At 42.1% G+C, this 72,089-nt stretch overlaps 2 protein-coding genes across 2 annotated transcripts; both read right to left on the reverse strand.

The window, feature by feature from the left end:
- Window positions 1-3,075: 3,075 nt before the first annotated feature.
- Window positions 3,076-21,748, reverse strand: SDR16C5 (short chain dehydrogenase/reductase family 16C member 5). The gene is made up of 7 exons (XM_033155270.1): window positions 21,647-21,748; window positions 16,993-17,404; window positions 14,864-14,995; window positions 9,118-9,217; window positions 7,780-7,924; window positions 6,444-6,569; window positions 3,076-3,568 (listed from the first exon to the last, which is right to left on the reverse strand). The coding sequence occupies exons 2-7, from the start codon at window positions 17,311-17,313 to the stop codon at window positions 3,457-3,459; spliced, it is 936 nt and encodes a 311-aa protein (XP_033011161.1). The 5' UTR covers window positions 17,314-17,404; window positions 21,647-21,748; the 3' UTR covers window positions 3,076-3,456.
- Window positions 21,749-46,474: 24,726 nt separating this feature from the next.
- On the reverse strand, window positions 46,475-54,215 carry PENK (proenkephalin). The gene is made up of 3 exons (XM_033155271.1): window positions 54,114-54,215; window positions 52,909-53,049; window positions 46,475-47,429 (listed from the first exon to the last, which is right to left on the reverse strand). Exons 2-3 carry the CDS (start codon window positions 53,044-53,046, stop codon window positions 46,767-46,769), a joined length of 801 nt encoding a protein of 266 aa, XP_033011162.1. The 5' UTR covers window positions 53,047-53,049; window positions 54,114-54,215; the 3' UTR covers window positions 46,475-46,766.
- Window positions 54,216-72,089: the final 17,874 nt, after the last annotated feature.

The following is a 72,089-nucleotide window of genomic DNA, read 5'->3' on the forward strand; positions in this document are numbered from 1 at the left end:
CACTCCTTGGTAGCAAATTCCACTGCCGAACAGCTCTCACTGTCAGGAAGTTCTTCCTAATGTTTAGGTGGAATCTTCTTTCTTGTAGTTTGAATCCATTGCTCCGTGTCCGCTTCTCTGGAGCAGCAGAAAACAACCTTTCACCCTCCTCTATATGACATCCTTTTATATATTTGAACATGGCTATCATATCACCCCTTAACCTCCTCTTCTCCAGGCTAAACATACCCAGCTCCCTAAGCCGTTCCTCATAGGGCATTGTTTCCAGGCCTTTGACCATTTTGGTTGCCCTCTTCTGGACACGTTCCAGCTTGTCAGTATCCTTCTTGAACTGTGGTGCCCAGAACTGGACACAGTATTCCAGGTGAGGTCTGACCAGAGCAGAATATAGTGGTACTATTACTTCCCTTGCTCTAGACGCTATACTCCTATTGATGCAGCCCAGAATTGCATTGGGTTTTTTAGCTGCTGCATCACACTGTTGACTCATGTCAAGTTTGTGGTCTACCAAGACTCCCAGATCCTTTTCACATGTACTGCTCTCAGTTATAGAGCAGGTATTCCCAGTTTGGGAATACCTGCTCTATAAGAAAGCTGACTTTAAAAATACACAACTACTTTTAAAAGTTACAGGTAGGTAGCTGTGTTGGTCCGCCAGTCGAAACAAAAAATAAAATAAAAAAAATTCCTTCCAGTAGCACCTTAAAGACCAACTAAGTTTGTTCTTGGTATGAGCTTTTGTGTGCATGCACACCAAGAACAAACTTAGTTGGTCTCTAAGGTGCTACTGGAACGATTTTTTTTACTTTTAAAAGTGACTCTCATCCACAGCATAGCAAAGTTTATATTGATGGGTTCCCCAGCACAAAAACCAACCCCCCGTACATAGGTAGAGCACAATGGGATTTCTGTACTGATTGTGTCATCTGCCACAGCCATAGGTGGGACTTGAATGTAAAAAAAGAAAAAGAAAAAAGCAGGAATAGATGTACTCCCTTTAATAAACCATTTAGCCTAACTTTTATTTAGCCTCTCAGTTTGCAAACACTACCAACAGTTGTTACTATTAAGAACTCGTATAAAGGTGAACTAGGCAGCGTCAGCGTTGTATATTGTTTTTCCACAGAGATGGATGCGCACACATCATTCACTCAGAGATGGTTTTCGAGTTCGTAGTGCAGTTCATTGCCTTTAAACGGTGTGAGACCTGCCAGGGCCTCCACCCCACACAATCCTGACCTTTTGATCGAGGCAGTCATGCTTACAAATACCAGTTGCTGGAAACCACAGGAGGGGAGATTGCTCTTGGGCCTAGAAGCTGAAGAAGAGTTTGGATTTGATATCCTGCTTTATCACTACCCGAGGGAGTCTCAAAGCGGCTAACATTCTCCTTTCCCTTCCTCCCCCACAACAAACACTCTGTGAGGTGAGTGGGGCTGAGAGACTTCAGCGAAGTGTGACTAGCCCAAGGTCACCCAGCAGCTGCATGTGGAGGAGCGGAGACGCAAACCCGGTTCCCCAGATTACAAGTCTACCGCTCTTAACCACTACACCTCACTGGCTCCTGCTTGTGTTCACTGCAGGCATCTGGCCAGACAATGTGAGAACAGGATGCTGGACTAGATGGGTCATTGGCTGGATCCAGCTGGCTCTTCTTATACCTTATCCAGTGCTCTCCCGCCCAAGTGCAGGGTTGGGTGTGCAGCAGCATCTTGTTACAGGATGCACAGCTGGCCCTGCCTCTGACATTTAGATGCTCAGTGAAAAATGGTACCATTGTGTCACACATTCAGGATGGATCTCTCGATTCCCTGCCCAGTTTTGCTATAGTTGCTACTGAGGCAGTTTTACAATAAGGGCAACCAGAGCACAGCTTTGAAAGAATTGTGTGTCCCATCTTCTGTCCTCTACATTGCGTCACTTTCCATTTGGATTGTGAGGAGTGTACAGTAACTGCATTCTGTTTCACTTTGCTTTTCCCACAGATGATTATACTGAATAAGGATCTTTGGAATACATTTTTAACTTAGATTTCTGCTGTTGCTACTTGGAAGTAATCAATTCAGTATTAAAAGACTTTTAGCTGACCAAGTTTTACAAAAATCAAGGATATAGTAGGTATCCTAGTCTAATCATATCCTCAACTTTGCTGTCCATCTTCACCAGTCAGAATGCTGATCTTATTTGTAAATGCCATATAATTTATTTGCTTGTTGCCACACTATTAACCATTGCCTAGGATGGAGGATAAACTCTTTCCCCCTTGACACCTTGTTTAAAGGAGGTCTTATTTATCACAATATCCTAAAAAACTCACTTGTTCTATGTAGCTACATGGTGGTCAATGTCAAAAGAAAAAATTTCTGCAAAGTATAATTTTATCTGGATTATATTACATTCCAGGACTTACTGTTGATCCTTCTGTTGTGCTTCCATAGAATCGTGATCTTATTATTCATAGCATTGTTTTTAACTCTCTGCAATAACAATTTTGCATCATTTTCTTTCTTAAGCTGTGGAACAGATGATGTTAAACAGGCAAGTCATTGTTATTTTTGTATCCCTGAAACATCTGCATTGTTAAATGTAAGACAATAAATTAATTAAGAAGAAAAATTAATTGTAGCTCTTACTTGTACATAAACAATGTAAAGTAAAAATATACCACCAACTCTTATTATTAGATAGTACAGACAGCGACCATTTTGCACAAGAGCTTTGTTCCTGGTTCCCGCACGTGTTGGCAGAGTGTGCATAAGCTTGCCCCACCTCCCGTTCTGTCCTCTCTGAGGTCCAAAAGGACCCACACATTGGTGGTCACATGTCAATTAGACCTGTGTAAAATGGTCTCTGCCTGTATGTAATGGGCAGAGGAGAGATGGTTCATAGAAGGCTCAAGAAAAAGTTGTTCTTCATCATGAAGCTCACTAGGTGGCTCTTGCCAACTGAACCTTACAAAGCTGGAAGACAAAATTAGATACACAAATGGGTACATCAATATCACACTATTCTGTTACCAAAATTACTGTTCTTCCCATTTCACCCATATTAAAAAATACACAGGATAAACATGACTTCAGGAGTTAGATAAATCATTTATTGAGAAAAAACAGTTTTTAAAATTATTGCTGTTTAATTTGTACATGAAAGAGTAAAGCTCCAAAAGCCTTAATATATACAAATTTGTTCCAAGATTTAAGTGATTTTTATTGCAATAAATTATTAATTCACAAGCTACATACAACAAGGACATAGCAGCGGTTCTAAAAACAGTTGTAATTAAAAATCACTCCTATTCCACCATCAGTGAAATTAATTTCAAAAATAATTTTATTTCTTACTAACAAGTCATGCTATCTTTGATGTTTCAGGCACACACATTAAGTATTGGCATTACAGGAGTTCCACATGTCTGACTTTCAGGAGGTAAGTCAAAGTTGGAATTTTTGTTGCTGTTTACCGAGATTTATTGTCTTCAATCTTATTTGCACGACCTGTGAACGTCTCCATAAAATGGAAATACCCTATATATTCTCCGAGAACTAGGCCAACTTTTGTAGGTATTAAACTGGGGGAAAAGAAAGAAAGAACACAGGCATGATGAGTGTCAAACTTTGAGATTCTCTTCTGCTTTGGCACCATTTATTTCCTTTCCCACCTTTCCACTAGCACACAATGCTCAAGGTGTCCAACGGTAAGTTCATTAAAGCAAACTAAAAACACACAGACATGCCACAGAACTGGAAAATCAAAAGGCAGGTGATTAAAAAGGCAAGCATCAATACATAACCTAGACAGGTTAATAACACCACCACCAAACCATCTGAACCAGATGAGCCGAAATAAGTTGGGGGACCAGAGGGCCTTCCTGTGGAAGAGCTCCACAACCAAGACATGCCCTCAGCCTTTCATGTGTGCACCAGCCTGTGCAGGGCCTGAAGAACTTTCCCAACAGGATGGCATGGCAGTCTGTTAAGTATCCTAGACCCCTGCCATGTAGGGCTTAATAACTAGCACATCTGAATGCCCCCTGGAAACTTAACAGTAATCAGTGCAGGTGTTCAGGAAGGGCAACAATATGCACTGTGAAAACCCTGGCTGCTGCATTCTCAACACTTTCTGGAGATGCTTCAAAGGCATCACTGTCATGTTAATCCAATCCTGATGTAACCAAGACACATGTTACTGGGGCTAAGTAAGATCATCCCAGACTAAGCTGCAGAGAAATCAGCAACCAGAGTGAGCCAAAGGCTTTCTTGACTACGGCTGTCCTGGGCGTCCAGAAGCAGGAAAAAGAAAGAAAGCTCTACCTGTCACACATTTCTCTTCTGCAACCACACCCTCCACAAACCATAAGAACAACCTAACTTCTCCCTCTGCTGTTCATTTTATACAGCCCTTATTTATCATGTCCCCCTTTTTTTGCACCTTAGGACCAAAACACACGTGGCATAGAAGATTAGAGCTCCTGAAGTAGCATATTTTACTCAAATGCCATGCATTTAGCCCATCACCTCCACACAACTCCCTTGATCTAGCTCCTGCCCATACATCTAAAGGTCCTGTTACACTTTGTGGGAAAAGTAATAACACAGACATCTTTCTCTCCTCCAGGGATATAAAGCAGCTATTATGAGAAGCCTAACTGTCCAAAATTAAGGACAGGAGCATATTTATTCTGTCTGCAGAGTGAGGTAATTATAATAGGGCAAAGTAATTATATCAGGATATTTATTCAACAGATAAACAAATACATAAGCAGAGGAAATTATTAATGAAAGCCTGTTTTTTATGTCATAGCTCTGTTTCTAGGAGACTGTTTTATCATTTTTATGTTGGTATTTTTGTATACCACTCAGGTATTTTAAAATACTGAGTAGTTTAGAAACGCTTCTAAACAAATATATAAAAAGAAATAAAGGCAGCTTCTCCTGCTCATTTCTAAAGATTATGTGATTCTGAAGAGACAGGAATCCTACAGGAAAGCAGGCCTTCAGACATATGTAAAAATAATGCAACAACAACAACAACAACAACAACAACAACAACTTTCTATTCCTTACATTTATCTCATGATGTCAGTACCTGCATATTTTCTTCCCCTCCCACAAAAGGCACTTTAATCTTTTTCAGATAATAAATTCAGTGCAACATTTCACAATCCAGAGGTATTCACTTGCAGCAGGAAGCTGCATGTCTATCTAGCATGCTTCTCCCCATCCTGGTTTTCTAGAACTTAAGGTCCTCCCCAGCTCAAGTTGCTTGCATTCTCACCGGGGGGGGGGGAGGATTCAGACACCTATGCACCACCCCACCCCCTTCAAGGACACAGAGCATTGTTAGGAAAGACAGAGGATTTAGACCATGGGTAGGCAAACTACCGGATCTGGCCCAATTGCCTTCTAAATCCGGCCCACAGACAGTCCGGGAATCAGCGTGTTTTTACATGAGTAGAATGTGTGCTTTTAGTTAAAATGCATCTCTGGGTTATTTGTGGGGCATAGGAATTCGTTCAACCCCCCCCCCCAATATAGTCTGGCCTTCCACAAGGTCTGAGGGACAGTGGATCGGCTCCCTGCTGAAAAAGTATGCTGACCCCTGATTTAGACTGATAGCAAAGCACGGGGAATGCGGTTGCGTTAACTGCCCCTGCAACTTTGCCCAAACAAACTGACGTCTTCCACAACTACCGAGTAAAGTGTTTGGAGTCCTAAACATTTTTATATAGCTTGGTCCTGAAGTCACTCCTTCTGCCTTTTTTGGGGCCTGTGGACAAGACCAGGGAAGGTAGTTCATCACACCAAGATTTTAAGAGTATAAATTGCCAGATGAGTTTTTGCCTTAACACCTGCCTTTCTTTCAGATTTCTACTGACACTTGCTCAAAACTCCTGTTTTGAAATAAAAATCTTGTGAAAGTAAGTCATTTACACCCATATCTGTCCCAAGTCACCTTGCTATCCCAAGCAGCTGCATCATATTGTTACAAAACTCGGGGAGGGCGGGTTTTCCCCCTAAACACTGAAATTAATAGGCGTTAGGATTTTGTGTTATTTGTAATACAAGGGGAGAATATAAACTGCTAAGGAATTCCTGGGTAGCCTGGCCAAACTAGGACCGTTAAGAAAGCCATTGTGGGTCCTTAACAAGACAACAGAACTTCTTGCCCCAGGTGTGACCAGAGATTTTGAATAATAGAGAAATGAATATACCAAAAACTCTCTGAAAGACTCAGGAGATCCTGGCACTCATTTTGATTGCCTGCCTGCTGCTTTTCCTCTAAACACAATGCTTAGGTTTCCCTATATCACTGGGAAGACCCTTTTTAATCTGTTAATATTTTAAATATTTTTATGCCCTAACAGTTCTCTTGCCTGCTACTGGGCTTCAGAGCAAGCAAGAAATGTATGAAAAATGGATGCAAAAGGAAAATGATATTCTTACCCTTTCAGTGCAATCAAAAGGGCTATGGTACGCGGGATGTAGACATACACCTGATTTCGCAGAATACCAGAGACAATTCTTTCAGCTGCAAAGTCTGCATCTAGAACAGGCAGGAGCCGTGGCCACCTGAAGAGATAAAGCAGGTAAGAGAACTTCTCAATGGTCAGGAGTTCCCCACAGTTATCACCTGTGCCAATGAGTTTCAGATATGAAGACTGCTGCCTAGTACAGCACCATTCTGAACAGGAGAAAAATCATTTATTCTTTCTTTAATAAGATTCCCCCTCATTACTTTTAAAGGGCATTTTTCCCCACTGCAAGTATTTGAGAAGACCTGTCATCTGAAGACCTCTATCATTTGGAGTGAGGGTTGAGACTGTATACAAGTGGAGAAAAACCATATCCTCATAGAAGAGAGTGGGAGACTCTTGATGTATATAGCCCCTTATTAATCACTCCCCAGTAGCCAAGTTGATCTGTCCTCCTATCTGATGGTGTTGTTATGAAACATCGGGTCAGCCCACAAAAAACCCACAACTTGACCAGGAGGCCAGTCCACCTGGGATCTGGGTTTGTACATGATGTTGGGGTACAGAGACAGGACAAGGATCTTGTGGGTGCTCCATCCACCCCACTAGCCCACCAGCTTCAGGACTGAGCTGGTGGAGACAGTATGGTGTTAAAGAATCCCAGGACACGAGTCCTGGGTCTCGGCAATATCTGTTCTGACTGTTCTGGTTTGCAAACTATTTTTGCAAGCCAAATGTCGGGGGGGGGGGCTTACTGTGGCTTCCGATTGGCTGCAGGAGCTTCCTGCAACCAACCAGAAGCCACATTTTGGTTTCTGAATGTTTTGGAAGTCGAACGGACTTCCAGAACGGATTCCATTTGACTTCCAAGGTACAACTGCAGTATACTTTTATATTGCATATTGTTTATATTATTTTATTGTTTTGCTGTGTGCTGCCCTGGAAGGTAGGGTTGGATAGAAACTTAATAAATAAGTAAAATGCCATCCTTAACAGTTACCCGTCATATGCAGAGTGAAACAATAGGCACAAATACAACAAGTGCCACTTCTCTCAGCACATATATGCAATTATGGGGAACCTGCTGCTTAATTTATGTATATCATGCAGATTTGAGCATACAGGAACCTAGGAAGCAGCCTTATAATAGGGCAGATTATTTTTTGGGCCCCTTGTTGTCTACTCTAAATGATAGTGGCTCTCCAGGGCCTTAGGTTATGTTTCAATCCATCTTCACCATTTCAGCATTTCTCTTATACAATTATTTTAACATTATATGGACACAAATATATAAACAGTTAACTCACTTGGTTTGACAGCCATCAAACATTCCCGTGTTTATGAAAAATGGACAGACAATTGTGGATTTAACACCAGTCTTTCCCAATGCCAAAATCTCTAAACCTAGAGACTCAGCGAAGCCAACTGCTGCAAATTTACTTGCACAGTAATCTGTGAAACAAGAAGAAAGATCTAGAAACATTGCAGGAGGACAATATCTGGGTAAAGCAGAGTATTAAAGACGGAACCTTTTGTAACATGGCCTACATGCAAAATAGTTGGCAATCCTGGTTTAATAGTTTCAACAATCTCATGCAATTATAGGTGGTATTTTTAAAAAACTGATTAGAGTAATGTCGAATGAACTCAGAACAACTCTATGAGGATGGTTACATCAACAGAGATTGACTAGGCCAGTGACACATGATCAGCTTCATGGCTAAGTAAGGATATGAATCCTGGGCTCCCTGGTCTAAGTCTGATTTTCTCCACTACAATTACTTTCTACAAAACTAGGACTAACACACAGATTACTGGGAGTGAATGTGAAAATTATCAACACACTGAAAGCCACCTGTGCCATTGATTGGCTCTTCGCTTGCATGTACACCATTTTCTCTATGCAAGATCCTTTCCCGCACAAGCATCTATGGCCCAATGCACAAGTGACGACACAGGTGCTGGGAATGCTTATTTGTTTTGTTCTAACATTTCTCCACAATCATCATTCAAAAGCTTCTAGCTTTCTTCAGACTGCAAGCACATTCCTCAGTTATTTACTGCAGCCTTGTCAGTGCATGCATTTACACCGGGGTTAGGGGAATCTGTGGCCCGTCAGATGTTGCTGGACTGCAGCTCCCCATCATTCTTGACCATTGGCTATACTGGGTGGGGCAGATGGGAGTTAACATCAGGGGAGCAACACATCCCCCATCCTCTGTGTTACACTCTTCGTTGTCCTTTTTTGGTTCCCACCTCCCAGTTAACTTCTATTCCTGCCAAAGCTACCCATCATAGCTTAACACTAACATTACGGCAATTAATCTGAAGACTCAGTGTTCAGAGGTCTATCTGCATCTATAACCTGGCATGCTAGCCTTAGTAGCAATATTTAATGAAACTGCTTCTGCTACCAACTTCTCTGCACCTACAATCTAATCTATCATTATTGGTGCCATCTACAACAGCAGCTCATTCTTGGCTCTCCCCAATTGCTTCCATATAGCTGTGTGAGACTTCTATTTCTACAGTACATCAGAGAAGCCCCTGTTTATCCACCTGTTGGACCACATGTCTAAAACAGATGAAAGGATCTGTGGTTTGAGTCTTTAGTTGGTTCATTAGTGCATCTGATGTGTACTAACCTGCCAGTCCTGTGACGCCAACTAAGCCAGCTGCACTTGCAATAGTCACCACATGTCCATGATTAGAAGCTACCATGGCTGGAAGAAATGCTTTGACAGTCTAGAGAACAAACAAAGATAACCAATCATACAGTAACAAATAAATATGCAAGGATGCATGTGCTAGCGTAGTGAGCAAGCTCCCTCTAACTATTTCACCCCAGCCAGGAGCTTCCTGGGCGACCTTAGGAACAGGACTTCTGCTGTTGCCACTTTAGCATCAGTTAGTATAACTTGTTATTTACTTGAGGCATCTACAATCAGCTTTTCACTCAAGAGTCCCAGGGTGATAAAATTAACAACAAATCACAAACAAAACAGGTAGCAAAAGCAACAAATCATCCATGCAGTGAGTTTTTACCAGCCATCTTATTGAAAATTATCAAGATCCATGTTGCACGCCAGAGGGGAGGTTATTCCTGTAGGCCGTACAGGGTCGATGTTTATAAAAATAGCATTTATGTGGGAAAAGGCAAGATGCTCTACCCTCTTCTTCTTCATCATCATCATCATTAGTAGTAGTGGTTTACATTTCACAGTACAGTACAGTAGTACCTCGGGTTAAGAACTTAATTCGTTCTGGAGGTCCGTTCTTAACCTGAGGTACCACTTTAGCTAATGTGGCCGCCGCGCAATTTCTGTTCTCATCCTGGAGCAAAGTTCTTAACCCGAGGTACTATTTCTGGGTTAGTGGAGTCTGTAACCTGAAGCATCTGTAACCTGTAGCATCTGTAACCTGAGGTACCACTGTAATACATTACAAAAACCAAGCACAAGTAAGTACAGTGGTACCTTGGGTTAAGAACTTAATTCGTTCCAGAGGTCCGTTCTTAACCTGAAATGGTTCTTAACCTGAGGCACGCTTTTGCTAATGGGGCCTCCTGCTGCCGCTGTGCTGCTGGTGCGCATTTTCCGTTCTTATCCTGGGGCAAAGTTCTTAAACTGGAGCAACCACCTCCTGGTTAGTGGATTTTGCAACCCAAAGCATCTGTAACCCGAGGGAGAGTATAGGAAACCCACCATTCCCCACTATCCATTTATTTATTCCCCCACACCCACCCAGTGGATTTTCCTTGCTTTCAGAAGGCAACACAAGGGCTCTGGCAGTGTCACACCTCATCCCCAAAGCCTGGTAAGTGAGGCACCAGTGTACAGAGAATGAGGCATGAGGGCTCCAGGATGCTGCCAAAGTCCTCACACCTCCTACCATCTTGTGGGGTGGTGGTGGTGGTGGTTCCAGAGATTGCTGATTATGTGGGAACTTAACCCTTACTTAACCTTGGCAGGCCCACTATCTTATTTCAACACTGTAGCTCATGCCATACATTTTGTAATCCAATCTTTAAAATGTGGAGTTTTAGTAGTTTATTAGTTTTTGGCAGTGACAGTCTTTGCTGCTGTTCAGTTTCATTACCTCTATTAGATTAAATATTTCTCTTTTTCCAATCTAAAAAGCTAAATACTGCAAGTTTATTTGTTATTTCATGCTCAGAAATACCACCTAGTTTAGTCTATGGATTTCACACCTGCAAGAAAATTTTCTTCTTCAGAAGTTTCACATCTAAACTACAGACTTACCATTTAATCAAAACAAAAAAACTTGCTAGTAGCACTAGATGCCTGATTTTTATTTTTATTTACAAACAGACTGTTCTGCTAACAAACTTACCACAGTTTAGCCCCATTTCCAATTATAGCAAGTGGATACATAAATACAGATTTTTATAGAGAACTGTCCTTTTTATTTCTACTATTACTTGCATACACAAAACACTTTTCAGACAAGTCTCGGACAACATCATGTTGAAGTGCACCACTCCTCTACATGCATCTTACATCCATTTTCCATTGCTCACCAATCCTACTGGGCCTTTTAAGCACTTGTTTGCACCACTGAAATCAGAACTTCTTCCGGATTCTAGTAAAAAATCAATAGCATCATACCACCAGAACAAATTCCAACTTCTGATTTCTTCTGTAGTTAAGACAGAAGCAAAGTGTGAAAATGGGCAGACATTTTAAGCATGGTGTACATGGTTTGAAAACTGGTGTTAAAAGCTACAGTAAAACACAACACCAAAACAACATTCTCTAAATTGTTGTGCTAGAGGGAGCCAGTGCAAGGATTTCTGTTAGCAACAGAGGCCTTCTCCTCCCCCTGTGTGTACCCCACATCCCTTCCCATATCTGCTCCGGAGGGTTGGGAGGACCCTCAGAACAGCATGCAGAGAGAGAGAGAGCATTGTCTTGTTGAGCAAGCAGAAATGGAACAATCTCTTTAGTGCTATGCTGAATATAGCCCTCTGTCCTGAAAAACAAATGCCCCACGGTGCAGGGAATGTAAGTTCCACCATACTTTTGAATGTGTGTCTGTCTTCACCTTGACATTAAAAAGTCACCCTGTCTGATCAGGCTGGAGGTCTACAGATGCTCCCAGGTCTCAATGATATGCACTACTGTATCCTCTAGGCCTGGCTGCTAATTGGGGCTGACCTCAAGAGAATCAGAAGCTTCAGCTAATGCAGAATGGTACACTTTGTCTAAGGTTAGACAACCAGTTTTGTGGCAACTATGCTGATTAGAGAGCAAGAGTAGTGTCATAGCTGTGGGCTAAGATCTGGGAGACCAGGGTTCAAATCCCCACACAGCCATGAAGCTCACAGGGAGACCTCAGGCCAGGCATTGTCTCTATGCCTAGCCTACCTCACAGGGCTTTGCAAGGATAAACTGCTGATGAGGGTGAGAACCACCATCCCAAGATGTGGAGAGAAAGAAGGGGTTTAGTCCAATAAGATGTCTATTTCCTGTCCAAGAAGGTTTATTGCAAAAATGAAAAATTACTGACAAGGCTTTCAAGAACCAGGATTCCTTTGGCATCCTAAAACTAAACATTCCCTGCCCCTGTGTATTTTCATAGGCTTGAGTTTACTTCAGATGCAGGTTATCTTTTAGACCAGATCGCTGATTTTCAAAAAGCCATGCTCTGGGGTTCATTTATTACGTAGGTTTCACTAGGAACACAGTTCTTCAGCATTCAAGACCCTTCATTTAAGATTCCAAGAACAGCCCCATTGGTTATACCTTTATTCAGTATTTTAAAATAAATGTTTAAAAGGATGGGGTGAGGGTGGGGAATGCTGTATTCAAATTGTAACACTTCTGAACGTCCAACTAATTATACAAACTAGGACTGCAATACTGTGCACACAGCTGCATGGGACAAAGTTCCATTGAACTTAGCATGGGGTGGTTCTGCATATAAAATCAGGCTGGAGCACACTCTGAGCATGTGTGTTCTCCTGTAAAAGTTATATGTCTGATGGCAAGCTAGATGTTCTGAGAGATGACCTGAGAGTCAGTTTCAAAATGCTTGTTCATTCTACAAGAGGTTTTACACAGTTCTAGAAATCCTATCAAGGAGAAAGGGAGATGTAATACAACCTGGCTCTGATTCAAGCCTTACATTTACTCACTCTGTTTTAGCTCGCATCTCATAGGCAACGGTTTGAAATCCAAGGATTAAAAATGCCTCGTTAAGTTTGACCTGTGACTCACAGATCATAAAAAACCAAATCAAAGGTTGCCTGCACAAGCCTGAACACCCGGCTCTCCTTTTGGTTTTAGTTATATAAAGGGGACACACACACACAAAAAGCATGCTTAACGCTGTCACTTTTGAGGGAAAAGGCACACTAGGAAAGAGTAAACAGCAAACCACTGTTTCCTTTTCCTAGAAGAGTTGGAGAAGGAGGGATGTCCCCTGAAGAACCCTACCTCCACATCAGCCCCTTCTCCACTGAGCTCTGCCACTTCCAGGGAGGGAGCCATGCAAGGAAGAAGGGGGCCATGGCGCGGCCCAGAGAAAAGTAACAAGCAGCTGCCTTCACCTGGTCTCTAATCCTTCCTCTTTCAGTGTCAAGGCATAGGGAGCCAGTGCTGGAAAGCTCAGGCACACCCTCCTCTCACTTGCTCATGTGGGAAGAAGGGGGAGGATATTCCTTGCTTCCCTCTCAGCTGCAAAGGACAGGCAAGTGAATGATCGCCACTGCCTCTTGTCACTCTCTTGCCCTCTTTCTCTGAAAGGCTCCACCCATCTCCTTTCCCCTTCTCGGGGCAGTATAGTGATAAGCCCACTAGGACCACCCAGAGGGCGAGAGCAAGCAAAAGGCAGCCTTGGCTGCTCTTCTAAGGAACTTCTACTTGTCTACCTGAGGCTGCCACTTGGCTACTTTCCCTTCAAAGTTTTTTCAAATTGCACAGGGCAGCACTAAGTATGCTTTTAAAAAACATGCACTTTGATCCTGAGTCCCTGCTTGGTAAAGATTTGCACACTCCCAAGTGTGCTTGGCTTCCTGCATCTCCAGACCTTTAAACTCTGTACCAATAATTAAAAGCCTATGCAAGCAAGCCTTATCAGTTCATCCACTTGTCTGAGGAAGAAGTGAATGCTTGCCAGAGCAAAGAGGGGCTGTTGCTATGGCATCCTTCTCAAGTGCTTCTGTGGATAAGTGCAGTTTATACTGACATCCAATCATGCTTTATTTCCCCTCCACCTAGTTCTTCATTGTCGTGAACAACTGTTTCATGTGTAAGCCTGACCACCTTACTGCTCATCCCCTACTCCAGATTATTAACCAATAAGATGCATAGTATGGGTTACAAGTAGGTAGCCATGTTGGTCTGCCATAGTCAAAACAAAATAAAAAATAAAAAACCCTTCCAGTAGCACCTTAGAGACCAACTAACTTTGTTCTTGGTATGAGCTTTCGTGTTTATCTGAAGAAGTGTGCATGCACACGAAAGCTCATACCAAGAACAAACTTAGTTGGTCTCTAAGGTGCTACTGGAAGGATTTTTTTATTTTGTTTTGACTACATAGTATGGGTCTGCTCTATATCTTGAAGTGCCCTCACTGCTTAGCTCCTTCCACTGAGAAAAAGAAACTGTCCATTTATTCGTATTCTCAGCTACCTGTTCTTTAAACTCAGTTTTCAATCCAAAATGATTATATTGATGGTGCTCAGTGACCAGGAGAGCATGACGAGTGCTAGACAAAAGAACAATAGAATATTTAACCGACATAACTGGGTTTTCTATTAAAACTGAGACTAAGTTTACTCCGGAGCCTTGGTCAAGGAACTTAGTCATTTGTGTTTTCTTGAAGTCTAAATCACCCATACTTTAAAAAAAAGGTGAGGCAGCACTTCCCTTTGCCAAGGCCATGTTTACCCTCATGTAAGATGTGTTTAAACATTACTAACTTAAATCATATTTACTACCAGTTACTTGGGACAGAAGTTAGGCTGTCAGGTGTGCACTTTCCCAGATCCCCTGGATCCCATTGATGCGGCTACTCTCCATTTCTTTGTAAGGAGAGGATTTAATAATGGTGCTTTTCCTCCCTCTGAACTCACAGATTTCATTTACAGAGAAAATGTCTTCTAGCCCAGGTGATTTGTTAAACTAGATGGACTACTGTTCATGTCAAGCTTGCAGGCATCTGGTTGGCCACTGAGAAGAGGATGCTGGACTAGAGGGGCCCTTGGTCTGATCCAGCAGGCCTGTATTACGTAGGAGAGCACTCAGCTTACATTCTGATAAACCTGGATGGAGCATCTGTTAACACAACTGCAAGCCTGCATTTTACTAATCAAAGCCCAATCCAAGTTCAAATATACTTTCATAGTTAAATCACAAATGCTATTACCCAGAAGTGTGCCATTGTGTTCACTTCCATAGACTTCTGTATCATTGCGTCTGGAGAATCCAAGAATTTCTTTCCCGTCACAATGCCAGCATTGTTAATCAGGATGCTAACATCACCAACTTCTTTTTTCACCTAGGACAACAACATCAAGAACAAACTTAGTTGGTCTCTAAGGTGCTACTAGAAGGATTTTTTTATTTGATTTTATTTTTTAATTTTGTTTTAACATCTTATCAGAGTATGTTTCAAACTATGACAAATTTTAATAGTTAAAAAGAGAGAACCAATGTCTGTAAATGACTCTGCATATAAAGGTCTTTGCATGATTCTTCATATTGTCAAGATGTTGTTCTCTTGGTTTAACAGTTTTTGTAATAAAGCCTCAGTGTTCTTGGGCTGGTTTTTCTAAACCACTTTTACATGCCAGTTCTTTTAACATATTAAAATAACAAACCCAGAAACAAATGCTTCTTACAATTAAAAACTCCTACCCCTTCAGAATTAGAAGCACATAGCTCCTTTTTGTTATGGTATAAAACTGTCTTACCATTTTTCAAGTAAATATTTTGCAAAATGAAGCTAGATTTTGGGTCACTGCAAGAACTGGTATTGGGAGGTGGTTTGAACTAGAGGTGGATGTTGAAGCCCCACCCTCTTCCTCTTTTCCCTAGCAGGGCATCCTCTGACTTCACAGATCCCAAGAAAGAGAAAGCAGGGGGTTGAGAGAGGAAAGAAGGGTCCACTGAAAACACAGTTGCAGCTACCATTTCTCCACTTTAAATTGTACCCTCAAACCACTTTGATAGACTTCCAGAGTGACAGTGTATTCTACATCTATAAGGATTCTTTCACAGTTAACATAAGCAAAGCAAAGAAAACCATTTTCATGACTGCAGCTTCAAGAGACATCACTTAGGGAGGGCATGGGTCTTGCATGCAGAAGGTCCCACACATTTATTTATTGCACAATGTCTAGACTGCCTTCCTGGGCACAATCCCTTTGTCTAGGCCATGTACAAGATTCAACTCTAAACAGTCAACACAATTTTTATCTTCCCTTTAAATATTGGTAAATGGAACAGGGCCCCATATAGTTTGTGCCTATGTATATAGAACTGCACTGTAAAATTGTCAGTCCTTGATGCCTCCACTGAGAGGTTCAGGTAGCTCATGAAGCAACATACTTCTACTGGAGATTAAAAAGCTGCTCTCAGATACCAGACTTTCTAGCCCTGTGCATACATATGCAAACCAGAAAAATTGATATGGGCAACTTCTCAGTTGTACTTTTGATTTTTCATCAAGGTGTGTGAAATAAAAAACAATCACATTAGCACGCTTGAAAAAACAACAAGCCAATCTCTTCCACACATTCCTTGAAGAGCTCTCTCTCTCTCTCTTCACCTGTAAATGCCTGTTTATGTGTTTCTGTGTAATCCCCAGATGGGGCAAGGACCTCCCAATGGAATGGTGCTAATCAGTGTGGTTAATAGTTCTAAACATGAAGCAGTCATGGAATTGGAAAAACAGTAATTTACCCTATGGATGTAGAATACCCACAACAAACGTAACAGAAGCCTTGAGTTGCCCATGGAGAGAGAAGGTATCTAATAAATAATATATATACATATATACGGTATATAAATAAATAAATAAATAAACCACACAGGTGATTATTACACCCAAGAGATCAAAGCATTGGTCACATTATGATGTCTTTAAAAAACAACAACAGCCAAATATAATTCTGAATGAAGCTATGATTGTTCTGGTTTGCCTTCCATAACCTTAAGTAATTTTGAGGGAGGCAACTACATGTGTCATCCTGCCCTTCTTAAAGTACCTATAAAAAAGAACACGTTGAAATGAAGTGTCCTCATTACTGTTTACTTTCAGGGTCACTATTAAGCTGCTCCAATTCTTTCGAAGGGCTGAAGAAATGAATAGTTGGAACAGCTACAAAGAATAAACCAAAGGGTTGGTAGTATCAGGTTGACATGGTGGTTTCATACAAATGCAGTTAAGTTGTATCTTGCAACACATGAACATGCTGCAAGAGCATATGTGAAAATGAGGACTAGATAAAATGTTATGCAAATTAAAACTCCACTTGTAAAAAACATAGTTACCTGATCTGCTACTTGATAAACCTCCTGCCTTTTGCTACAGTCACAAGTGTAGTTGTGCACTCTCACAGCTCCATTTTTCCTTGCCAATCTGGCTGTCTCTTTGTTGCCTTCTACATTGATATCCCAGAGTACCAACGTAGCTCCAAGACGAGCAAATTTCAGAGCCATCAGCCTTCCGATTCCGCTTCCAGCTCCTGTGATAAGCACGATTTCACCAGTCACATTCTTCTTCCGCACAGGGATGAATAATAAGACAAAATACTCCAGTGTAAAATATACTACCAGTCCAATGACTCTGAGTGTTTCCAGGAAGAAGTTCATCTTGGACAATATTTCAATGATTAAAAAGATGAGTTAGATTCAACTGCTGTGAATAAATTTCAAGTTTTTGAGTGTGTGCTGTCTAGGAAATCTGGAAAAGAAGTAAATTAAAACATTCATGACCATCAGGAATACAACATGATAGCATCATCTATCAAAATACACTAGGCAGAATAAACATTGCACAATTCATATGATTTTGGCATCTATATTGTAATGTGTACAGAACTTTGCATTCCTATTGTAGGGACGGGGAACTTGTGAACCCCTAGATGTTGTTGGACTACAACATTCATCATCCCTGATCATTGGGCATGCTGGCTGGAGCTAACGGGAGTTGGGAACCCCTTGACACTTCAGATGTTGCTGGACTCCAACTGCTCCCCTGTTGGATAAGCTGGTATATGCCTTCGAATGCTCACATATGTTCTTGGTTCTAAGCAAATGAAGCAGGCAGAATTTTACATCCCCACAGTCAATGATTTTTGAGTAAAGGTAGCAATCACTTTAGATAAAATGAAAACATTGGCCCGGTTCTTGAGGTTGGATGAGCTATGAGGGCAAGATAGGCAGTGGTTCTGGGAGGCAAGGAATCTGAAATACAAAGTGGACCAAAAAAGAAGGCAGCCAGCTGTTCCCCTGGAAGACAAATGTAGGAAAAGAGTGCATAAAGAGAACAGTGACCTAAGGAAAAGAGAGGAAACCAAGGAAATCAGCACACTGTGCAATGGGGTGGGGTGGACTCGCACAGAACCACAGGAGCAGAAGTTTTTGTTGGCAGGAACAGCAGAAGGCAGGACAGAAGTGAGAGTTTGATGGACAGCAAATATTGCTTGAAGAGGTAGCAATGTCAGCAACCAATACTTTTCCCAGCACAGAAAAGTAGAGAAAAGCTGAAGCTGCTGTTTTCCTGACTGTCAAGCAGTTTTTAAAAGCTTGGGGAAAGAGGTGGTAGCCCTAGGGTCCAGGAACACAGAGGATTGTGATCTGAGGGAAAGACAGCCATCATTTAAAGGAAGAGTTGATGGAGTGAGGCTTAGGGTGGCATACAAGCCATGTTGAACTACAGTGGTACCTCTGGTTAAGAACTAAATTCGTTTGGGAGATCTGTTCTTAACATGAAACAGTTCTTAACCTGAGGTACCACTTTAGCTAATGGGGCCGCCTGCTGCCGCTGCACGATTTCTGTTCTCATCCTGAAGCAAAGTTCTTAACCCAAGGTACTATTTCTGGGTTAGAAGAGTCTGTAACCTGAAGCGTCTGAAACCCGAGGACCACTGTACAAATGTTCTTAACAAGATCTACATTGCAAACTGCACAAACACAAGATCTAATAAGCTTCTAAGTGGCAGAGAGCCTGTGCTTTCAGTTTTTAACAGTGTTAATTTCTAGCCCTTATGACTGTAGGGCGGGGACCACATAAGGATTTGAGCAACACAAATCAAAGAACCCAAAAAGGATTCAAGCATGGGCGTAGCCAGGGGGGGGGCAGCTGCCCCCTTAGATCAAGTAAAACAATAGAAATACTTAACTAACTTGCCAGTCACTTCGGTTCTGCCCCCCCCCCCCCCCTGAACAAAAGCCCTGCCCTTCCCAACAAAAATCCTGGCTATGCCCATGGATCCAAGTGAAACTTCCCACCTCAAAGCATCTCCAAAAGGTCAACAGAATTATGTTCATTAATATATCTTTTGATAACTGACTATGAACAGATTAGCAGCTCAGCAGCTCTAGTTTTTGATCCAGTCTTTTTTCATTACAGTGGATCCTAGGGTTACGCACATCTCTGGATATGAAAGCGGCAAACCTGGAAGTATTTTTCCGGGTTTCGCCGCTCGCGCATGTGCAGAAGTGCTCTGCGTGCTGCATACATGCGCCAAACAGGCGCCTCTGGTTACGGATTTTTCAGGGTGCGCACAGCCCTCCCGGAATGAATTAAATCCATATCCAGAGGGTCCACTGTATATTCTTTCATTCTTTCACTTAATTATATTTGGATTATTTTGTGAGATATGCCCAATAAAAGGCTCATGCATCTTGGCCTCAATTCAATGTGTGCTCATGTAACCCTGAATACATCTACTAACCACAAATTAAAATGACCTGGATTTCAGCAGTAAGTGCTTCCAAGCTGCCTAAATGTTTAATGATATACTGCCTGCTGCCTCAATTATTATCAGAACATTCTCACTTTTCCTCAGACTGAAAAATGGCTTTTCAAGTTGTGCTACTTTTAGAGACACAGTAGACAGACATAGGTGTGTTTTAAAGAAATCCATTTGAATCTTTGTATAAATCATGGGTGTTATTTGGTTTACTACTCATGCTTTCTGGAGGAACTGAGTTGGTTCAATCCAGTAAAAATTATGCACTTTTGATGAACTCAAGAAACTTGAGCAAGTGCAATCGTACACACAGTTTTTCGGGTGTGAGGTCTTAGTAGACTGTTTTGGTCATTGTTGCTGTCTACAATATGCCAAAAGCTGAGGAACTGACACTACCTGATATAGCTTCCAGCTACCCACTGCCTGCTTCCTTTTCAGGACATACACGCGTACCACCATCTGCATAAGTAATTCTCTCCCCCCCCCACCGCATTAAAATAAGAAATTGCTACACAACTGAAGTCAAAGGAACCAACAAAGTATTTCACTTTAACCGTATCCCAGCCAAGAATCCTTGGTTCATCAAATAAAGCCTACTTTTGCACAAAGAACCCTTTGCCTCTTTGGGCAGAGCCAGGAATAGATAAGATCTACCAAGATAAGTGGGTGGCGCTGTGGTCTAAACCACAGAGCCTAGGGCGTGCCAATCAGAAGGTCAGTTGTTCGAATCCCCACGATGGGGTGAGCTCCTGTTGTTTGGTCCCTGCTCCTGCCCACCTAGCAGTTCGAAAGCACGTCAAGTGCAAGTAGATAAATGGGTACCGCTCTGGCAGGAAGGTAAACAGTGTTTCCGTGCACTGCTCTGGTTTTGGTGCTCCGTTGCGCCAGAAGCGGCTTAGTCATGCTGGCCACATGATCCAGAAGCTGTCTGCGGACAAACGCCGGCTCCCTCAGCCTATAGAGCGAGATGAGCACCTCAACCCCAGAGTCGTTCGCAACTGGACCTAATGGTCAGTTGTACTTTTACCTCATAAAAAGCGATTTCCCAAGGGTTGAACAACCCCTTGCCAGAATCATCTTAGCATTATGCATGTGAAACATGGAACACTTATAAACGCCATCTCCAACTCCTCGAAAGATTCCATCAATGGTGTCTCCGAAAAGTTGTACATATCATGTGGGAAGACAGGTGAACTAATACCAGTGTACTGGAAGAGGCAAAGACCACCAGTGTTGAAGCAAAGATTTTTCAATATCAACTTCGTTCGACTGGTCATGTTATGCGGATGCCTGATTATCGTCTTCCAAAGCAACTACTCTATTCCGAACTTAAAAATGGAAAGCGTAATGCTGGTGGTCAACAAAAGAGGTTTAAAGACTGTCTTAAGGGAAGTTTTAAAAAATGTAGTATAAACACCAACAATTGGGAAACACTTGCCTGCGAGCACTCAAACTGGAGAACAGCCTTTACCAAAGGTGTAATGGGCTTCGAAGACACTCGAACTCAGGACTCAAGGGAGAAACATGGTAAGAGGAAGGATTGCTTGGCAAATCCACACCGTGATCAACTCCTGCCCGGAAACCAATGTCCCCACTGTGGAAGGACGTGTGGATCCAGAATTGGCCTCCAAAGTCACTTAAGGACTTACTGTTAAAACTGTGTTTATGGAAGACAATCTTACTCGGCTATGAGTGATCCCAAAAGAAGAAGGAAGAAGAAGATGATAGCGACGTCACGAAACGTCCACCTTGGCATTTGCTCTTAAATTCAGCCCCACGGAGGTGCTCGCGACTAGCTGCTATGCAAGTCGGTTTGCATACTACGGAGAGGAGTTCCCCCGCTGCCACCCTTTCCGGAACCGCAGCGACGCCAAGACCCGTTTTGCCACCATTTCGGCCAAGCGCAGCTGCGCTTCGGGGACGAGGAAGCGGTGACGTCAAGAGAGCTGGCGCTTCCAAGAGCTGCCCGACGGCCGTCCAAGTCCTCGGCCTACAGCGCGCACTGAAGCCCAGCAGGGGGACCCTCGTCCGAGCGTCGCATTTCCCCAGCCACCCCTCCGCGGCCCCGGGCTGAAGTCAGCCAGAAGGACCCCGAGGCGGCGCTCCTCCCTGCCGTTTGCGGCCAAATGCGTCTCGGGGCCAAGTTCTGCCTATTCTCTCTCTCTCCCAACCTGCCAGCCAGCAAGTCGCCCGAGCCGCGCGCGCCTGCCTGAAGCCTGTAGCCTTACCGCAGGGGACGCTCCTCCGGCTGCGCAGACAACCTCGCCACACAACGAGCTGCAGTCCCGAGCTATACAGTAAAAGCACTTGGCCAGCGCACGTGCCCCGGGAAATGCCCCACCCACTCCCCTGCTGCTGCTCCCGTCTCCTCCCCTCCGGCCAAGGGCCGCGGTTGTTAAGGAGGCAGCGATTTCCTGGGCTGTGTGGGCGGATGCAGCCTCCGCCTCCGCCTTCCTTAGTCGGCTACTGGCTAATCTCAGCTGCCTCCGAGAGTGCCAGGAGAGCCGGCGCGGCTACTGTGCCTCCTCCCTACACATTGGCGACAACTTCTCCCGTATTTTGTCACTTAGTCTGTGAAGAAGAAACCCCAGACAGACTCAACACATGCTAACATAGGAACAGAGGGTCGGCTGGGTTGCAACAATGCGCTCTATGTGGGGCTTCCCTTGCCCTTGGTCTGGATGCTGCAGCTAGTCTGGAACGCTGTAATGCTGCAGCACAATAGAATACAATAGAATAGAATATTTATTGTCACTGCCCCCTTGCGGGAAACAACGAAATTCCTCAATTGCTGACAGGAGTGAGGCTTTGCCAGCATGCAATGAGCCAAGGCTCATAGAGCTAAATTGCTGGGGTGGTATGGTATTCGAAGTTTTGCAGTTACATTCTGAGCTAAGTAAGTGAATTCAGGGTGCATGGGCTGTTAGGGGAGGGGTAGTACCTCTGGTGGGGGACACATCATGCTCCTTCTGGGGGTAGTTTGTCCACCTTTGGTCCCCACCCTGCACCATAGCTGTCAACTTTTTCCTTTTTTTAAGGGAAATTCCCTTATTCCGAATAGGATTCCTCGCAGGAAAAGGGAAAAGTTGACAGCTATTGCCCTGCACTCAGCTCTCACCTGTAGCTTCTAGAAGCTGTCAGCATGCAACAGCGACCACATCCCAGGAACAGCTTTGGCTTGGTTTTATTTATTTATTTGCTAATTCACATTCTGCTTTCATTTTAAAGTCTCAAGAATAACTGAAACAGTCTAGATAGTTAGCGAGACAAGATGAGCCACCTGCAATTATATAGTCTGCTTGTGGTAAAAGTACTCAAGTGTTACTGTAGCAAAGATACAAGTCAAACAAAAGACATTTATCCATAGGAAATTGAAAATAAGGTACAACTTGCTCCCTGCTGCCTTTGAGGGTAGCCAATGGCTCTGGCAGATTGAGCGTCCGTCCGAGGCCAAAGGCTGTTTCTGTATGTGCTGTAGAGGGAATTGAAGGGCAGTCTAGAAACAAAAAGAGCCTGCTGGGTTGCTCATCTAGTTCAGCATCCTGTTCTCACAGTGGACACCCAGATGCCTGTGGGAAAGGGCCGGCCCACCCATGAGGCAAGGATTCACAGGGGCAGCAGATCTGGCCTCGAAAGAATGCATTGGCTGATGCTGCTGTGCCACGATGGCAGTGACAGCTGCAGTGCTGGAAAAAACTGGGCATAATTTGAAAAGAAAATAGCCAGGAGCCAATACAACTGGTTTCATGTGCCCAAGATGATATGTATTCCCTGTTGGGGTGTGTGTTTTATCTTTTTCCTAAAAATCTTGCTCTCTCTCTGTGTGTGTGCAACAGAAGCATCAGCAAAGTAGTTAAGATCAACAACATGAAACAATTGTTTTTAAGCAGAGTTGTTTTACTTGGCACGCACAAAACACACACTCTGTATTTACATATGATATACAAGTTACACAAAGGCTTTTCTCTCTTTGGTCCCACAGGGGCTTTCTGTATTTCAAAGTCCTTGTTGAACAAAGTCCACATGCAAGTTCTAAGTCCGTTTGCACAGAGCCCTGCAACAGCTTGGAGCTCTCTTGTCCTGAAGTCTGTCAGTTCTCCAAGCAGGGTGGATAAAAATCAAAAGATTTTTTTAAAAAAATATTTTAAAAACCAGATTTTGCGTGGACAGGCGGAGTCCCCAAACCCCAGGTGACCCCTGAGTGGAATAATGACACAAGACAACGTGCTATGGGATTAAAATTGGCCACAACTTTATTAAGATTCAGATGTAGGGAGACCTTGGCTCAGGCATTGGGCGTTTATCCTTCCCAGCCCCCAGCCGGGGATCTGGGAAACTTCAGGGTTACCCAGAATGTGTGGGGGTTGGGCTGGCTCTGGAGAACATATGTTCAAGCAGAGAGCCCGCCCCACATTCACCTTCGCTGGAGGGGGAGGGCAATTACAACCTTTCGGCGTATGGACAATGCCTCCCCCTAGACCCCTTTAACGGGGAACCCTGGTATTGCTGCTGCACTGGGGGCATGGGACCCCATGCCCCCCCCATTTAGGAAGATGACTAAAGGATTCCGCCCAAGGCCTGAAACTGCCAAAGTTGTGACGTAACAGGAAAGGCGAAACCTGCCAATGCAGGGAAATGCCTTTCCGGCCCTTCAACAGCGGCCTTGACATAGCAGCACCTGCATACCTGTGGAGAAGAGGTTAACCTGCAAAATTAAGAGATTGAGGGAGTGGAGGGTGGGAGAAGCTCTGGAGCCTGACTGCCATTTCCCAGGTAAACTACGCCTTCTATTGTGTGGGGTGGGTGGTCTGTCCCCTTACCTGGCCAATCCCCCAGGCAGAATTGGACGCTGGCTGAGGTAGGCAGAGACCACAGGTACCCAGCCTGGGGAAGGCGACGCCAGCCCGAACTGGCAGGGGCCACTCTGGCATCCAAGGGGGCTGAGCACGACCATGCAAAAGCCGCTCCCCATTTAATGTGGGAAACAGTCATTGTTTAATTTAAATTGGATTTTTAAAATAAAATGCTTTTGGAGGAAAAAAATCTTTCTAAAGATAGTTTTCTATTTAAGTTACACGATAGTCCAAAGGCTATTCATCAGGAAGTAAGGATTTGTTTTAAGTTTTTCATGTGTGCTAAAACTCAGTCTAAGTTTTTATATATATAAAAAACCACATAAGTTAACAAACATGGGTACATATGCTATAATGTTATTGTTTTAGTTAAATAAATTGTTTAAATTGTTATTAAGGAAATGATTATTTTTCTCCTTCCAATAAAGTACAGCAGAAAAGTTGTCCAAATATAAACAGTTAACTTATTAAACCTCACAATAATTTCATAATTATCTGTCTATGTATTTCTAATAGTATAATCAAATCAGTAATTTTTTATATAACTGTAAAAACTACTCTGGAAATTTATTATTGCAAAAATGAAACCTTCATCTGGTTGTAAATATTAAGATTATACCAGCAAGAATAGTCTTTCTGTAAAAAAATGATTTAAATCAAGTCTTACTGACTAGCGATTTAAATTGTGATTTAAATCAATTTGATTTAAATCAAATCCACCCTGTCTCCAAGTCTTCTTCTCAAACAAGCTCTTTGCATCAGATAACTCCACAGTTCTCCTATGATCCAACACCATAATCTCAGCCAAATTATACACAGCTATACATGGCTAAACTACTTAGTAACACTGATAAGGAAGTCAGGAGTTTCCTGCGGAAGCATTCTCGGGAATGAGTCTGAAGGAGCCAACTCTTTCCTCACTAATGAAAGTAACCCATTCACATTCCTAAATACTAACAATAACATTCCTAAACATTATCATGCCATGTGGTGAATCACTTCCGAAATTAAGGAGAGTCTCAAAAACAGGTTCAAAGAAAAAAGAAACCCCAGTAGATTTGCCCCTGACCATCCCTTTGGATCTTGAGTTGTGGAAACAATCCTGAGATCGCCTACCATAAGTGGAAGAGAGAGATGTCAGTGGCAGTGGTAGATAAATGGATATGCTTATGTGACATGGACATTTTTTTTTTTAAGGAAAAAAAGCAGTTTGACCGTTTGAAAAAATGTAATATCTCTATGACAAACTGATTTGAGGTTTTATTACAATCAAAGATCTTGTGAAATAATGTTGAAAGATTATTGAGCTGCGTTAAAAAATCTCTACACAAATAGCAAAAGGAAACAAGACCCCTGATGTTAGTTTGGAACTCACTTTCCCCTTCTATCTATATTGATTGATTTGATTTAATTTATATACTGCCCGATACCTGGAGGTCTCAGGGCAGTTCACAGAACAATTTTTAAAAAGCATTTCAAATTACATAAGAAAAGTTGCCATTGGATATTCATTTGAAAATGGCTTCCTATCCAGGCAATCCCCCATTTATGCGGGGATTGCATTCCGAGGTACCACATGCAACAATGACATTGCATATATTTGAAACACCATTGGAAAATCCTGCAAACACCCTGTTCCGTCCCTGCCACACCCTGCCCCTTTTATGACGGTTCTGTGACATTTTGGGGCCACTGCCGGGTTCGGTTCGATGCACATGCATGTGGTTGTGCACATATCGAACGCGTGCAAATGGGGTGTGTGTGGCCTGTACTTAGGTGAGGGTCAACCTAGATGTCGCAAATAAAGCTTCATTAGCAACTATGTCAGCATCTTAGAAAGTAATGCCAAAAGGCACAGGGCAATTTTTGTCAAGACTGTAGTGCATGGGAAGGTTGACATTTTGCTCCCCTGGCCACCACCATGTCAACAAAAACCATCCTTTTTAGTCACAGGCAGAGAAGCTCCCATAGCAGAAAAGCCACGGGAGCCTTTTGCTAAGGCTAATAGCAGTGTGGAGATGATTTTTGTTTGGATCACAGCAGTGGACTGGGGGAAAGATTATCCAGCCCATTCAGTCATTCTCAGAAAAGCCCTTGCAAGCGGGGAATTTGGGATGTATCTGCATTAGTTTATGTGGAAGGGCATTAGGGTTGCCAGGTCTGCTTCCAAAAAATAGCGGACAAGCAGGGTGTGTGTGTGTTAAAATAAATTATATATTTTCTTACAAACATTTTAACACGTATTTAAATACCATTTCATCATAAAGCTTTTGAATTTAAAAAGTCCACTATTTTGTGGAAAAAAATAGTGAACATAATGTGAAAAAAGTGGACTGTCCACTCAAATAGTGGACACCTGGCAACCCTAAGCATGTATATTACATGGATCTGTCTTGCGGCACAGGGCTATATAGATATTGAAGTATGTATTCTGCATTTCTTTTTCTATCCAATATTAAGAATGATTCTCTTCTAAAGCTTAGGATTTAAATAGAAGTCATTTCCGATTCAGAATCTCTCAGTACAGCCTTTGCCAACCTGGTCCCCTCCAGCATTGCTGGGGCTGATGGGAACTGTAGTCCAAAACAGCTGCATGGCACCAGGTTGGTGAAGGCTGCCTTAGTAACAGGATGCTTAAACACACACACACACACACACACACACACACACACACATTTTGGCAAATTATTTATGCTTCACCTCAACAAATTATTATACTGCCATAATCCATTGGAGGGTGCTAGAGGCCAGTTTATATAGAAAATGCTTTTGTTTAGCTATTTCTGAAGTTATAATAATAGGTTATAAACCATGGAATTGTTAATCCTTCACATCTTCTTATCTTCAGGACAATTAAATGTTTCTGAATATGATTTTAACTGATAACAATGATTCATACTGGAAAGCCTCACTAGAGGATCAAATCTTTTATTGTAAGTATATGATGTCCTAGCTTTCAATAGGCTGAGATAAGCCACAATCTTTTTTCATCTTCACAGCAACTTGGTGTAATAAAATTACGGAAAAAGAAAAGCATTGCCAACCCCCTCCCTTCGAAAAAAAATAATAATCTATAAGCGAGCTTTCTAGAACTGACAATACAGATGGGTTTTGATACATGCTGCCCGGAACTTTTTGTTTTAATACAGAGATAGTACTTCAACAAGTTTTGTTCCCTTCCTTGGTTACCGGTATTTCCTCTGTCTCTGTGTATCACAGTATGCAGGGAATTCTGGAAAAATTCTTTCTCACAGAAGGTTTCTCGCAGAAACTATGAATACTACCATATATGTATAACTCCCCCCAACAACCTCCAATGTGTAAAACAACAATGAATAACAATTTAGAAAAAAAGTTGCGTACTTACCATTTCCTTTGTTAAGCCAATGGCCTTGGTTGGCCAGTTAAGCACTGCTGGAAGCTGGAGACACAGAGACATGTCTTGCTCTGTGCTAGATCTTTGCTGTGGCATCCCTGGAAACGTAATGGGGAAGCAAGATCTGCTGGGGTGTTAGTGCTGTGAGCCATTCCATCCTATGCTCAGGTTGTAAGTATGTGGGGGGGGGGACCCCTATATCCTGAAGACGCCACATTCTCTCACCACTTGGAGATTGGGTTGCAGGTAATAATATTTTAACTCACCTGCAGTAAAGATTTTATTTTTCCTGGACCCTGCTACAATCAAATAATAAACTCTTTAGGCAACTTATAAACAGTTAAACAACTAGTTATACAGCAAAAACAACAAGAAACACGCTAGAAAGAAAGAAAAGCTACCAGAAACAATCCTTAAGACAAGTCTAAACCATCAGCAGTAGCAAAACTGGTTTGAAATACCGGTAGCTGCCTCAACAATAGCAACAGCAAAACCCACAAGCTTTCTGAATAGAATGAAAACTCACCCTGGTGGTATTACTCAGGAATTGAATAACACAGAGGAAGTGTTTTACTCTATGATAATTACAGATGAATGTATTTAAAACATAAAACATACCTTGAAAACATAAAGGCAACCAAGTATAACAAAGCATAAAAAACAATACAAAATAATAATTAAAATGCGTGGCTAATCAAGAAAATCTAAACAGTAACTTCTTATGCACCTTCGCCAGGAATATTTATGGCTGGGAGGGACTTATAAGTGCCAAATTTTTCCGTGTATAAGACGCCCCCATGTATAAGACGACCCCTATTTTTTGGGACAAAAATTTAAGGAAATGCACTATGCATTATCCATGTATAAGATGACCCCTTATTTTAAACTTCAAAAAATTAGGAAAAAAATATAGTATTATACATGGAAAAATGTGGTATTCCCTGGGTCCAGAAAGCACCACCTCTTTCAAGGTAACCAGCACCTTTCCTTTCAATAAGGAAGCATTTACCACTTCCTGACACTACCTGGTCAACTCCCTTCAGCTAGCTCTTACCTGACCTGACATTCCTGGCTTATTTCAGCATTCATATTAGTGATTCTGTTGACTCACTACCCTCTAATTTCTACCTTTCAACTGTTACACACAGTATTGCCTTTGGCACTACCTTGAAATGTTATCCCTTCATAGGTGTGGTTGGCACTCTATACATTTAGGCGCTATGCCAATGGAAAGCCAGCAAGCAGGACCTGAGCACACCAACTATTTACTCCTGAGGTTTCCAGTAATTGGTATTATTCAGAAGCATGCTGCCTCTTATCAGGGAGGCAGAGCATAGACATCACCACAACCTTGAATTGGCTGGAAAAGGCGGTAGCAGAGGCATAATAGGGCAGAGGGGGCTTACACATGCTGATGCGTGCGGGGGTCAGGAATGCAACCCCCCATGCAAAACATCTTAAGATTTAGTGTCAGGAGTATAACGTATTCCTGGACACCGCAGAGTTAGACGCAGACTTTTCTGGAAGCTTCTGGCTGTTGTGTAATTGACTGGACAGCACAACGCAGGAACTCAGCAACTCACTGGATAACTATATACAGTATTTATTGATTGAAGCAAATAGCATCCATAAGTTACTATTTACAGACTTTACAAAATAAAAGAAACAAAACATAAAATCTTTTCCTCTCTGTGTCTCTCTCTCTCTATACTGACCACGTTCTCTACACCAACCATACACTAACCACACTAACCACAAAGCTCTCACACAGAGCTCAGTTCTTTAGGAACTCATTGACCAATCACAGGTCGTTGCTAAGGGTCTGAGAGAGAGCAGATCTGGGCTTTCTGCCAACTAGTTAATTGCTTGGAGATAGACAGCTGCATTTCTGGACGTAGGCAACTCTGAAATCTCTAACAAAACAGTCATTGCCTGTAAGTTAGGTAGTTTTGTGTTTTTATATTGTAAACTGTCTTGTGATCCTTGGATGAAGGGTGGTATAGAAACTATTATTATTATTATTATTATTATTATTATTATTATTATTATTATTATTATGCCAGTATCCATTGATAGCCTTGTCCACCATGAATTTGTCCAATACTCTTTTAAAGTCATCCAAGTTAGTGGCCTACACTGCCACTTGTGGGAGTGATTTAATGCACATTGTGAATTAGTAATTTCTTTTGTCACTTTGAAACTTGCAACATTCAGTGTCATTGGATGTCCACAAGTTCTTATTTCTCTGCCCACATCCTTTAGACCATGCACAACTGTCTACACTTGTATGCTTTGGGTTACAATACAAAGTGCTATTGATAACTTTGAAATTTCTGAGATCTCCCCTTCCTGTACTACTACTAACCTGCCCAAACCCTAAGATCAGAATGAGAAACTTTTGTCTGCATCCCATCTAGAGTGGAGGCACGGCTGATGACAACTAATAGTGTGGAACACCTTGCTATGTGAGATGTGGGCAGCTTACTCTATGGCTGTATTTCACTGTGTAATGAATACATGTTTATTTCAACAGTTTTGCCTGCTAAGTACCTGACATTAATACCTGCTGAGTCAGGGCTTCCCCCCCCTCCCAGCAGGAGTTCTCTCAGGTGGGTGCCATTGCCATTCCAAGACAAGAAGGAAGAAGTTCATGCACCTCTTTTTCTAGAAAAATAGCACTGTGCTAAGTACACCTGCAGGGCCATAGGTCCCCCACCCCTGTATTACAAGGTCTGTAAATGGAGTTGGAAGGTAGGTTGTTTCCCTCCTAGGCATCCATAAAGAGGGAAATGAGGAAAGCACTAAAGGCCTATCAACACTTACCTTTTGCTTCACTCTTTTCAGGCACAGATCCCCGCTTTAAAGTGCTGTGTCCGAGTACCCACTCTTTTTTGTCTGGAGCTTTCCCTGCGAAAACCTGCTCTTTAAAGCTGAAGCACAACAAATGGCAATTGGGGTTTTCTGTGGATTGCCATTTGCTCCAATTCAGCTTTAAAGTGCAAATTTTTGTGGGGAAAGCTCTGGAGCAAAAAGAAAGAAAGAAGGCGCTTGGACATGGAGTGCAGACCATGTTGCGTATTTAGCAGATTAATTGTGCTGCAGAGACCACACACTCAGGAAACAATGAAGAAACGTAAAAATATCTTTTGCTTGGCTTTAATTAGAAAAACAAAAACTCCCCTTGCATTAAATCTATAAGTATTATTCACCAGGGTACTGAGAGAGGTACACGGTATTCTTTATATACTATACCCAACTGCTGACACAGCTTAATTAACACAACTTAACAGCACCTGCTATACTGCTTCACAGCTGTAAAACTAAGTCATGATATTTACTCTGGCCTTTAAAAAGATACACATCTTGTGAAACAATAATGAACCTTAATATTTAAATAAACCATTCAACAGACCATGCCTAGAAAATGTAGAGGAAAAGGTAACTATGGATAAGCCCTCAGCTTGCCGAAGAAAATGGAAGTCCTGGGTGCATATGTCTTCAAATGTAGTACAAACTAAAGGGATGAGGTTTCTACAGTGGCAGGTCAGGTAACACTCATCACTATGGTTACATGCTGTTGGCTATGATTGGTAATTTTAATATAATAGATTTGTGTGAAGAAGCGAGCATTTGGAACTGGTGCATTCAGGCAAATGAGATCAAATTATTCCAATCTGATGAAAAGATCCTGAAACGTGCTGTGAAATATCTGGGTTTATACATAGAGGCTGAGGCTACATGTACACTACTTTTAAAGCACCTTCAAAGTGCATTCTTTCCCTCAAAGAATTCTGGGTACTGTAGTTTGTTAAGGGTTGTTGGAAACGGTATATCTGTGAAGGGTAAATTATTCTTTGAGGGGAATTATGTGCTTTAAAGGTATAGTATAGTATAGCTTGAGTATTGTCAGTTTTCCTGTACATGAGTACAGTGGACGCTCGGGTTGCAAACGCGAACCGTGCGGGAGGCGTGTTCACAACCCGCACCGTCCATAACCCTCAGCACCATGTCTGCACATGCGCGGGTTGCGATTTTCCACTTTTGCGCATGCATGAAGCGCTGAACCCGGAAGTAACCCGTTCTGGTACTTCTGGGTTCGCAACCCAAAAACGCACAACCTGAAGTGACCATAACCCGAGGTATGACTGTATAGCAACTTCACACCAGATGGATGGTAAACATGTTATTGCACCCCCCCCCCCAAATCTCTGAGTGTTGGTTATGTTTTAAAGAGAGTTCTGCAAGTAAAAGTTTGAATAATATCTAATGGGTCTGGACTATGCTTCATCCCAAAGTACCCAGTCACATGAAACTGAGCAATATTAATAGTTGCAATAAACCATGCAAGGTAAATTAGCCTGAGAGACAGTGACTTGCCCAGGGTCACCCAGTGAGCTTCATAGCTGAGTTGGGATTTGAACCCTGGTCTCCCAGGTCCTATTCCAACACTCTAACCCAGAGATTTTCAAAATTTGAGTCCACCGCTCCCTTGACAAACTACTGTACATTCTTTCTGCAGCACCCCTGTGGGGCTCAGGAGCCCAGTTTTGTCACCCCTTGCCTGCAGAGCCTTTGGGAAGCAGAGATGCAAGAGGGCATCAGAGGACAGAGGGAAGGAATAGGCACAGAGGCCAGTGTTGTCCCCAGGATGCTATGGCACACTGATTGAAAACCACTGTTCTAACCACTATACCACTGGTTAGAAAGACCTGCACATAATTAAGAGCAAAGGAGAAAGGAGAACATTGTAATCTCTACATACCGGTAGTTAACATTATTGTTCAATCTAAATCCTTAACTAAGAATGTTTGAGCTAGCTGCAGTATACTTTTTCAGCCAGAGGAAACAGCAACTTCTATAGGCAGGAAAGTGAAAAAGCACAGTACTAATATATAGTATAGTAATATATATATATATATATATATATATATATATATATATATATATATATAGTAAAGGTGAAGGACCCCTGGACAGTTAACGCCAGTCAAATTAGACTATGGGTTGTGGTGCTTATCTCCGGTTTCAGGCAGAGAGAGCTGGAGCTGATGTTTGTCCGCAGACAGCTTTCTGAGTCATGAGGCCAGCACGACCAAACCTCTTCTGGCACAACGGAACACCGTGATGGAAGTCAGAGCGGAAGGAAACGCTGTTTACCTTCCCACCACAGTGGTACCTATTTATCTACTCATGCTGGTATGCTTTTGAACTGCTAGGTTGGCAGGAGCTAGGACAAAGCAACAGGAGCTCACCTCGTTGTGTGGATTTGAACTGCTGGCATTACAAGCTCAAGAGGCTCGATGGTTTAGACCACAGCACCACCCGTGTGTGTGTGTGTGTGTGTATCAAAACCAAAAGAAAATCACAACTTCCACACTTGAAAAAACAAAACCCAAATGAAAAGAAATAGATAGCTAAAGCCATTGGCCAAAATCTACATGACGGGGAAATGAAATGTTAAACATGGCAGAAGAAAAGTTAAAAAGGTAAGAATTCAACCAAGTATAACAAAGAGAGCTGGGCTAAAGAAGAAGCCAGATGGACAACTCTTGCAGATGCCTTTGGGAGAGCTTTGACCTTTAAAGGATTCTGGGTTCTTGGAGGTGGCTTACAGGGCAGCAGAGCTCATAGGCCAGGATTTGAATTTGAATGATATTCGAAGCCTTTCCTTTGTTAGCTTAGTGATGATCTCCTGTTTATTAGATCACAATCTGGAGATTAAAAAAGTGAAATTAATAATATTGAATATTTTGCTAACATATGGTGCTAACATATGTTAATTCTGAAAGTTTCCTACAATTGTCTTGTTATGAAATGGCACAATACAACTTTCAACCCTGCACCACACACACACACACACACACACACACACACACACACACTGCATGCACACCCTATATAACCACACAAATAAAAATAATGCTAAGCACTCTGGATAATGAAGACAAATATGGCCAAAGGACATTTGCTTGCTTTAATATGGATATCTAAATGACTGATTATTTGTCTATATTAAGTGAAAGGTATAGAAAACTTGACCCAAAAGAATTAAGTAAAAGAAGAAGCAGTTGATGCAGTAAACCTAAAATAATTATCTAGTAGGACATGGTATGTCAGTCATAGGTTTTCTCCCTTCTTCTAATTTGACATTCGAAGTAATCTAGGTTATTGCTGGATCAGGCCAAAGGCTCATCTAGTTGAGCATCCTGTTATCGCCATGGCCAACCAGATACTCATGGGAAGCCTTTAAGCAGAGTCTGAGTGCAACATCAGTCTCCATACATGTGATGACCAGCAACTTGTATGCAGCCATTGACACTGGATGTTGAACCATCATGGCTAGTAGACATTCTGTAGTGACACACAAGATATGGAATTCCTTGCCTTGGGAAACCAGCTTCTCCCCTTTTCTGCCTGTGTTCTGTCATTATTTGAAAGCCTATCTTTTCCAGAAGTCTTTGATTTCCCTGCTGTCTGATTATCATATCAGTTCTTGTTTCTGCTGGTTATTCAGGAATGAGTGCTTGATTTTTCAGATTATTTGTTGAGGGAAATCTACCGTCTGAGAAAGTAAAGCTATTATCTGGTCTAAGTACCATATAAGCATTTTACAAGTCTGAGTGTAACGGAATAGCCATTTCAAATTTTTAGGCTAGATTGGAGTAATGTAACATGCCATTTTTAAAGTTTTAACATAATTGCTGCTGTTCTGGGGTGTATTTAAATTAATCCTTAGTAGTACATGACAGTGTCTATTTTCTCACAGAATATAATGCCTTATAAGACTGGATAGAAGGGATATAACAACAGGTATAGTTGGCATGCATACCTCTTAGAGAGTAAGACCAGCGTCCATCAAGTCGTTTAGTCATGTCCAACTCTTTGTGACCCCATGGACCAGAGCACGCCAGGCCCTCCTGTCTTCCACTGCCTCCCGCAGTTTGGACAGACTCATGTTGGTAGCTTCGAGAACACTGTCCAGCCATCTAATCCTCTGTCGTCCCCTTCTCCTTGTGCCCTCCATCTTTCCCAACATCAGGGTCTTTCCCAGGGAGTCTTCTCTTCTCATGAGGGTGGCCAAAGTATTGGAGCCTCAGCGTCAGGATCTGTCCTTCCAGTGAGCACTCAGGCCTGATTTCCTCAAGAATGGATAGGTTGGATCTTCTTGCAGCCCATGGGACTCTCAAGAGTCTCCTCCAGCACCATAATTCTAAAGCATCAATTCTTTAGCGATCAGCCTTCTTTATGGTCCAGCTCTCACTTCCATACATCACTACTGGGAAAACCATAGCTTTAACTGTACGGACCTTTGTCGGCAAGGTGATGTCTCTGCTTTTTAAGATGCTGTCTAGGTTTGTCATTGCTTTTCTCCCAAGAAGCAGGCGTCTTCTAATTTCGTGACTATTGACACCATCTGCAGTGATCATGGAACCCAAGAAAGTAAAATCGCTCACTGCCTCCATTTCTTCCCCTTCTATTTGCCAGGAGGTGATGGGACCAGTGGCCATGATCTTAGTTTTTTTTTTTTTGATGTTGAGCTTCAGACCATATTTTGCACTCTCCTCTTTCACCCTCATTAAAAGGTTCTTTAATTCTTCCTCGCTTTCTGCCATCAAGGTTGTGTCATCAGCATATCTGAGGTTGTTGATATTCCGGCAATCTTAATTCCAGTTTGGGATTCATCCAGTCCAGCCTTTCACATGATGAATTCTGCATATTGTGGGAATTATAGTTTAGCCAGGCGCTGGCATACCATGCCTCTCTGTCAAGATACTGTCAAGATAGAATAATTAATATACAGTGTTGGCATACCACACTTAATTAGCCAAGCTACAGAGCTTCATTTGGCATACCATATGGCTCTGGGCACCAAGATGGAGGTAGGTTAGCAAGGAAGCAGCATGGCCGGGTATAAACAAAGGTGTGGCAGGGAAACAACAGAAGTCACAAGATTAAGAGGAGGGGGTGAGTGAGAGAGCTGTAAGCATGCATCAAGTCACGTACTCAATGAAGGGAGAAAAAGGGTGTGCCATAAGGAGGGGCTTTCTGTATTTGGTATTAGAAGGCACACCATTCCTTATTTTGTCTTTGGAGTTCTCTGTGTATGTTAATGGTTAACTTAGCTGTGAAGTTTTCAATAAATGGGAGCCTCATGCGTGGCTCGAGGCCTTCCCTCCATTCTCACCCTTCTGTTCGACACGTTATTTATCATTGCAACAGCATATAAGTTAAATAAACAGGGAGACAATATACAGCCTTGTCGTACTCCTTTCCCAATTTTGAACCAATCAGTTGTTCCATATCCAGTTCTAACTGTAGCTTCTTGTCCCACATAGAGATTTCTCAGGAGACGAATGAGGTGATCAGGCACTCCCATTTCTTTAAGAACTTGCCATAGTTTGCTGTGGTCAACACAGTCAAATGCTTTTGTGTAGTCAATGAAGCAGAAGTAGATGTTTTTCTGGAACTCTCTAGCAGTGTCGTAGGAAGGGTGGGGCGTAGGGGGCGCTTCACCCCCAGTTCCAGGGAGGGGGGTGACACTCCCCAGCCCCTCCCCCGCCGCCTGGCACCCCGTCCGTGCTTCTTTACGGATGGGGCTGCCCGACCCGCCGCTTGTTCGCCGGCTTGCCACAGGACCAGCCGGATTCACTACACATGCCTGGAAATTGTGGGCATGTGCAGTGCATCCAACGCGCCGTGATGCCCCACCCCCAGCGGGTGCCTCTGTGCCGCTGCCCCTGGCAGCGAGGAGGCTTCCTCTGCTGCTGCTCTCTAGCTTACTCCATAATCCAGCGCATGTTCGCAATTTGGTCTCTGGTTCCTCTGCCTCTTCAAAATCCAGCTTGCACTTCTGGGAGTTCCCGGTCCACATACTGCTTCAGCCTGCCTTGTAGAATTTTAAGCATAACCTTGCTAGCGTGTGAAATGAGCACAATTGTGCGGTAGTTGGAGCATTCTTTGGCACTGCCATTCTTTGGGATTGGGATGTAGACTGATCTTCTCCAATCCTCTGGCCACTGTTGAGTTTTCCAAACTTGCTGGCATATTGAGTGTAGCACCTTAACATTACCATCTTTTAAAATTTTAAATAGTTCGGCTGGAATATCATCACTTCCACTGGCCTTGTTATTAGCAGTGCTTTCTAAGGCCCATTTGACTTCACTCTCCAGGATGTCTGGCTCAAGGTCAGCAACCACACTACCTGGTGTGTACGAGACCTCCATATCTTTCTGGTATAATTCCTCTGTGTATTCTTGCCAACTCAGTTTCCCAGGATCCTCAGCCCTCGCAAAGGAACTACTCACCATGCAAGGGAACTCAGTTTCCCAAGCTCCCTTGCAACAATGTAGTGCGGCAAATGCAGAAACTGGGACAGACGCCTGTTCCTCTCTTGCCAGCACTATGCTGCATGTATACAAAAAAGCGGGCAGACGAGGAAGGATGAGATCTCAGGCGAGGTCTAAGACTTTCCTAGTCATAATGCAGGAGACCTACAGATCTCCACACTGGAAAGCAGGGTGCAGGCTAGGATCCGGTCTCTGATAGGCACACCAGCTCTTTGTCGGCATGAGGGAGGGGGAAACAGCCCGTGCAACACACACACACACAGTGGCCAGCTGTTTGTTGGCAAGAGGGAAGGAGCTCTCCCTGCAATTGCCCATTGTTATTGAGATTTTGGGAGGGGGGAGAAAGACGAGTTGTTGAGCTTTTTTTAGGGGGAGCGCTTTTTTCCCTTTTAGGCTGCCGATCACTAAGGAAACCACGATCTACTGGTGATCGAGCAGAAACTTCCTGGCAATCTACAGGTAGATCACGATCGACCTGTTGGACATGCCTGAGATAAATGATAGGCATTATAATTGGATATGCTCCACTCCCACTTCATACATTAGTAAGCTGTTGGCATTTCTGCTATGTATGTGTTTACCTTTTGCATGTTAGTAATAATCATATTTATAATAAAGTAGTGACCTGTCATTAGAAGCTTATTATACACAACCAGTTTGCAGGAGTGAAATAATTATGGGCATTTTGAAATCAAGAACTGAACTTACAATAGGTATAAAATGTTGGTAGACATTTAGAGCAATATAAACGGGAACTTGTTTTCTTACCCAGGGAGTGAACAATGCGTCTGATTATGTAGTAGGCTGGTTTGGAATGCAGGTTAAAAATAGGTATATGTGTGTGAGTTTGTGTGTGTGTGTGTGTATGCATTTATTGTGCTGCCCATGTTCTTTTTTTAGAACCAAGAAATATATTTATTGTAATTACTAAGAATATTAAGAATAAAATATTGCAAAGTACTAATTACCAACCGCTACATGTGGACACCCACCCCCATTATATAAACATTTTAATGCATTAAACACATTACAGTTTTTAATTTTTTTTAAGACTTCTGCATTTTCCAATGCTGGATAATCATTAAAGAGGAGGGAAAAGAAGAGGAAAAAGACAATTGCAACAACAAAAGGGGAAGACACCTCAAAACGAGGCACATCAAAATAACATCGCCAATTAAACAATACCCTCTTCCTCTTTCTCTATGGTACCTTTCCAAACCAGGGATGATACAAGAAAAACAATATAGAAATCAGTGGTTTTCCAACTCCCCGCACCCCAACCATATGAAAATTGCTGAGAGTCTTGGCAGACCAATTAAATATTTGTTTATGCCTGTTGTAGCAGTTGTTATGTGCTATGCAAGATGTTGAGTGATTTTAAACCATATTTCTTCTGTATTTTATATTATTGTGCATAGAAATGGTAATACAATATAATAAATGAAATATAATTAGAAATCAATATGAATTATTCCCCCCCAAATGCTGCATCTTTTAAATAAGTTAATGAATAACTTTTGGGATTTAAAGCAGGAGTTTTCATGGGCAACCTTAACAGGGAGCCATATGCCTGGGCTGGGCAGGTCCAGAAGCAAAAGTGGATGGAGCAGCTGGTGGGACTCTTACCTTTTGACAGCCAGAGTAAGAAGTTTGCAACCACACACACCTCTCTGGTTCTAAGCAAGCAAGAGGCATGATCGATGATCAAGGAGTCATCCCAGCCAGTGGCCTAGGAAGGGGTGTGACCTGGCCTTCTCTTCCCACACTTCCAGGAATGATCATTAAAATTTCTCTAGGTATTTGACAGTCTTAAGTGGAGTCATGTACCATAGTATCCTTAACTTAGAGTTGTCATATTTCAAGAGGTAAAAATCCAGATACAGTTGCTGAGCTTTTTTTGGGCAACCATTCCAAAAGTTATTGAGCTTTCTCAGAGTGATCGTCTAAAGTTGTTGAGCTTTTTGTGGGCGACTGGCAGCAGTGGATGGCAGGGTGGCAGGCAGGTCATCTGGCAGGCAACAAAAAAGCGACCTCTCCACAGTGCTTCCGCTTCCGTAGGGGAACAGAAAAAAATCCCAAACATAAATGAGAAAATCCCCCCAGGTGGCCACGTTAGCCACCGCCCCCTGGGCATCACCAGAATTTTCTGGTTTATATGGGGACCCTATGCATTATGCATAGAAAAAAAGGCTGATCGCCGAAGAATTGATGCTTTTGAATTATGGTGCTGGAGGAGACTCTTGAGAGTCCCATGGACTGCAAGAAGATCAAACCTATCCATTCTCAAAGAAATCAGCCCTGAGTGCTCACTGGAAGGACAGATCCTGAAGCTGAGGCTCCAATACTTTAGCCACCTCATGAGAAGAGAAGACTCCCTGGTAAAGACCCTGATGTTGGGAAAGATGGAGGGCACAAGGAGAAGGAGACGACAGAGGATTACCGTAGATGGTTGGACAGTGTTCTCGAAGCTACTAACATGAGTTTGAACAAACTGCGGGAGGCAGTGGAAGACAGGAGTGCCTGGCATGCTCTGGTCCATGGGGTCACGAAGCGTCGGAAATGACTAAACGACTAAACAACAACAAATGCATTATGAGCGTGTAATTATTTGCTGTTACATATATTAATTTGGTATTATGTATAATAAGCTAAAGTGGCTTTACTTGGTTGCTAGCTCTGACATGTTAAGAATTTTGCATGATGAGTGGGCAACGGCTTTATTTGTTTACCAGCTCTGACATGTTAAGAATAATCAGCAGAAATTAAACTGATCCTTAAAATGGCAAGAGGCCAGTTGTGTGGCGTAGCAAAGATGTTTAACTCAAGCAGAGGTAGAAATAGTAAATTGTGTTAACATGCAATAAATAAATTATCTTGAAACACTATAAAATGTATATGGCACAGCCTTAGTTGTTGTTTAACTTTCATCAAGTACTGCTTGTTACAGTGTGCTGCAGTGGCCTGAGTGCTAGATTAGGACCTAGGAGACTAGGTGTGGTGTAGTGGTTAAGAGCGGTAGACTCATAATCTGGTGAACCGGGTTCACGTCTCCACTCCTCCACATGCAGCTGCTGGGTGACCTTGGGCTAGCTAGTCGTACTTCTTTGAAGTCTCTCAGCTCCACTCATCTCACAGAGTGTTTGTTGTGGGGGAGGAAGGGAAAGGAGAATGTTAGCCGCTTTGAGATTCCTTCGGGAAGTGATAAAGCGGGATATCAAATCCAAACTCTTCAAAAACAACAACAACAAAAAACCCTCACTGGATGGCCTCAACCAAGTCAGCATCTCTCAGTCTAGTCTACCTCAAAGGGTTGAGCAACTTTGAGAAAAGAGATTTTACAAATGAAATTTAATAGACAACCTTCAACCTAAGCTGTTGAAATGATCTGTGGAAAGTCATTTGAATTTGAAAAGAAAAATAGAAAAAAAAGAAGGGGGCAGAATTCCATTTCGGCTTCTGTTGGGTGCATTGTACAAACTTCGTATTTCCAGAAGTATTGAATTGTAGAACTTTTCTTTGTATAAGAGAGAGAGAATATGAGTCTATGATCCTATTCTAGGATATATTTATGGAGATGAATTTGGTTGAGCAGCTGTTCTGATCATGCAGAGCCTCTAAATGTGAGCAGATTGTTATTATTACTATTACTATTATTATTATACCACACTATACCCAGGGGTCTCAGGGTGGTTCACAGAATAAGATCAAGCTATAAAACCACAAAATACCTAATAAAAATAAAAACAACAACCCAATAGCTCCCCCAACAAAACCCCCACACATTTTAAAAGAGCATAAGATATAAATTGGATCAATCAAAGGCCTGGTTAAAAAAGAACGTTAAAAAGGTGTATAATGAAGATGCCAGGTGAACATCCCTGGGGAGAGCATTCCACAGACGGGGAGCAGAGAAGGCCTGCTCTCATGTTGCCACCCTTCAAACCTATCAAGGAGGGGGTACATGAAGAAGGGCATCAGAAGATGATCTCAGGGTCTGGGAAGGTTCATATGGAAAGAGGGAGTCCTTGATATGCCTGTTACTATTTCTCTGCTGTTGAAAAAAAAGATGATTGGGGGTGGGCCTAAAAGTGAAGCTCTGCCTTGCATGTGTGGGTATGCTTCACAGGTGGAGTAAGGTGTGAATAGGGCCAAGGTAACAGAAACACGTGCAGCTTCGCTTCCTATAGAGAAGCCCTACTTGTGCCTCACTAAAGCCATGAATTTGAAATAGACTCAGGCTTTTAGGTCCATCTCAGCATTGGCTCCCCTTTATCAAGCCACTGCACTTTGCCAGCAGTCATCTGACATGAATCCAGTAGGTGAGCAGGGCACACGGCTGCGCATATACCACATGAGTAGGCCTAGGAGCTTTTGTCTGGTAGCCTTGGAAAATTCATGAATCTCTAAGGAATGTGATGCAATATTGGAGGTGAAACTAAATTAATAATGTGACTCCTGCTTTAAGTAAACCCTGTAACAGCTTCCATGGGAATTGCTTGTGAGGAGGACTAGATGCAAGTTGCATTGTGGCCTAAAGGCTAAATAGGGATGGAGGAGGAGCACACAGGCACACCCTACTATTGAGAACTTAGAATGCCTGAAGGAAACTTTTAAGCACCTTCCACTGAATGAGCTTAGAAGCTCGACCAGATTTTGTAAATTTTGTTTTACCAGGATTTCAGCTGGATGACAAAATGCTAAGGATGTGCCAAGAGCTTAAAATGCTATTCGTGTCCAATCCATGGAAGGTCTGATGAGCCTCACTCTGATGGCAAGAAAGAATGTTAAAAAGAGAAGGGGAAAGAAACACGATTCCCCTCCGTTCTGTACTCCCTACACACAAGTTTTTGATGAGCTGTATTTCTCTTTGTTCTGGGGATTTGAAGAATTCACATTGTGTACCTTATGGGGGCTGTATTCCAAAATTGCAGCACGAAATTGTCTTTTATAAAGTTACTTATTTCTAGTTATTATACACATAATTTCCCCCATCTATGGAGAAATCATCAAACTGCTCGATTGGAAGAGCAACAATACAAACTCTCTTTGGGTGAGTTGTTTTGTTCTTTGTTCTGGAGCTGAGTAACATGCCATGTCTGATGATTTTTGGTGTTTGGTAAAAGAATTCAATAAACATAACCATTAAGGCTAAACTAATGTTTCATACAAATTGTTTCCCCTTCATTTACTACTATTATTTATTGAATTCATTAGTCATTTGTGGGTTTATTTTTAAAGAAAAAGTAACTCAGAGTGACTTATGAAAAAAATCACATACTCCTCCAGGAAGGAATGGAGCCACAAACCTACCACAAAAAAGAAGGCTTAGTATATTTGACAACACACTTGGGCACTAGTCCTATTCAGAGTAGACCCATTAAAGTTAGGTTCATTCATTTCAATTGGTGTAGTCATGGTGAGTAACACAGTCTGGAGTATCATATGTAGAATCCTTACAATGCCACCCTACACATGTCTACGCACTGGCATAGGAAGGGTGGGGCGTAGGGGGCGGGGCACTGCAGGCAGTGGGATCCCGATAGGGTTCCATCTCAGCACGCCCCGCCCCCAGAACGCACACCACGCCCCTGCGGGCGGTGCGCCTCGCCCCCAGAACGAGCGCCAGCCCTGCCCCCGCCTGCTTCCTGCCCCCGGTGCCAGAGCATGAAGCTCCGCCACTCTGTCTACTCAAAAGTAAGTCCCACCGGGGTCAGTTGGGCTTACGTCCACGTATGTGGTCATAGGATTGCAGCCTAACCATATTAAAATTTGTTCCAAACAAAGTAGACTTTTTTGTCTCTAAGTTTCCTAAAGGGAATGCTCTGATTTTCCACGACTAATCTCTTCAAACTTTTCTTTGACATCCTCATAGCAACTGCAAGTTGTCTAATGTAAAATGGACTGGGGTCTTTTCAGGAGCATATGAGTAGAGGAAAACACAGTTTATATATGCAAGAATGGTACACAGCAGCTTTTTTCACTTTTTTCTTTTTACAGTTGTAGTGACCAGAAACATGTTACTACAATAACTAAACTGCCTGCTTGCCATTATAGTTGTATGTGTATGCAACCTTTTTAAAATGGAAATTTAGAACTTCCCAGTGGTATGTGACCATAATTCACAACCCAAAAGCACACAGCTGCCACACATTTGTGCATTTTTCTAATATGTTTTTTCTTGCTTAGAAAGCCTTTATACAAGGATGGCCCATCCTGTTTTGCCTTCTGAGGTGAAGTGGGAAGATGCTGCTCTGTGTGCAAGGTTTCCACTCCCTTTCCCCCTTGCCAAAGCCTCACTTTCTGGGGTTCTGCAGGTTCCCTATTGTGAGATCTCTCTAGAACCAGGAAGCCACCACAGCCCCTTGGATTCCACCACCTGATGCGGCTGTCTCAGTCTGCCTCATAGTTAGGCTGGCCCTGTCTTTATAGAATGGGAGTTGCTCAGGGAACTGAATGTTCCTCCAATTGTCTGCAAGGGAAACATTCAGGAATACCACCAAGAGTGGGGATATCCTACTACTGTCCTGGGAACTACATATAAATCCATTTTAGTGCTGCTAGCATGGGATGGAATGCTGGACATTGGCTTAAATTTAAGTGTGATTTTGGTTTCATTTTATCCTTGGAGGAAACAACAGGAAGTGCTCATTAAATGATCATCATCTGTTTATTTGTATGCCGTTTTTCCACGATAAGCCATACTGCAAACGGCTCACAATATCAGAAAAGTTTACATTAAATAGCAATGCTTCCAGATAATTCACTAACAAATACAAGACATAGCAAGAATGGAAATTCTCATACTAATATTTAAAGGCTACTCACATCTCATACTAACAAATATACGCTATAATCAAACAATTCACTAGTAATTCATACCAAGGCCTAACCATAGAAAAACAAGAACAGAATCCAAAACAATAGATTTCCTCCACAACTAAAAGTTGCCTCCAGGAATAACCCCTAAACAAGACACCATCCTGATTGATCTCTAAGCACTGTGAGCAGCAGGAGCAGCCGGAATCCTTCCCTTTCAGGTGAAAATGAGCAGAACAGGGACCAAGTCTTGCAGAACTCACAGCAAGGTTGTCTCATAATTCCCTCCCATGCATTCAGTTTGACAGCAGAGGTCTTTGGGAGAAAGGACACCTTCAGTTTAGAAAAGAGGGTGGGAAACATGCGGCCCTCCAGGTGTTGCTGGACTGGAATGACTCTCACCACCACTGGCCTTTGCCATGCTGGCTGTAGCTGATGATAGTTGAAGCCCAACAATTCCAGAGGGCCACAAGTTCCCTAGCCCTTCATTAGAATCTCTGCCCCAGACCTCGTAACTGCCAGTGTTATCACGTTCATGGTGATCTTATTTGTATGCTATTTGGCAAAGATGTGGTTGTTCCAGGAAATGTTGAGTGATGGGTTGCTGATTATATTCTGATAATCAGCAACCCATCCATAATCAGCGACCTTGTTCCAGCGGATGTGGAGGTTTTATTGATTGCTGTTTCAGTGTGGATATTATTGTTCTACTGATGTTTTTGTGCTGTGTTTAATTCTGTAATGTTGGCTACCTTGAGTTTTCTTCTAAAACAAACATGCATTTTTTTAAAGTTAAAAATATGAGGAGAGGAAAAAATGATTGATTTTCTTAATAATAATAATAATAATAATAATAATAATAATAATAATAATATTTATACCCCGCCCATCTGGCTGGGTTTCCCCAGCTACTCTGGGTGGCTTCCAACAAAATATTAAAATACAATAATCCATCAAATATTAAAAGCTTCCCTAAAATAATAATGATTTATACACTTATATTTTTTCCCTAATGTCTTCATATGAATATAGACTGCATGCAACCTTTCCACAACTGCTGCCGCATTCACTCAGAGATGCCTCCTTTTGTCTGACATATTCCATGTTAATCCACTATTACAAGATGTTCCCCTTAAAACATTCTAAACCGTGATTTAAAAGCTGTGATTTTTGCCCTTTGTGAAAGGAAGAAACGAGAGAACATCTGGCAGTTCAAAAGGGCTGGGTAGGGAAAAGAGAGATGCACGAAAAGTTTATGCAGCAGATGCCCTGCAGCTGGAGAAAAGCTTGAAAAGAAACTGGAGGAAAACAACTAAACAAGAGAAGTCTTCAGAGTGTAGGAAAAGAGTGAGCTTGGGATGCTGTAAGGCAGGCAAGAGGAATCCAGATTTTCCTAGGCTGCAACTCCCATCATCCATGGCTTTGGGCTGATGGTAGCTGAGGCTGATGGGAGTTGGAGCCCAACAACAGCTGCAGGGTCACAGGATCCTCATCCCCGCTGAAAGTGAATGGAGCCTATGTAGTGGAATGATCCGAGTGCTGGGCTTAGGCTGGGAAGACCCAGGTTCAAATTCTTTCATCAATGAGGTTCACCCAGTGATTCTCCACTCATCACAGTCTCTCAGTCAAGTCTACCTGACCCAATTGTGAGGATAAAATTAGGGGTAGCTACACAGTCTCGTCTTTTAAAAAATTAACATCCATCCTTGTGCTTGGGCCAATCTCATAAGGACTCATAGTGTAAATTACACCATTTGCTGTGCACTACAGAGACCCAGAAGAACTACTTTCTGAAACAAATTCTTATATGTTTTACTGCTATTTGATTGCCATGCAGGTGTATGAAACAAAATTAGGATGGCAACAATGCAATCTGTAGAGATGAGTACAAGGTCAGACTCGTTTTGGGATTGTTCTTGAGAAATATTGAGCTTCCTATGAGTTTCTATAATTCTGACGAAAGGCTAATTCAGTTCCAAGAAGGTAAAGCAATGCTCCTCTTTAACCAGGCCTTGAGCTGATTAACATCCTATACCCTTTTAAATGTTTGTGAGAGCAGGTGGGAGAGAGGGGGTATTGGTTAATTTTGTTCTTGGTCTTGTTTTTATTATGTGTTTTGTGTTTTTATCTTGTATTTTTTATGCTGTGAGCTGCCCTGAGATCTATGGATGAAGGGCAGTATACAAATTTAATAAATAGTAATAGTAATCAGCTGCAACCTGAGCTCAAGATCTAGCAGAGCAATTTCTGTACACATACAACGTGAGGAGATCCCAAACTAATGCAGTTTGGTGTCATTTTTCTTAATTTAAACCCTATTGATTTACACAGGTTTGGAATTCTGTTAAAAGTTGTTAAAATTCAAGAAATGGCAAGTCCTCAGAATTTTTGAGACTATAATTTCTTTCTTAAAATGGGGGTGTGTACTGTTAATTCAGTTTGCAAACAAGGTGTACAAATTTTTATATACTGACCACCCTCTAGAGCTTTAATGTGTATGTGTGGCATAGATGGTTGTAGTGAGTATTCACTTCAAGTTTCCTAAAATAAATTTGAAAAATTAAAATGAAAGAGAGAGAAGAGGGGAATAAATTCAATTTCACATGTGCAGAAAAAAATGAATTGTAGTGATTGCTGGGGGAAAAAATACTTCAGGATATAGTATGCAGTTAGGATGAACAATTTATTGTATATACAACTAAGCAATTGCGCTGTTTTAAAGAAATGGATATGATAATTAAAATAGATTTAGCATGAAAAGTACAACAGACAAATTAGAAGTCATTACAGAAGTTATTTGTTGACTTAAAAGAGCATAGAACTTGAAATAACAGACAGCAGGTTGCATTATAAACTAGGACAGTAAAAAACTGTACAGTACAAGCAACACATGACAATAAATTATGATCAATGAGGCAGTCTTTGATTTGGGACAAAAAGGACAAATGGAAGGTAATTAAAATCTCATAAATCCACCATATCTTTTTTCCATCTCTGGAACCTCTTTGGAATAACTTTCTCCATCTTCATCTGAAGGAAGGAGAGAATCGGCAAAACGCTTAAGAAATCCACCGTATCGTTTCTGGTAGTCCAGCCACCACTCTGGCCTCCCCACTCTTCTCATGAAGCCACCATATCTCTTTTGCAGCTCTTTGGCATCATCTTCCAATTCAGGACTGCGCTTGATGCTCCTCATGAAGCCACCGTATCTCTTGATGACTTCACCATCATTCAGATCCCGATAATGCCCAGTTTCAGCATTTTCCCCTGTTCCAAGAAGCTCCTTCAGCAGATCAGAAGAATTAGCCAAGGCATCATCTTCGGCATCCTTCTTCATAAAGCCTCCATACCTTTTAGCAAGGATTTCTCCTCCATTAGGTTCCTCCTCTGGTTCTATATGATAGAGCTCATCCATCTTCTTCATGAAACCACCATATCTTTTCATGAACCCACCATATTTTTTGGCTAGCAAATGACTCTCATCCTGTTCTTTTGGGTTGTCCCCCAGGGCACCAATGCCTTCCTGGGAAAGATCCAGTTTACTCAGTTGCAGAAGGTCTTTGCAGGTTTCCCAGGCCTTGGCAGAGGGCAACTTTCCTTCACATTCTAGTGTACATGCCTGAAAAATATTTTGATTTACAAAGTAAGAACATATTTGTGACCTCTTTTTGCCTTGTTAAAAGCAGCAATACTAGAAATCCATATGTTAGTATATAAACCAAATTATTTATAATGGGGGTGTGTGAATGTCACAACTATCTATTTATATCTTTCTCTGAAATACTTAGCTCACTGGGAACCATTAACCTGGGTTGGTTTAGCATCGCTTTGAGATTTGTGGTGGGATTTACATTGACAAGAAGAGATGCACCATCACATTTTCCCCAAAATGCATTTATTTATTAAAGATGAAATGTGTTACAAGGCACAGAGCCGGAGATTGCATGGCAATATGTAATGTAGTTACAAGAAGGGAAGCCTGGCAAACCTAATGAGAGCAGATAGCAAATGTGAGTGGACTACATGCAGTCTAAGTCCTTAACCCATTTCTTACATTTGTTGATGGAACTACAGCTGTCTGTGGAGCTGCACACGCTGAGACTGGCTATCTGCATCTTAATGTAGGGTCAAATGTGTACTTGTATGTTCAATGCAGAGGTGAAAACATTTGTCCACCAAAGCAGCATGAGGTGGGGTGGGTGCCATGCCTTTTATTGTGTGAACAACTCTGAATTTCTTTACATGAAGAAGTCACATTAGGACCAGGAGCATCTTTAAAAAAATATTTAACAACAACAACAACAACAACAACTTATTTATACCCTGCCCATCTGGCTGAGTTTCTCCAGCCACTCTGGGTGGCTCCCAATCAAGTATTAAAAACAATACAGCATTAAATATTAAAAACTTCCCTAAACAGGGCTGCCTTCAGATGTCTTTTAAAAATAGTATAGTTGCTTTTTTCCTTGACATCTGATGGGAGGGCGTTCCACAGGGTGGTGCCACTACCGAGAAGGCCCTCTGTCTGGTTCCCTGTAACCTCACTTCTCGCAATGAAGGAACCACCAGAAGGCCCTCGGCGCTGGACCTCAGTGTCTGGGCAGAACGATGGGGGTGGAGACACTCTTTCAGGTATACTGGACTGAGGCCGTTTAGGGCTTTAAAGGTCAGCACCAACACTTTGAATTGTGCTCAGAAACGTACTGGGAGCCAATGTTATATGGTCCCAGTCACCAGTCTAGCTGCCGCATTCTGGATTAATTGCAGTTTCCGGGTCACCTTCAAAGGTAGCCCCACATAGAGCGCATTGCAGTAGTCCAAGCGGGAGATAACCAGAGCATGCACCACTCTGGTGAGACAGTCCATGGGCAGGTAGGGTCTCAGCTAACATCTGCCAACAACAAAGCAGGTAACACATGACCTTGCTGAGCATGTGGCTGCACAAGGCACTGATGTGAAGGGATTGGCTTTTGAAGCAGCACTTCCACACAGCGGCTCTATGCCACTTCATTTGCTGAAATTTAAGTTGCTGTATATGCACGCATCATCGTGCTGGCATGCATGGCCCTCACTGGGCACTTCTGGCTGTGTACTCACATAGGATGGGGATCACAGGGTTGCTATACCAGCCAGTTAATACAACCGTATTGGAAGCAAGTGTCTTTTCAACAGAACTATACATTATTCATTCAAAGGAAGGATTATATTTTGTTTTATTTTGCATATTTAGACCACACCTTTTAGTATAACTTCCTCACAGAAGGCTTTCCAAAATTTAGAACAGGGATACATCAAAGAAAGAAGCACAAAAATAAATAGCCCAATGCACCAAAAAGTCTTCTTAAAAATCATGCCAGCACACGCATATTAAAGCTAAACAACAACTAAAATGTCTAGTACTGATAACAAATTTCAGAATCCCCATTTAGTATATCTAACATGATGGTTGGAACACCTAGCTCATTGCTTGAGAAGTGACAGCAGTGGTTTGCAAAATGTTGTTTGAAATGTTAGTCAATATATGCTTGTGGTGTAAATTATCCAATGTATTGCCTATAGTATTACAATTCGAATAGTGTGTGCTGGTAATGAATATCTCAGTGGGTTCTGATTAAAATTGTTGGTTGGATTGAAAGTGGAATCTAGAGGAAAGGAGGACCCCAGGCTGAGGTTTTACACACTTCCAAAAAAAAAATTATAGCAGGCACTGCATAAGGGCTGCCTGTGGCTCAGTTCTGATACAGGGGTAGTTAATACTCAGCTACCGCCCACCCCCCATCTGCAAAATAGAAGCTATTCATGTTTGAATAGGAATATCTGGAAGAAAGTAGGTGTCCTAACAGTGACTGTAAACAGTGGGATGGGGTGGGTAGGTTATTGGTTTGTTTTGGTTTTGATTATGTATTTTGTGTTTTTTTATCTGGAATTTTTATGTGATGAACTGTCCTGAGATCTATGGATGAAGTATGGTATACAAATGTTAATCATTATCATCACAATCTTCGTCTACTATTGTTCCCAATAGAGCTGTCATTTGCATGTATAAATGAACAATCTGCAAAACATATAGCCACTTCAAAATCCATTCCTTTTCAAAGAGTTGCAACATATTTATATGTTGTAATTCTAGGTACCTTTTCACCTTATGCTGTCTAACTTCCTTGGGTTTCCCCCTCTCTTTTGTTTCTTTCAGGCAAGACAGAACAGTTACACAATGGTTGTAAACAACATACAGTAGGTTCAATACACACGGAACTAATATAAATAGCCACTTGACTTCCACTCAAATTCAAGCACATTCCATTAATTTCAACGTAAAAATTAAACACAAGTACTATATCATTCCATATTAACATTTCTATTTCCTTAGTCTAGTCTTAATGAAGGTGATTTATAGTGGATTATCTAATAAGGGTGATGGTATCAAACACTATAGCAGAAATAAATGTTAAAACCAATTCTATTCATGTACAAAGTACTTCATCTAATGCCAGCTCAAACATTTTGTCAAAATATGTCATCTGTTAACAGTTTAAAATGGAAACAAATTTAGAACATGGCGTATTTAATTTGCAGTACAGGCCACTAGTTTATAGATATTGTGCTCTGAAACATTGTTAAGAGTTGCCAGTGAGTACTAAAACAAGTGATCTGATGTGAGCATACCTTTTTTACATGGATCTTTAATGTACTAGTATGCATATTTACTCAGTCAGAAGTAAATTGCACTGTATGCAATGGGACTTATTCCCAGGAGTACAGGATTTCAATTTTATATAGTCAAAATAACGAGAGTCCTGAACTTAAATAATGCTGTTAGTTGCAAGTTCCTATGTTTCTTGATCCTCGTTATGATCCTGCAATATATGCAGTTATGAAGCAAATAATAAAGCACAACAATAAGAGACTAACAAAATTATAGGAACACTCTTGAACCTTGAAGAGACAAATTACCTCCATTCCCTTTGATGTACATGGAGATGAAGCAACATGGTACTTCATATTTTTGTTCCATAGGGTTGTTAAAGGTCAGTTCCCTGGTGATGCCTAATTTCCACATTCGAAAACAGTTCTGCATCACCACTGTCTCTAGCACCTTCAGCAAAAAGATGTTGAAGGAAATTTTGGACAGGTGTGGAATATGGGTATTATAAACAAATGTCTGCTATTCTTTTGCCCCAGGCTTGCAAATGCCAGCAAGACTGAGTGCAGAGGCAGAAGCATTTTTCCCTCTGTGGCTGTCTTGCAGGTTCCCATCTAGAAGATTTGGCTAGAAATCACGAGTTCACTTAGGGGAGTTGAAGGACTTTTGTGCACCCCATGGGACTTCTAAAAATATTATTTTGAAGACCAGAAACTGTGAAACATGCCACATCAAAACCTCCCTTTGAAGCTCATCTCATTTTGGGTTGTCGCAAGGTTTGGAAACCAGGTTCAATTTTTCAATCAGTCATGCAGTTCACTCAATGACCCTGTACTATCTCTCAGCCTAACCTATCTTAACCTAACCTAACCTAACCTAACCCAACCCAACCCAACCCAACCCAACCCAACCCAACCCCCAGGGCTGTTGTGGGATAAAAATGAGATGGGATGAAAGAGCCATGCATGCCACCTTAGGCTCCTTGAAGAAAAGGTGGGGTGTACATTTAATAACTAATTAAATAATACATTTCAAAACTGGCTTGCCATTTGGAATGGATTGTAGTTTGAACCACCAAAGTTCTAGTTGGAACTAGTTGTGCATTATTATGGATCTGAGCATTAGAGTTGGAAGAGCCAAATGCCAATATGAGTCCAGATGAACCAATGCACACTGATTACGCCAAACAATCCGTACCATTGAGGATCTCAAGCAGGCAACACATACCAGTAAACCTTTGGATATTCAGGCAAGCAATATTTGATAGGGAAGGCATACATTCTCCAGCAAAATTAAAGGCTAAGTTGAAATGGGCTCAAAATGGAAACCACCCATTTTTGAACTGTGCCTGCTGTATTTTCCTGAATCATGTTTATATGCACCTTGGCCAATTATTTCATTGATGGCACCTAAAGACTTACAGCAGATCAAAACAACCCACTCCAGGAAGAGGCTACAAAACCCACGAATGGTATTAATTATGCCACCACCATAACTCTGGGATACGTATTGTACTGGGAGACAATAATGAACAATGGAATTGAAGTCTTCACTGTTCATGCTGGTGTTAAAAACAACAGATTCCATATATAATTTTAGGGATGCAAATGCCCAATATACATACTTTACGTAAGCAAAATAATCCTATTCCTTCTGCCTCATTTTCTATGCTCATCAGTTCCATGATTACATAACCAAGCTAGATCTAGTATTTGAACAGTGAGAAATGTGGGTGTTCTCCAAGGTGCTGAACTAGCTGGTATGTCTGTAGTGAAGTACAGAAGTGTAGCATAAACCAATATGACAGGTTTTGCGATTATTTATTATTAATTTATCAAAGAAGCATAGATAATTTGACTCTAAATATTAAGTATTCAATATGATCTTCAATTACACTAAGATCAGCTTTCAGGCAATCTTCTGCCAGTGGGTGAAGAAGTGCATATTTAAGCTCCTTGGAGGAAAGGTATATGTCTCTGAGGGCATATACAATTACATGCTTGTATTGTGCATTGTTAATCCAGAATAACTCATTCTCTCTGATGCTGTACTCAGTCTCATTTATACATACTGGAAGCAACACATTACACACAAACATATGTAAAAATCTACATTGCAATATTATTTAACAGCCCTTCAAGAGTGGCTAAAGTGCCTTAGGGGGTGGCAAATCTGTGTTAGAGATACGCACAATTTTGAGTTTTGTAATCTGATTGCACTAGCAGAGCTTTTCATTGTAATTCATCATTTCTATTTTATATTGGTTTTTCAAAATTCATATTCTGTTTTTGTGTTGTTTTAAAATATATTAAAGTTGTTGGTTTTATTTTATATTGTACACATCTATTGTACACTACCTTGTGATGGATAGAGATGGAATGTGAGTAAGAATAGGCTTCTTAATTGGCTAATAAATTAATTGGGTTCTTCAGAAACAAGCCTAAATTCTGCTTACCAGGGGGTTGATGTCTGCATGATATGCCAATCGGTGGGTGCAAGATGCACAGTCTTTGCTGCATTCTGCCTGAACTGTAAGGATGAGGCATGTGCTAAGAGCGAAGAGCAAGAAATAACATCTCAGAAGAAATGTCATGGTCTGCAAAAAGAAAAAATAATAATAATTGAACTTAATCACTTGCTTCCTTGTTCAAGGCACATACATTGAAACTGATATGCACAAGGAAGTTTGGTGAAAGAGCACTAACCATCATACACCAATGACACTCTCTACAACCATGGATTTGAACAAATTTGCTCATAATCAAACAGATGCTTCCAAGAAAGAACACTGAAGACCAAAGCATTAAAATCTATCCAAGCTCTTTTAAATCTAATGTGCTAATGTTGCACATCAGAAAGTTAGAGTGCATATCTCTCATTCCTTAGCCCAGGGATCACATTCCTGATTTATAATTGTGCTGCTTCATTTGAACATGTAGGGTCCTAAAAGTTATCAATGAATGAAGAAACATTTAAAAGAACTATGTGTTGAATCACTACATTTCTGCCTTCCTCCAAAAATTAATTAACCTGGAATAATTACCACTCATTGGTTCTGTATGCATGGTTCCTAATGCTGTTTAGAATGACATTTGACATACCTTGGTGGGAGGGGAAATGCTGATCCTTTCTGCTACTCTTTAATCACACTGATGGCTATATCACAAAAGCACAAGTAAAGTGAGTTTATTAAATAGCTATCTAAATTGAGACACCTTGTCTAGGAGTTTGGAAGAACAGATATTGACTAACATTGGTCCTGGCCACCAGGTCAAGAGAAGGCAAGAAGACTGTGGTGTTCGTCCCATAATGAAACTGGTGACAGAACAGAGTTTGATCCACGTTCATGGCAATGCTTGCAGCACCAGCAAAAGCATGCAACCCATTCCCATGGATTCACATAGGAAGCTGCCTCATACCTCTCCATCCAGCTCAGTGTTGCCTACCATGGCTGGCAGAAGCTAGCCAGGATTTCAGGCAGGAGCCCTTTCCAGCCCTACCTGGAGACACCGGGGGTGGAAACCTGAGACCTTCTGAATGCAAGGCAGGTTCTCTAACCTCTGCACTAAGCAGACAAGTAGAAACGAGAGTGAACATTGGGCTGCTGGAAAGAGGCTGAGAAGGAATCCCCTCAACGCCCATCTCCCTCCATCCTCTTACCTCTTCTCCTGGAGGGTTCCTGGCCGTTCTTCCGATGTGAGCAGCTGCTCCGCTGAAGTTTAGAGAAGCGCGCTCGGTTGTTTTTCCTTCTTCTTTTAAAACAAGAGCGCAGAGGCGGCTGTCGAGGAGCTGCAGGGAGAAAGAGAGAAAACAAAACAAGCGAGTCAAGGCATGGACGAGAGTTCAACGCCGCGCTGCGGACAGCTCCCTCGAGGCTGGCCAGCTCCAGCAGATCTTACATGGTCGAGAAGCGAACTTCGAGGACGAGCCGCTCCTTGCCTGCCTCCTTTCCCTTTCCCTTTCCCGAGGCTGGTCTGTTCCGTGGGCTCGGGAGCTCTCCAGCAAAGTCAGCACCCGGGGAAGTGGAGCTAGCGACTTTATAATTAGTCAAAAAAGAGAAACGCCGAGCCTTCCCCAATCGCTTCCAGCCTCCATGTGACGCAGCACCGACGACATCCAGTAGGAGCTCCTGGCACTCCGGGGAGGGGGAGGGAGGGGGCACTCGCACGGTGCCCGAGGCCAACAGACGATGCACGACTCGCTTGTTCCCCGGCGTGGGTGGGCAGAGGCACTACTCACCGGCCGTCCCCCCATCTCCCCACCCCACTCAGGGATCCATTTCACCCCGAGGTAGCTCTCTCCCCCCCCCCCGTAAAAATGGATGGCGCGGGGAAGGGACACGAGTACTTCCAGTCTGCCACTTGGGACGGGTGCACCCCCCCCCCACCCCGTGTTGAGGTCATATTTTTCTTCCCTCTAGCTGTGAGGAATGGATGTTGGCAGGACAGATCTCTTCCCGCTTTCGAAGGCTCTGACCCAGAGTCGTCTACCGTCGAGGGAGGATGTTGGACGTGAATCAGTTCCTCAGGGATGCCATTGGGAACGTCACTCTGGTGCTCAACAGTTTGCCAAGCCATATTTATATGTTCATTAAAGTTCTATAGCTGCCCATCAATTAGTTCATCAGTTATGTCCTAGTTATACAGCAGCTCATCAATAGCTATGGATAAATATTCCCTGGGTTAAGCTTAGAAGCAAAACGAAGCTTACAGAGGAAGCAATATTAAAAATACAACACGTAGGGATTGAAACCAACAAGGAACAATAAAAGACAGAAGCACAACCCACCAAAAAACCACCCACAGAGACAGCATAAAACATAAAACAATTTACATAAAAGCATAAAACAATATACTGTACAGCCTGAATTTAAAACACAATTTTAAATCCAGAAATATTTGAGGTGCAAGGCAAGTCTGTATGGGGAGACTACTACATAGCTGAGGTGCCACTCTGAAAAAGACCCCTCTAAAAAGCTTGTACCTTATATATATTTCCTGCTTCAGCATCCGTCCTCAAGGTTCTGTGAGTGACTCCATCCTGCATCTTGCCACCTGTGCTATGGGAGAAGAGGGCTGGGTGGCCTAAGGTTTTTGGCATTGTTTCCCAGCTGCTGCCACCTATGTGGCATGCCCTCCCCATACCCCTCTTTCCCTCGGCATGGGAAGGAGAGTGATTTGGGCTTTGCTTCCCAAATCCAGAGCTTTTGAACATGCCTCTCCCTCACAATGTACTTGAGGACCAGTACAACCCCTGTGTGGATCCAAGCTAGTCCAAACTACAGCAGAGGCACTTGTCCAAAAGGCTGTCTGTCGCAGGCAAACACTTGAGAACTATCCCACCCTGCTTCTGATTTAGCACTCTGGTGTCAAAACAGCCATGGAGGGAACCGCCCCAATTCCACAGCTGCTTCTTGAATGGTGCATGGACACTGAAACCATCTTTGCATCCCCTTCAGTCCTAGCATAAATTGCTTATGCCAGGCACACATTTTATGCCAGAGCTGTGTGTATAATTGCTATATTCTCAGGTAAACAAAGACATGCAGACAGTCTTCTTTGTGAAAGTATGCATAGCATGATGCTCAATATGCCTGCATTAGGTGTGTGTATGGCTAGTTCCCTATGTGAGCCCCATCCATACATTTATTGCACCTCCGAGAAACATGGGAACTGTAGTTTGTTAAGGGTGCTGGGAATTGTAGCTCTGTGAGGGGCAAACTAGAGTACCCAGGATTCTATGGGAGGGTTGCGTGCTTTAAATGTGCTGTAAAAGGTATGGTTTGTACACAGCCTTAGGAAAAGACACAAAAGATACATGCTGCAGAGAGACAAAATTGTATGACGGGTGGGGGGTGGGGAGGGGTTTCCAAACAAGGGAGCATCAGGATGACAATTGACTGGCTTTGAACAATTTGGTGAGTTAATTAACAGTGAAGTAAGTGCGTGTGTGTGTGTGTGTGTGTGTGTAGGGCATAGAATATATCAGATTTTCATGTGGTCCACCATCTTCCAAAATTCTCTCTGTCTGGATTAACAAATTTTATGTGGATTTTTGTATGCTACAAGGTGAGAGAATAGGACTGAGGAAGACCAACCAAGGTGAAAACATTTGCGGGTAAGGAGTAACTGATTTTAATAAACTTCTAACACACCTGGCTTTTCACTGTTAGAAGACAGGTTTTCTTGTTATTTAAACAGACTCCGAGGAATCTGAACAACTCCCAGAGCACTTTCGGAGGCCCTTAAAAAGACTACCTGAAAAGCAAGCCAGCAACCAACCAACCAACCAACCAACCAACCACTATCATAAATATAAAGTGTTTGAGAGCTGTGAGATGTGAGCTGATCCATGGACTGAAAGATGTTTCACACATTACAGAGTAACAAAACAAAGTAAAGGTGTTACATCTATATGAAACAGATTTGCACATTACATTTTTAGGTGTACACCTAAAAAGGTATGCTGTTAAAAGATCCTGAAACAATTCTCAGATCAGTTATTAGTGGGAAGCAAATAAACTCAGTGCTCAGGCCGAAGCAGGATAATCCCATGAAAAGATTCTTTTCAATGTTTGTAGCAATGCAATCCCCAACAAGCAGAAGAGGTACTTAGGGAAGACAGCATGTCCTCTCTCTTGTGTTTTAGAGCACCAGTGTTTATTATTCATAATGGGCTGTCTAATATGCCAGCCAGCTCAGTGTTTCTATAACCTGAGTGTTATAAACAATTAAATGGATCTTCACACATGGCATAGACGCTGAAAGTAGAAATTCATTTGCTTAAAATATAGCCCGTGTTTGATAACATCACTATAGTTCTTATGAAGTCTTTTAAAAGATAAGGAAATGGTCTTTAGAAAAGAGAGACAATGAGGTATAATTGTTGGAGTGTCAGTCTTGGTCCTAAAAGTCTCAGGTTCACATCCCCACTGCAGCCATGGAGCTCACCTGGTGACCTTAAGAAAGTAACTTTCTCTCATTTTACCTATCTCACAGGGTTCTTGTGAGGATGAAATGAGGGAGTGCAGAAGAGAACCAACCACGTATGCTGCCTTGAGCCCCCTGGAGGAAAGGCAGGAAATAATGGACAATCAAACAAACGAATAACCAGACAGAAGAACGGAAACACACCAATTTCTTGCAATTTACTTTGGAATGTATTTGACAGCATCATTTTGGTCTTTGTTCCCTCTCCTGCATTGAAATGCCTTGTCCTAGACTTCTGAAATTACTCGATGTCAACAATTCTGTTAAAAGTGAAAGGACAGATATGTTAGGCCAGCTGAAAATGGGCTCCAATATTGTTATAATGCTACTATAATGACTTTTATTGTGAATGGTCATTATCTCATATATTTTTGAGCTTTGCATAGAAAAATCAGAGACTCGAAGTATCATGGCCTTTTGGCCTCACTGTTTTCATCCCACCCACCATCCATATTCATATATTGACCAACTAGAGACCACATTTCACACCTCCGATGAAGTGGGCTTCAGTTGCAAGAAAGCTTCAGTCTTCTGTACAGTGGTACCTCGGGTTACAAATGCTTCAGGTTACAAATGCTTCAGGTTACAGATTCTGCTAACCCGGAAGTAGTACCTTGGGTTAAGAACTTTACTTCAGGATGAGAACAGAAATCATGCATCGGCAGCAGCAGTGGGAGGTCCCATAGCTAAAGTGGCACCTCAGGGTAAGAACAGTTGCAGGTTAAGAACGGACCTCCGGAACGAATTAAGTTCTTAACCAGAGGTACAACTGTATACATTATGTTCAGGCTATGTCTGAAAAGGTGCCACCCCCCACCCAAAGGACCATAGTCACTGCCTCTGATGGCTTTGATCTGTCTTTATTAGAATCCAGACAAATACTATGAGGAACAGATGGCTCCTGAGCCTGCTCCACAGCCGAGGAAGGGGGAAAGTGAATGTCAAGGATACAGGCAGCAGTACTGAAACAAACAAACACACACACAGCCAAAAGAAAATGGTTACTGGAGCATTGTGGCTAGACATTTTAGCAGAAAAAGGGAGTGATGCCATGCACGAGGAAGGAGGGTGACCAGATGCAAAAGAGAACAGGGTCCCTGCAGCTTTGATAGTTGGGTGGAAGAGGGAAGATCATCAGGTGTAGCCCACCTTGCCAGTGACACTTGCTTTAAATTCCCTCTGAACAACCTGCAAGGGGAGGTGGGTGGAAGTAAAAAGAAGAAAACCAAATCATTAATGGTGTCAAGTTATTGGAAACATTGACATCAACTATGAAAGGCTTGCTGCATTATAATATTATACACAGGAGCCTAAGAAGATCCCTGTTGGATCAGGCCAAAAGTCCTGTTTACTCCAGCATCCTCTTTCTCATGGTTGCCAATTTATTTATATGCCACATAATTGCCCAGGTGGCTTCTAAGTGGATCCCAAATGGCTACAGGAAGCAGGACCTGGGCACAACAGTCTCCTCCCCATTTGTGGATCCCAGCACTTTTGACTGTGGAGCTACAACGCAGCTATCATGGCTAGCCTTTTACTCCATGAATTTATCCAGTCCTCTTTAAAGGGTTATACCTTTCTCAGGGTCAAAGGAATGTTGCTTGTGATACTCAAAACACAAAGCTTTTGGGCTATCATGCCCTACTGAGTTAGCACAAGTTACATTCTGTTGCTCCTAAGAAAAGTATATACATATGCTGAAGCACACTGAGCATTTCTTAAAGTTTCCTGTTATGATGCTTTCTCTTTCCCACCTTTTTTTTTGTCAGAACAGAGATGGGAAAAAGGTCTCACTTTATATTTGTCCTCACTGCCATAGGCAGTGTATACCTTCCATCTGATCTGTATTATTCTCAGCCAGACTCGCTCACTAGAGGGCACTCACTTCCTTGCAGGAGCTTTTGAGAACCCTGTTCTTAAGAGCAGAGAGTTTGTTTATTAAGTGCTGGCACTGGTTCAGAATGATGCAGTAAGGAACAAGTTTGGGTCATTGTTAATAATATCTGTAGGTGCAAGGGCATGTATACTTCAAGGAGCAAGGCCATAAGTCAACAGTACAGCACATGATTTAGAGGTCCCAGGTTTTATAATCATAATGGCATTAAATGATCTCAGATAGCAGGACTTGTCTAAGACATAGGAGAATCACAACACTGAAGATATTGAGGCAGCTAGACCAATGGTCTTCTGGTACTGAAGATAGATGGACCAAGGATGTGACTCTCTCTATACAAGGCAGTTTCATGTGTTCACAGAAACACATGTACAGTATGTATTTCTATACAGAAAACTGTTCTATACCAAGTCAAACTATTGGTTCATCTAACCCAATAGAGCCTACTCCATTTGTCTGTAGCACTATCATTCTACTTTCCCAATAATTTACAATCTGATTGAATTGGCCTTTCAAGTTACAGGCTTGGTTTAGTATGGAATATATTGAGGTAAGAGCCACCCCATTCATTTCAAGGGGTCTTCTGTAGAACTTCCCAGAGCACCATAGCCAAACATCTCTTATTATGAATTCTTCTTGTTTAAAATAGACATTGTTATTGATAAAATGTAATGTATATGTTACATAAGATTATTAAAATGGGGGGGGGGTGTAGTTCAAAAATTCTGTATGGCAGTATCAGGGGCAAGGGGAAAGCTACTTTTTCCAGCCAATTCAATATACATATAATAGATGATACATACTCCAAATATATCAGACAATAAAGCAGCATTCTTTTATTTTCATTTCATGAAGGTAGTTGCACAGAAAAATGAGTCCCAGCTTGTAAATGCTTTTTGCAAAAGAATGAATATTGCAGATAACAAAAAAATCTATCCACATTGTGTATGCTTTCCTTGGTAAAAACAATATTTGCCATCATGATAAATTGCATTTTGGGTTTTATACACAGAAGGAGAAATACTGAAAACAACTGTGGGGAAAACCTGACAACATGTTTCCTTTCTTATTTAGATTCCAATGATTGAGGAGATGGCACCCTTATAAAATGAAGGCATGCCTAACATCAATGTTCCCATTAAGCCCATGAGATGCTGTGTTATATTAACAAACAGAAGATGTGACAGGCTTATACATTACATATTCTTTCAGGCTGCAATCCTATACACACTTATCTGGAAATAAGTTCCACTGAACTCAGCGAGTTGACATGTACAGAACAGCACTGTTTGTATGTTGTATGTAAAACATATTGTATGTAAAACATTAGTGTTCATATATTTTTAAAAGGAAGATAGTGGTTTTTGATTATTCTGTTGAGATGAATAGGGAGTCCAGATCCGCAGATACATTGGGCACTCTCATTGTCTGAGGAGCCATGATGTCTATGTTGGAGGCAATATGTCTCTGAATACCAGTTCCTGGGAATTAAAAGTTGGGAGAGCAGGGATGGATCTACTAGGAAACTAATGCAGATGAAACTTCAGGGCTCCAAATTCCAGAGGGGCCCCATAAGCAATTTTAGCCCACATTGTTTTTTAAAAAATAAGTCTAGTAGACCAAATTTGTTTCGAATGACTCAAATTGATTATTATTTTGTTGTATATATTTCAACAATTCCAAAGTTTGAGACACAGTGGCACAGTTGTGGTGATCTGTTGTGGAACAACCCCCCTGAATAATATAACAGTGGCTAGCCAGATCTTGTTGCTAGTTATGAAAGGGCCCACATGACAGCTCAAGCTTTGGGACCCCAAAAATGTAGGTCCACCACTGGGGGAGCGCACTCTTGCACTCAGGTCCTGCTTGCAAACTTCCCATAGGCATCTGGTTGGCCCCCATGAGAATAGAGTGCTGGACTAGATGGGCTACATAGTCTAAACCCCTGCTTGATGCAGGGAATCTAGAGCTAGGCACCCCCAATGGATGCTCAGCCTCATCCAGTTGTGCAGCCCAAATCCTAACCCCAGCAATTCCATTGTCAAACTGCTGTTGTTCCTAATGCTCAACCATAATCTGCCCTCCTGTAATTTAAGACCACGAGAACTTGGGACAGCAGAGGGCAAGATTATTCTATGTAACACCCCTTCAGGTGTTTGAAGAGAAGACCAGTATAAGTGTGTAGGGATAATACACATCTTGGATAGTTCAGTTGGTAGAGCATGAAGCTCTTAAACACAGGGTTGTGGGTTTGAGCCCCACTTTGGGCAAAAGATTCCTGCATTGCAGGAGGTTGGACTGGATGACCCTCAGGGTCCATTCCAATTCTACGATTTTATTATTCTAAGCAGCTAGATGTCTGTCCTGAGACAAAAATGATACTCACTCCCCAAACACTGGGGAGGCTAGACAGGATAAAGAATCAAGCAGTAGATTGTAAACTTACAGGAAACCTAAACTCCTTTCCCATTTGGATTCTCTTTCTCTGCTAAGGCCAGAGCAATAGGTAGTAATCCTACCTAAAATGTATATTGAGTACAATGCGGCATGTTTCCAATGATTATTGATCAAAATTTGGCAATTGACCTGCTAGTATGTATGTTCCTGCTCTGTAACTTTCCATACTCTGGCAATGGGTCCTTTGTCTTCACTCTTGATACCTTATATAAACAGGCACACCATTATATAAACACATACAAAGGATTTCAATATAAATATAAATATTGAGAGCCAAATTAAAAATCATAAGCTAGTGATTAAGTTTACATTGCAGCTTAATTTATTGATGAACATATTTCCAGTTAACAAAGAGCACTTGGGTTTTAATGGTCAGAATACAGTTTGAGTTTGCATACAGAAACATTAATTATTTTAAACCCAAAGGCATTTATGCCTCTCTCTCTCTCTCTCTCTCTCTCTCTCTCTCTCTCTCTCTCTCTCTCTCTATATATATATATATATATATGAGCAAACTAAAAGCTGTAATTCTGAAAAAAGGAAAAGGATTAAAGTCCATGTGATATATGAAATGTATTACTTTGTATAATGCAGGAGTCAAAGGATTAGTGGGAAATTAAGGATAAGATTGTGGTTGTGAGTGAAAAGCACTGTTGAATAGCATAAACAATGGGATTAGTGTGTCAGCTGGGATACTTATCCAGCTTCACACAAAATGCTCTTTCATGCTGCTACACATACCTACACAGTGTATGAAGCATCATGTATCCTCTTAAATGTGTTTGTGGGAGGTGGGCTTATTGGTTTGTTTGCTTTTCTTGTTTGATCTTTTATTTTTATGCTGTGAACCACCTTGAGATCTTTATATGAAGGGTGGTATAACAAATGAATGAATGAATGAATAAATAAATAAATAAAAAGTGACCTGTCTTCTGGAGATAAACCTTAAATCAGCTACATTCACTTCAGTTCCTTGGATATCAATTCACACCATGCTACCCATTAAAGTGAAGAAACAGACTGATAAAACTAGACTGCATTTTGATTCAATACGACCTTAACAGATTGTGCACTTAGGCAGGAAGAAGCAGAACCAGCTATATGACAGTGCAATTGACTCCCTCAGGAGGTTGTGGACTCTAATTCATTGGAGGTTTTTAAGCAGAGGTTGGAAGGCCATCTGTCTTGGATGCTTTAGTTGAGATTCCTGCATAGCAAGGGTTTGAACTAGATTACACTTGAGATCCCCTCCAACTCTACGATTCTATAATACCCAGACCAAGTTGCTTGCAACAGAACTGGCTCAGCAGAGAATGTGATGGAGTACAGCTTGTCATCTACATATCATAACTGAAATCACAACATCTTATCATCAAGGATCTATAGCTCATCTTGGACAATTGATACACCAAGTTAAGCCTTAGATAGTAGGGGTGTGTATCTACTTTGGATGATGACCAGATACTGAACTGAAGCACTTGCTTAGGATGTATTTGGAATGGCTCATGTCTGAAGCAGTCCAAAGCAAATAAGGCTGGTCCTGAAGCTTCAGGCTGGTTTCAGAGGGTTGTTAGTTTCAGTTTCACACGAGCCCCAAACTGACACAATTTTGAACCTGCAACAGGTGAGCTTCTTAGACCATGTGTGGAGAAACCTTTGGCCTTCCAGGAGTTGCTCAATTCCCATTAGCTACAGCAAGCATGACCAAGGATGGTGGGAGCCATCAGTGCCAACTCCCTAGGGCTCTGTGTGCCCAAGCACCCACAAAATTCCCCATGAAGGGGCCCAGCACCCACAAATTTCACTGCCAGGGCCATGAATGCTGCATGGCACCCATGGCCCTGGGCACCCATGGTTGCAGGGCCAAATTGGCACTCCACCAACAACTGGAGAGAAAAAGGTTTCCCACACTTGTCTTGGACAAACAATCCTCACCTAGTTGTCTGAAACGTGGGAGACTTCTTCACCTCAGTATGCCTAAAAATTCCATCCAATCTTTAATTTATTTCAAGGTATATTCTTTCTTTAAAGCAACCCGAAACTTAAAAAACAAAACTATTGCACTAGACTCCCCCTCCATCCTTATTAGCCTGAAATTTGGAAGATTTAATTTCCTCAGAAGTTTAATTACAGCAGAGGGTTGGCAGAAAATGCAATAGGGGCTGCAGTAAGTGTGTGGAAAGGACTGCAGCCTAAATATTTACAGCCTCCTGACAAAAATATTATAAACATATTTTAAAATAAAAGACAAGACAGTTCATCAACTGTATCTTGGTTTTAACAAAGTTCTTGACATTCTACAAAGACTTGAAAGGTGTGAATTAAAAGACATTGTTGTACAAGGTATAGATGTTTAATTAAATTTACGTTAAAAAAACTTAATTTCAAAAACAGCATGACAACATTGAATAATTAGAACAACGATAGTTTTAGGATTGAGGGTGTCTTTTTCCAGTGTTGAATTTTTAAATGGCAGAAGTTTCTTTCAGCAATACAGATTTCATTTCCCCCCAGAGAAGTTCACTGATTGCCTATGCTATTCACTGTTATCATGAGAAATGTATTCAAGGTGGCACAGTGTACGTGCATAGGTTATATGTTGCTGTACTGTTGATCACTAGACCTGCTCAGCTCATGATATATGACAGTTCAACACTTATTGTTTACCGCTTATGAAAAGACAAAACACGAACAGTGTGACAGCCTGGGTATGCATTGAAACACCCTTAACTCAATGTTCTTCCCTATGTACTGCTGCATAAGAAACCACCTGGGGATTAATGTTCTCATGGTAACACTCAGGTGACAGAGGCTGAAAACAAAGTCACTGAGAAATTCCCAGTTACCACTGAAAGTGCTCAGATAGGTTGCTGGAGGATTGTATCATAAGGTTTGTTATGCTCATCAACTTACATATATGGCCATGACTCCCTAGAAAGAAAAAGCAACTCTTGCCACTGGGACTGAAGGTTATCAGATGGCTCTCTTCAACACTCATGTCAGCACTGGTTGAATGGGTTTTGAGGGATCATAATGGAGCTTGGCAAGTGGGGGAAAACTTCATCTCCCTGTGATCTGGTCTGGCACATCATGTACTCACCTCAAAAATAATAATAATGCAATTACATTACTTGAAGTGAGTCACTAATGTGTTGGCAGTAATGATAATTCCAGCTCTTCCTTCAAACCCAAACGGCTGAATGGCAGGAAGGAAAGTACAAAAAGAGCCCTATGCTAGCTAAGAAGCAGATTGTTCAGGAGCAATGTTTAGCATGCACTGGATTACAGGCAATTTCCTTGCCTGTAGGAATGACATGGTCACAACATAGAAAGTGGTGCTGAAAGCAGCTTGATAGGCAAAGAAGAATAAAATAGTTCTTTTGATACCAAATATTGCAGTATAGTCCCCGTGACAGACTTCCAGAGGGAAGTCATTACATAAGGCATTCCATATGTCAGCTGGGCTTTGCCCATTTACTGTCATGCCACTTGGTTTTAATAGCAGTCCAGTCAAAGGTTAATGGGGTTTGTACTGAAAGCTCTCAGGGTTTCAAAGCAGTTTACCTTGCTGATAGCATTGCGTATAGTGCAGGGATATGGCACCCAGGAAAGGTTTCAGTAAATATCCCCATAGAAATCCACAGTTTGCAAAACACTACTTGTTCTTCCTGTTCAGTCCCTGTTTGCACTAACTCACCCTCTCCTACACTGAACATACACCACTGAAATGCCCACATTCCATTGGATGCCAGGATAGGACACCCTCCTTCTCTCCCTCCTTTCTGGTGGTGCAGAGTTTTTTTTATCTGTAAGAAGCAGTGGCTGATATAGGTGACTTTTCCCCATTGATGGGAATGGTTGATTGGGGGCATGCCTGCACCACTTTGTGGTCCTGCCTCATTTGCCACTTTCTTTAGACATGTTAACCTTTTTGTGACCAATGCCTGCAGAATCTCTGATGCCCATTTGGAATTTCTTAACATTCCAAATGTACCCAATGGCCCCAAAAGATGGCAACCTCTGGTGTAGTGCAACATCCAAATAACATCTAAGATGGTGGGCCAAATTGGATGTTATTTCCTCTGTAACCCAGACCATCATGTAGACGGGAGGGTTGGCATGCCAGCCTAGCACTTGGATAGTCTCAACTTTTGACTTCCATGGCCATTCATGTAGAGAGAACATATCCAAATATGACCAAGATACATAAAAATCAATGCACTAAGCCCAAAACCACATGGTCAATTACTGGATGCTTTCCTTGAGAACTGCACAAAGAGGAATCAGTAGTGGTGGGGCTTTGGAAGATGCCTGCCCATGCTGACTGCCGATGGCCCTGCTGTGGATTGCTGCATACACGTTTATAAGAGGCACATTGCAGGATTGTTCTTTAAAATATTAACCAGTCAATCACATTTCTTAGATCACTGCAGTCTACAGGAGAGGTTCTCCTGCAAGTTCCAGAGATCTTAGAAACCCCCTTTGCAGTAACTTGTAGGAGTGATTTAGTGGGCTGGGACCTGTTCTGTGGAAGATGACAGGTGCCCACTGTCTGCACTTTCTGGGAACAATTGAAGACATGCTTGTTCTGACAGGCTTTCCAAGCTGGATACAAGAGCCCTTACCACAAGTGTCCATTTGTTATGGCTTTAGTCTTGTTACAAATTTACTAGCTGTTTTGTGTTTTTAATGGTTTTTAAACCATCTTATGTATAAATTGCCTTGAGACAGTGGTATAAAGGTAAAGGTACCCCTGACCGTTAGGTCCAGTCGCAGGCAAATCTGAGGTCGCGGCGCTCACCTCACTCTATAGGCTGAGGGAGCTGGTGTTTGTCCGCAGACATTTTCCGGGTCATGTGGCCAGCATGACTAAGCTGCTTCTAGTGAACCAGAGCAGCACACAGAAACGTCGTTTACCTTCCTGCCGGAGCGGTACCTATTTATGTCCTTGCACTTTGACGTGCTTTTGAACTGCTAGGTTGGCAGGAGCAGGGACCGAGCAAAAGGAGCTCACCCTGTCACGGGGATTCGAACCACCAACGTTCTGATCGGAAAGTCCTAGGCTCAGTGGTTTAGACCACAGCGCCACCCACGTCCCTAAGACAGTGGTATAGGAGGTGATAAATAAATCAGTGGTGGTGGTGATGATGATGTGCTGAGGACCTGGCCTGATGGATAAAAAAGGCAACATTGGGGTAAGCAAAATCTATAGTGCTATCTGTGCGGTTGTCATTTTAATCTTCAAGCAGATCATGATGCTTTAAAATGGATGGCACAAATGAAAGACTCAAGTTCTTGAATTACTCGCTGATGTCTCTCATTGCAGCTGTATGATTTTACTATAACTCACAGGACAGCAAAATGAATTTTTTGGCTGGTTTCCCTTTTCAGTTCCAGAAGGCATTCCTGATGATACTTTAGTGAAGAATTAATGTATTGTTTTGACAGAATTCTGAAATGTATTCGCTGAGAATGATTGTATTTGTAATTTGTACGCACTTGTTTAGTGGCTTTTAATATTGTATAATGTAGTCTGTTTAATGGGTTCTGTGATGAATGCCTTGGATACTGGCACACTCTGAAAGGAGAGCTGGTGTTAACGAGAGGCATGAATGATGTGGCACAGCAGAGCTAGCCCAGGACTCAACAGGAAGAAGAGCCGCTTGGGGGCTAGCTGCTGCTGAGTCAGTTATGCAGATCAAAATATTACAGCGTGGAGTGTTCTTGTTTCAGCCAGGGCCAACGCAAGGCATTTTGCTGCCTGTGGTGAAGGACAAGATTACCCCTCCCACACACACATTTCATGTACAGCAACTGACTGGACTAGCAGTTGAATTTCACTTCAATACTGGCAATGGAATAGCATCCTCCACCATACCAGAAGGAAGCAGACTAGTTATGGAGTGTGGGACAGGCCTCTTGTCCAATAGAAGTATGCAGCCAAGGAGGAGGAGGAGGAGGAGGAGGAGGAGGAGGAGGAGAAGGGGAGGAGGAGGAAGAAGAAGAAGAAGAAGAAGAAGAAGAAGAAGAACTGAAGGGAATCTCCCGTCTGCCTTCTGAATCCCCAGCACTTATTGCCTGAGATGCTTGCCTCACCCTTTCTACTGAAAGGGCTACCCCTGGTTATAGCTGCCCATGCCATCTTCCCCTTCCCTTTTCAACAGGCAACATTCTGAGCATACCTTAGCCCGCACTGGGCTGTTTTAGCCTTCCCCTTTATGTTATTCACATATTTATTTTTGTACTTCTGCAAACCATGGTTGGTGCCCTCTTTGATTGTATAACAACCCACAGACAAATAATGCATTTCCTACTATATGGCATGGAGCCTGTTATCTCTGCGAAGAGCAAAGCTGTAGGTGAAGTACAGACCTGCTGCCTGCAAGAAGATGCATCGCTGCACTGAGAAAGGCGATGCCGAGCGGATTGTCAATGACGATTGGCAAAAGCTGTGTCAGAGCATTCAACTCACTGTTGACAGTGGCAACACTCACGCAACATATGAAGGCCATGAATATAGCCCTTGCACTAACAGTCAGGAAAACGGCACCACTGAAAATCTGGTTGAGAGAGATACAATACAAAGACACAATTCATTCTTTAAAAAAAAGTTTAAGCAATAAAAACAAGCTACATATGTAGGGTAAATACAACTGAGGATAAATAGACCTTTAAAGGTTTCTAGGATTTTAGCAAAGGAAATGGTAACAGATGTCCAATATGAACACACTGTACAAATCTATTAGACCGTTACCTTGAAGAAAAACAAACAGAAAAACAAACAGATAACCAAAATGAAAAGATGCAAGTGATTTAATAAGTGAGATCCACAATTTTTTTTTTTTTTGCAGTTCATGTATTTTATGTCTATTTTCTCTTTTGTTACATCTGAGAGATGGTGAATAGGTTTTACCTCCACCAGTGGGTGGGTTTAGCCTCACTACTGGGGTGAAGATAAATATGCCCCTTGTCCCTGGTGATTTTAGGTGCTAGGAGGAAAGTCAGGTTTTGTTTTCTCTGAACCATGTCCTAGATAGGGTGGTATTTATATGCGTGGAAGTTGCCTCCGGGTTGTTTGACCCCTTTTAAAGTATAGTTCTCTTTTTTTCTCCTAGAAAAGACTGTGCAAGATTTAGAGTTTAAACATAGCACATTACTTGGTATACTAAAACATAATAATATTATTAATAATAATATTATTAATAATAATATTAATAATAATAATAATATATTTATTATTTATTATTTATATCCCGCCCATCTGGCTGGGTTTTCCCAGCCACTCTGGGCAGCTTCCAACAAAATATTAAAGTACAATAGTCTGTCAAACATTAAAAGCTTCTCTAAACATTTACGTGTGTGTGTGTGTGTGAATGAGAGAGACTGGCAAACTTATGAGACTTTACAAACTTAGTCTGAGGCACAGAGCAACATAAAACAACTCCTGCTGCTCTAATAGTAAAACTCACTCTCTGACTCTCTACAGTTGATAACAGACCTACTGTGGTGACATCATAGAACTCTATACTACATTAACACTTTCCATAGCATTTTGGATGCGCCACTCACACAGATAGCAGCCTATTTATTTTGATGCAGGTTATTCAGTGAGAACCACTGAAAACCAAAACAACAATTAGGTCCATGGCCCAGCCCATGTCATATGCATAATTCCACCCCAAGTTTTGTGATAACAGAGAATCTTGGGAAAAGTAGAGGTGGGTGAAATGTAAGAATGGACTAATGTTGAGTATTAGGTGTTACAAGTGGGGGCATGAGACTAAAATTTCCATCTATCTCCAGTGTCTAATATGAATATTCTTGTTCAGGGTTCCTGTCATAGGACAGCTTTGCCTGCTGAACAGCAGCTTGAAGGGGGAGAAGGCAGGGTGACTCCACCTGCAGCTGGTCAGCCTGCGAGGATGCAGAGGAGAAGGCATTGATGAGAACCAGCTGGCTTCAGCCTTCTTAAGCAGAACTTCCACCTTCAGTCAGATGCTGGAACCAAAGCTTGTCATTCCAGGCCTGACCTTGTGGCTTCCTCCTCGTCTTGACCCTTCATCATTGAATTCCCTGACCCTTGGACTGTCTGACCACATGGATTGCAGTTTGCCTGACTCTAGGACTTTGGATACTCACTCTGCCTCCAGGCAAGTACACCCCAGAGACTCTGCTGGTTGGCTGGCCACCCACTTCACTGAGCTCAGCATAAGACTACAACAGTTCCTCTCACTTGTCTGGAAGTGAATCCCTGAAGTGCTATTCAGAACCTGTGGGGGTAGAGTAAAAGCAGAAGTGGCTCATTGGACAGGGCAGAGCCACTAGGCCAGCTTCCCAGCAGGTGGTTCACGGTTGCTTTCCATGAGGGGTTATGGGGAGGTCTCAAGGACATCTTGGTGGTGCAAATGCACTAGCAGAATTCTCAGATTGTTGTCAGGACACATTCTTAATCCCAACACAGCTTTATGGAACCTTCCCATGCAGTAGTATATATTACTGAAGTCTTGAACCTGAGCACTTTATTATTCTATAGCACAGAGTGAGTTTTAGGATAGCAGGAGTGAAAGAAAAAAACACGTTCCTTTCCATTCCTGAAGCCTCTTTACACAGTACGGATGGAGGGTTTAACCTCCACATTCTAACTCTAATGCTGTTAGGGCTGAAGCAGGCTAATTTCATTGGCCCTCTGCTCTGCTTCTCAACATGATTCAATGGCTTTGTGAAAAATATTTTTCTCTCCTAGTTTAGAAACTTGTATATGAACCAAGTTTAATGTTATGGGCAATGCAGTATGAACACACCCTGGTCCTAAATAATGAGAAAAGTTTGTGGCATTTCTTGACCTCAGGCAGAGCTGGCCCACCCACCCATGAGGCAAGGTGAGGAGACCTCCTTAGGCTTCAGGATTCACAGGGGCAGCAGACCCCTTCTTTGCTGGCAGTGAGGGGAGCACCATTTTGTGGTTTGTCTCAGGTGCCAAAATGTCTTGGGCCAGCTCTGTCTTCAGGTGTATTTTAAATGAACAAGGTGATCAAATGTTGGGATAGCACAAAGCCCTGTGGTTATGGTCTCATTCTACCCCCTTCAGAACTAAAGTACATCTCCATGGAGGTTTCTGAAAGCACTGTATGCTCTTTCAGTCTCCCTCTGGCTCTCATGGTCCACAAACACACTTAGTTTTTTGTTTTGTTTTTTTGCTTGTTTACACTACACCCAGAGGTAAATGTGGAGCCTGGTGCAGTCTGGCCCCACCTCCTGACTTCTGCACTGCATCATAGCTCCATGTTTATGCATGCTTCCCACATTAAGTTTAATACTTCAGTGATGATCCAGGAAATGTTCTGTTGTGCCCTTATAAAAAGCCACCCTGGCAGCTGGGGTGTCAGACTGAGCAGATGAATGCCTGGGAAGAGCACCAACTCATAAGCATGAGACAATACAACTAAAACAATTGACTTTCCATGCCTCTGTATGACAATAATTTCAAGCATTTGCCATTGACTCAACGTAAGTGCTTGTGTCCCGAGAAAGATGCAACTTGAGCACCAGGACTCATCTTTTCTGATCTACTAAATGACACAAGAATTGGTAGAATATAATCTATCCCTTGAGCTTCTCCCTCCCCCATTGACTACTGGCAGAAAGAGATTTAAATAATCCAGATCATACTTTTTAAAATCATGGACACCCTCAGATGTCTAAGTAGTTGCTCATGCCTCTCTGTTCCACAAGTATTCCATCCAGTCCCTGCAAATCCAGAACAGTACTGTGATCCATCTGTTTAGTTAGAGACCAGTAGTTGCCATCTGTGATCTTGGAAATGTGGGTGGTCCCTACAGTATTTTCTTGTTGTCCTTGGAGACCTGCCTATTCATCTGGCTTCTCTTTAGTTCTAGTTGCCCGGCTGCACCGAAATATAAACAGTGTACAAAACCAAAAGCAACCTCAGGAATATGGCTCAATGTAGCATAAGCACAGTCATTTTTACAGCTCTGGAGAAGGAGGAAAATGGTATGACTGAACACATTCAGAAAGCCAGATATCAATCAGTTCAAGAACACAAGGTAAAAATATTATTTTAAAAAGAGTGAACAGAGAAAGTAATTAGAAAGAAAGAAAAAATCCAAAATCTGCAGTTGGGAAATACTTCTAATAGGGCCATCTGATATGTCTCAAATATCTTCATCAGGCTTGGCATTAAGCAAAATGGAGGGCGTGGGAAGAAAAAAGGATTGCTTGCTGTGGAAGTTTGCTGTACTCTTGTGTGCAACCATGTATGCTGACTCCATCTGTATT

Source organism: Lacerta agilis, chromosome 7, assembly GCF_009819535.1.
Source record: "Lacerta agilis isolate rLacAgi1 chromosome 7, rLacAgi1.pri, whole genome shotgun sequence".
NCBI classification, from domain to species: domain Eukaryota; kingdom Metazoa; phylum Chordata; class Lepidosauria; order Squamata; family Lacertidae; genus Lacerta; species Lacerta agilis.

Bases quoted from the DNA above. Each gene is read 5' to 3' on its own strand.
- PENK (XM_033155271.1), bottom strand. From the start codon at position 53,046: ATGACATTTCTTCTGAGATGTTATTTCTTGCTCTTCGCTCTTAGCACA. The intron at 47,430-52,908 runs GTAAGCAGAATT...AATATTTTTCAG, and splicing joins ATGCAGACATCAACCCCCTG to GCATGTACACTAGAATGTGA.
- SDR16C5 (XM_033155270.1), bottom strand. From the start codon at position 17,313: ATGAACTTCTTCCTGGAAACACTCAGAGTCATTGGACTGGTAGTATAT. The intron at 14,996-16,992 runs GTAACTATGTTT...TTGTTGTCCTAG, and splicing joins TTTATCAAGTAGCAGATCAG to GTGAAAAAAGAAGTTGGTGA. The intron at 9,218-14,863 runs GTAATAGCATTT...TTTGTTCTCTAG, and splicing joins ACACAATGGCACACTTCTGG to ACTGTCAAAGCATTTCTTCC.